At 43.2% G+C, this 63,482-nt stretch overlaps 1 protein-coding gene, 1 long non-coding RNA gene and 2 pseudogenes across 8 annotated transcripts in view; 3 read left to right on the forward strand and 1 right to left on the reverse strand.

Moving 5' to 3' along the window:
• The window catches only part of ZNF44 (zinc finger protein 44), a 53,152-nt gene extending 36,343 nt beyond the window's left edge, over positions 1-16,809 (forward strand). For 3 of the 5 annotated variants that reach the window (XM_031659860.1, XM_017952239.3, XM_017952241.3), the window contains exons 2-4: positions 13,721-13,847; positions 14,049-14,109; positions 15,157-16,809. In XM_031659860.1, coding sequence (XP_031515720.1) covers positions 13,721-13,847; positions 14,049-14,109; positions 15,157-16,558 — 1,590 coding nt within the window. In that variant the 3' untranslated portion in view covers positions 16,559-16,809. Of the gene's footprint in view, positions 1-12,765; positions 12,920-13,720; positions 13,848-14,048; positions 14,110-15,156 lie in introns of those variants that run through there. The other 2 variants (XM_017952242.3, XM_017952237.3) reach the window with 2 other exon arrangements.
• Positions 4,041-4,513, reverse strand: LOC101026780 (annotated as a pseudogene).
• A 19,367-nt stretch (positions 16,810-36,176) lies between the features above and the next one.
• On the forward strand, positions 36,177-43,818 carry LOC108583239. 2 transcript variants are annotated; one of them, XR_002518898.2, is made up of 4 exons: positions 36,177-36,265; positions 39,448-39,503; positions 40,504-40,612; positions 43,397-43,818. It is a non-coding gene; the product is annotated as an uncharacterized LOC108583239 (long non-coding RNA). The 2 variants fall into 2 exon arrangements; XR_004180370.1 differs by lacking the exon at positions 43,397-43,818 and having other exon boundaries at positions 40,504-41,645.
• Positions 43,819-53,212: 9,394 nt separating this feature from the next.
• On the forward strand, positions 53,213-53,895 carry LOC101025010 (annotated as a pseudogene). The gene has a single exon (XR_640743.2). The product of XR_640743.2 is annotated as a 60S ribosomal protein L14 pseudogene (transcript).
• Positions 53,896-63,482: the final 9,587 nt, after the last annotated feature.

Here is a 63,482-nt window from a genome sequence, read left to right on the forward strand (position 1 = left end):
CCTCTCTGTGTTGCCCAGGCTGGTCTCAAACTCCTGAGCACAAGTGATCCTCCCAAAATGTTGGGATTACAGGCGTGAGCCACTGTGCCTAGCCTAAATATTATTTTAACCCCTTTTTCTTCTAAGTTTCTGAGGCTCGTTTTTTTCTTTTGGTTGATTTCAAAAGGAATTCCAGGGCTTAGCCTTAAAATTCCTAGGTGTGTTAAAATATGATTGTTTAGAAAACCATTTCTGGCTGGGCACGGTGGCTCATGCATGTAACCCCAGCATTTTGGGAGGCTAAGGTGGGTGGATCTCCTGAGCTCAGGAGCTCCAGATCAGCCAGGGCAACATGGCAAAACCCCGTCTCTAACAAACGATACAAAAAATTAGTCAGGCATAGTGGCACGTGCCTGTGGTCCCAGCTACTTTGGAGGCTGAGGTGGGAGGATTGCTTGAGCCTGTGAGGTGGAGGTTGCAGTGAACCGAGATCATGCCACTGCACTCCAACCTGGGTGACAGAGTGAGACCCCATCTTAAAAATGTATGTATTTCTAATAATTAACTGTTTTTGTTTTTGTTTTTTTGAGACGGAGTCTCGCTCTGTCGCCCAGGCTGGAGCGCAGTGGCCGGATCTCAGCTCACTGCAAGCTCCGCCTCCCGGGTTCACGCCATTCTCCGGCCTCAGCCTCCCGAGTAGCTGGGACTACAGGCGCCCGCCACCTCTCCCGGCTAGTTTTTTTTGTATTTCTTAATAGAGACGGGGTTTCACCGTGTTAGCCAGGATGGTCTCGATCTCCTGACCTCGTGATCCGCCCGTCTCGGCCTCCCAAAGTGCTGGGATTACAGGCTTGAGCCACCGCGCCCGGCCATAATTAACTGTTGATTAAATTATTAGTTTGACTAATTAATGATTATAGTTTGTTATGATTAATGATTAATAGTTTGACTAATGATTAAATAATCATTTCTGATTAACTTCATTTTCCAAAAGGAATAGATATTTGTAGGTTTTGCTTTGAAACTAGATGTTTTACAGTTTGCTTCCGTGCTTTATACATAAATACTTGGTTTGAGTGATTTTGCTGAATTCTTGAAACACTGGGTTTCTCTCATTTAAAATATCAAAAGTGTTCTAAAGCCACATGACTGGTGAGCGGAGGCCTGAGGCAGTGACTAGAAGGTAAGGCCACCTTTGACTCTGCCAAGGGAAGTAATTAAGACCCAGGTGGTTCTTCTTAGAGCCCCTCCCCTACAGATGTCCTATGTACTTACTGTTATCAAGGAAAGCAGGTGTCCTACATACTCACACCTATCAAGGAAAGACTTCTTTGGTACTGACAGAAACTGAGCATTGGAAAACTGGGGATCCACACGTAGGTGGTGGGGAGGGGAACAGCATGATACTTTCTGGGGTTGTAATTGTAGTTTCCTTGGGCTTGCTTTTAGACAGTGGATTTGAGGGGTAGTTGTTGCTGTTGTTTTGTTTGAGACAGGTTCTTAATCTGTCACCCAGGCTGAGGTGCAGTGGCATAGTCTTGGCTCACTGCAGCCTGGACTCCTGGGCTCAAGTGATCCTCCCGCCTCAGCCTCCCAAGTAGCTAGGACTACAGGTACATGCTACCATGCTTGTTTTTTTGTTTGTTTGTTTGTTTGTTTTTTGTAGAGATAGGGTGTTGATACCTTGCCCAAGCTGGTCTCAAACTTGTGACCTCAGGGAATCCCATCTTGGCCTCCCAGGTGCTGGGATTACAGGCATGAGCCGCCACTCCTGGCCTTCAGTTTTGCATCCCCAGTGTTGCTGCATTCAGAGTGTAATATTTACGTGTTGAGAAAGTCTGTGAAGTTAGGACTTTTGTCTCCTGGATCTGAGATTGATGAATTAGAGAGTTCATTTGGGTCAGAACCTTAAACTGAATCTGGGACTGAACTACTCTAGGTGTTAGGCCTTAATGGTGAGAGTCTGACCCCCAAGCTTGTTAAGGTGTTTGACTTTCTGTGTATGGGTTTTACAGTTCTGAATTGTGGGGAAGCAGGCTGCTAAGCTGATAAGAAGAATATCTGTGTTTCTTTCCTTTGGATTCCTTTATCTGTTTATTGTGGTGCTCCAACTGTAGTTTCCCTTAGCATTTTGTAATTTTATATGTGTGAGTGTGTAGGATATTCGTTTCTTTCGTTTCTTCAGCTTTGAAAATGAAAGTTGATAAATATGATGTCAGGCAAGATAATTCTGGAACCAAACAGAATTGTGTTCCTTTTGTGCAAAAGAATCTCAAGATGCAAGATGAGTGCATTAAAGTTCTCGGGTACATTTTTCATTTTTAAGTCAGTTTTGTGTGTGCATATCCCTAGAGGATGTGACATTTAAAAGGCTCTACTCTTCCTAAGAAAAATGAATTATTTTAATTGATAAGATGAAAATTCAAGTGAGTTCCTATTTTAATGATACAAGGGAAACTACTCAAAGCTTACGTAAGCTTTGAGACTTTTTTACATTTAGAGAGTTAGGTTTCAATCTATCATGCATTAAATAGGCTACTCATTCCTGAAAGCACTGCCCTCTGGGATACAGTAGAAATACAAAACAGGATGCAATTTGTCATTTAGTTAGAGATTTTTTTCTTAGTTTACACTTTCATACCTATTATCATTTAAAAGATGAAATCTTAGAATGGTTTCCTATGTTTAAAAAAAGTTAAAATTCAATAAATTTTAGAAACAAGTTAATTAAAAATAATGGCTAATAGTAAAGTATGGTTTATATAATTTTTTCAATCATTTAAAATGCAAAGGTTTAAAAAAAATCTACAAGAAAGTGTGGGTTGAGAAAACTTACTGCCAGAATATCCTGGTTTACCCTAGTGCTCTTGCTCCAGCCACCCCCAGATAACCAGTTTTGATCATTACTTGTGCATCTGTTAGTGTTTCTTTATATAAAAACAAGCAATTGCAAATGCATATTTTTTTCTATTCACTATTGGTGAACGCATTGTCTTTTTTGTTGTTGTTGTTAGAGACAGAGGACAGGGTCTTGCTCTGTCACCCAGGCTAGAGTGCAGTAATGCAATCATAGCTCCCTGTAACCTTGAACTCCTAGGCTCAAGTGATTCTCCCATCTCAGCCTCCTGAGTAGCTACGACTACAGTCGCATACCAGCACACCCAGCTACTTTATTTTTTATATAGAGATGGGGTCTGGCTATGTTGCTCAGGCTGGTCTTGAACTCCTGGGCTCAAGCAATCCTCCACTTTGGCCTCCCAAAGCATTGGGATTCCAAGTGTGAGCCACCAGAGCCACCATGCCTGGCCCTGTTCACCATTGTTCTTGTAATTAGTGGTTGGACTCCACATTTTTAATGTTTCACAATTGACCACTTCATCCTCTTCCCTTAATGCCCCACTTCTGGACAAGCTGAGAAGGCCTGGGCATCCTTCCTGTGTCAAGGCAGGAGATTCAAACCACATAACCAGCTGCCCATGCAGAGGAACTTGTGTCCAGCCCCACTTCCAACCACAGTAAATACCTGGGCAAGTTCCCTTCCTTGCTCTTTTAAGCCATTTCCCACCTGCTTGAGAGGCCTGCCCTGTTCTCCCTGGAAACCTCAGTCATGGGAGTAATAAGCCTTTTCATACCCTCTCAGTGTATGTGAGACCCACTCTCATCAGTGCCATCATTGCAGCCTCGCCTCTCTAGGTGACTAGCAGTTGGTGCTGCGAACAAGATGTCTAGACATTGACCACCATCGTGGGTCTATCTTCTCTTGTTCTGAATTGCTAACCTGCTCTATGGCCCATCTAGAGTTTGAGCTGCTGCTTACTGGGAGCACATGCTTTGTGCTGTGCTGCTCTGTGTTTCTTCCATTGTTGAGCCCTGCCAAGTCTGGTTCTAGATTCAGCTGACCTTAGTTGACAGTTTGATAATTCCTTGGAATTTGGGAGCTGGAGTATGGGAGTAGGGCCGTCCTTAAAGTGGTCCTGGGTTTACATCCTGAGCAAGGACCTACCTGTGTGTGTGTGTTTTTTTTTTTTTTTTTTCTTTTTTGGTGGGCGTGTGGGGCTGGTGGTGAGAAAGCCAGCTGACTCTTTATTGCTTTGGGGCTAGGGGGCTCAGGAGCTCTTGGTGGGGCGGGTCCGCTTCCTCTTCGCCATCACAGGCTGCGCTGGCCCTGCGGATGGCTGCCATGCGCAGGTCGGCCATGCGCAGGTCGGGGCGGTGCTTGTTCATGCAGATCACGTGTCTGATGCTGCTGAGCGTGGCGCGAGCTTTCTTGTTGATGGTGGTCCGCACGTAGGAGGTGGCAGGCTTCGGCTGGCCGGATCTCCGTTTCTTGACCACCACCACACCTTTGCCCTCGGCTGCCGGCTCCACGCCCACAGTCTTGTGGTGAATCAGCGCGTTGTAGCGGAAGGAGTTGGGGCCTTCAAGTTACTGGGCTCGGTGCTGTAGGGCGGCTTGTTCCTCTCGATCAGGAAACTGGAGCAGTTCCGCAGGATCATCATTGCAGATGCGCGGACATGGTGGCGGCTCCTCTCGTAGTGGCGGCCTGAGACGGAAAGAGCCCTGCCTGTGTATTTATAGTGAAGTTGTGACTCATGCCTACGTTGCCCCAAATGTAAAGAGTGCGAGTGGAGGGGGGACTATATACACTGCGTCAGAGGTTGGTCATTATGTGGCTGCCCCGGAGGAGCAGTCCTTCAAAAAGAAGACAGGGAGGGAAGGTAGAGAACAGCAGCCATCAGATAATGGGCTGAGTCCACACTCTTTAACAGCAGAAGGTTCCCCAAGACCCTGAAGTGCTATTGCTGCTGCCTCATACGCCTCTACCGTGACAGAGATCTTGACCTTTCGGTTTAGTGGGGATAACACCCATGGCATAGCTGTGGCGTAGCAAAGAAGTTAGTTCAAACCTGACTTAAACCCGGGGTTCTTAAACCTTCTAGAGCAACCATTGCCGTAGGGGAGGCCCTTCACCCTGATGACACCGATGACACCCTGATGACACCGGCTCGCTGGTGGGGAAAAAAAAGTATTAGTACCAGTTTAGAGAGGACACACCCTCCCCCAAAGTATATCCGGTAACCAAAAACCAAAACAGGGAAGGGAAGGAACAAAAGGAAAAAACACTGATGAAACAGAAGTCCACAGTTTGACCCAATTGAAAATGTATTAAAGGGATTTGCATAACAAAAATCATAAAAGGGCACTCCTTGGGATTTTGTCCTCTATAATGTAGGTTCTGAATTTTAACATCTGTATGAGCTGATAAACCTTCATGGGATTAGTACTAGGGCTCATGTTATAGTTGTATCTGGGTATCCCATCAAATGTAATGAAGGTGTCCCGATACTCATAGAGGAGTTACTGAATATAAAATAAATAGAGCAGAAATCCCTGTGCCTCTCCTTAGCCATCGTAACTATTGTGTTGGCTAAATCATTCTTGGTTGTATTATAGAACAAATTGTCTTAAAATATCACATAGGGCCAGGTGCGGTGACTCACGCCCGTAATCCCAGCACTTTGGGAGGCCAAGGTGGGTGGATTGCTTGAGCCCAGGAGTTCAAGACCAGCCTGGGCAACATGGTGGAACCCTGTATTTGTAAAAATACAAAAATTAGCTGCGTGTAGTGGCGCACACCTGTAGTCCTGGCTTTGGGAGGCTGAGGTGGGAGGGTAGCTTGAGCCTGGGAGGTTGAGGCTGCAGTGAGCTGTGACTGTGCCACTGCACTCCAGCCTGGGTGACAAGGTGAGACAACAGCCCTTAAAAATCCCACAGTGACCAAGGAAGCTCTGAACCAGTGAGTGAGTTATTTATTTATTTATTTATTTATTTATTTATTTATTGAGACAGAGTGTTGCTCTGTCACCCAGGCTGGAGTGCAGTGGCGGGATCTCCACTCACTGCAACCTCCGCCTCCCAAGTTTAAGCAATTCTCCTGCCTCAGCCTCGTGAGTAGTTGGGATTACAGGCACTCTCCACCAAACCCAGCTAATTCTTGTGTTTTTTGTAGAGACGGGGTTTTGCCATGTTGGCCAGGCTGGTCTCAAACTCCTGGCCTCAAGTGATTCACCTGTCTCGGCCTCCCAGGGAGCTAGAATTACAGGAATGAGCCACTGCACCTAGCCATAAATTTAAATTAAGTCTTTGGCAGTTACAAATTAGATTGACAAAATGGGACCCCATGGAACTTACTCCCCAATTAAATTAGTTAATATGACTCAATGTAAATTGAACTGGGCCTGGAAGGATTGACAGCCATTATACAAAACCATTAATACAAAATGGTTATATGGTTGTAGTGAAGGGGCAACTATCCCCAGTGCTGCCGTTTTTTTCTTTTTTCTTTTTTTTTTTTTGACAAGATCTCACTCTGTTGCCCAGGCTGGAATCCAGTGATGCAATCACAGCTCACTGCAGCCTCCAACACCTGGACTCAAGCATCCTCCTGCATCAGCCTCCTGAGAAGCTGGGACCACAGGTGCGCCCCCATGCTCAGCTAAATTTTTTTTTTTGGAGAGATGAGATCTCACACTGTTGCCCAAGCTGTTCTTGAACTCCTGGGCTCAAGCAGTCCTCCTACCTCAGCCTCCCAAAGTGCTGGGATTATGGACATGAGCCACTGCATTTGGCTGAGTATTTCTCCAGTTAACAGCCTAATTTGGCCTGACCGGTTTTTTGTTTTTTTTTGTTTTTTTTTTGAGATAGAGTCTTGCTCTGTCGCCTAGGCTGGAGTGCAGTGGCGCAATCTTGGCTCACTGCAACCTCCACCAGCCAGGTTCAAGTGATTCTTCTGCCTTGGCCTCCCGAGTAGCTGGGATGACAGGCATGCACCACAACACCCAGCTAATTTTTTTTTTTTTTTTTTTTTGAGACAGTTTTGCTGCTGTTGCCGGGGCTGGAGTGCAGTGGCGCGATGTTGGCTCACTGCAACCTCCACCTTCCAGTTACAAATGATTCTCCTGCTTCAGCCTCCCACGTAGCTGGGATTACAGGCACCTGCCACCACGCCTGATTAAGTTTTGTATTTTTAGTAGAGTCGGAGTTTCACCATGTTGGCCAGGCTGCTCTTGACCTCCTGACCTTGTGATCCACCTGCCTTGGCCTCCCAAAGTGCTGGGATTACAGGCATGAGCCCCCATGCCCAGCCAATTTTTGTATTTTTTTAAGTAAAGACAGGGTTTCACCATGTGGGCCAGGCTGGTCTCGAACTCCTGACTCAGGTGGATCCACCCTCCTCAGCCTCCCAAAGTGTTGGGATTATAGGTGTGAGCCACCACACCCAGCCTAATTTGGCTTGTTCTTAAATCTGGGTGCCTCAAAGTGGATTACTGCAATTTACTGCTGTGATCCCAACCTATTGAGCCCCTACACCCAATATCCAACATTATGGAAATTACTGACTCCATCCAACGAACAAGTGGTAGATATTCTGGTGTCACAGATTTGTATAGGTTCTATTCAGTCTCTATTTCAAGAGACTCTTAGCTGCAGTTTACCTTCACCTTTGAAGGGATTTGGTCCACCTTTATCTGGTTTCTTTTCATGGCACCTCAGTAGCCTTGCTATTCAGTCTTTGCCAGCAAGATCTAAATTTTATGTACCTTTCTCCAGGAGCACAGGCATGGCATTACATTAAAGTCATTGCTGGCCAGGTGCAGTGGCTCATGCCTGTAATCCCACACCTGTGGGAGGCTGAGGTGGGAAGATCACTCAAGGTCAGGAATTTGAGACCAGCCTGGCCAACATGGCAAAAACCTGTCTCTACTTTAAAAAATGCAAAAATTAGCCCGGTGTGGTGGTGAGCGCCTGTAATCCCAGCTACTTGGGAGGCTGAGGCACAAGAATCACTTGAACCTGGGAGGCAGAAGTTGTAGTAAGCCAAGATTGTGCCACTGCACTCCAGCCTGGGTGACAGAGCAAGACTCCGTCTCAAGAAAAAAAAAAAAAGTGATTGGTTTCTGGGGACAGTCATTTGACATCCATTCAGGACATACAAATATTGAAAGAAAAGAGCTTACAAAAAGTGGAAGGGCCATTGCCCCATCTAGAATGTAAGACACACTGACACCTTGGCTAAATTCCAGAAAATTAAGTGGTAAGCAGAGGACTCGCATCCTCCCTGACATAGTGAAGAAATAGCGTGTTTTTTTGTTTTGTTTTGTTTTGTTTTGTTTGAGACAGGGTCTCTCTGTCACCCAGGCTGGAGTGTAGTGGTGTGATCTCGGTTCACTGCAATCTCCACCTCCCAGGCTCAAGCGATTCCCATGCCTCAGCCTCCCCAGTAGCTGGGATTACAGGCATGCACCACCACGCCTGGCTAATTTTTTTGTAGTTTTAGCAGAGGCGAGGTTTTACCATGTTGGCCAGGCTAAGAAATAGCTATTGACTTTTGCCATCACAATATCTTTTAGAGTCTTTTGTTCTTTGTTCTGGAGGCAACATAATTCTTGTGCTCAAATTTTAATTAAATCCAATTAATGCTGTGACTTGCAGGTTAGCCCACCTCGAATGGGTATTTCTACCACAGAGGCTTCTAGACTGTTCAAACTGCCGTGCAATTAATGCCCTCAGACTCCTTTACTATGAAGGCCTTTTTTTTTGAGATGGAGTTTTGCTGTTGTTGCCCATGCTGGAGTGCAATGGCACAATCTCGGCTCACTGCAGCTTCCGCCTCCCAGGTTCAAGCAATTCTCCTGCCTCAGCCTCCTGAGTAGCTGGGATTACAGGTATGCACCACCACACCTGGCTAATTTTGCATTTTTAGTAGAGAGACAGGGTTTCTCCAGGTTGAGGGCTGGTCTCGAACTCCCTGGATTCTCAGGTGATCTGCCCACCTCGGTCTCCCAAAGTGCTGGAATTACAGGCGTGAGCCACCGCGCCCCGCCAGACTATGTAGGCTTTAGCAACCCCTTCTTGTGGCCCCTGTAGGTAGCCAGATGGTCATAAGTTGTCCACAGGCTTCTGATGCAAGCCCACACTATGTGCCAGTACCATGTTGAATAGAAATGCTGCATGAGGGGACTCCCTTGCCTTGTTCTTCATCTTACTGGGAAAGCATTTTGTTTTTCACTATTAAGTATGATGTTAGCTGTAAGTTTCTTGTAGATGTTCTTTCTTAAGAAATAGTAGTTTCTCTCTATTCCTAGTTTGCTATCATACATGGAAGTCGTACTTTGCCAGATGCTTTCTGATTTTCATTATCCTCCCTTTCATTTGTGATATTAGTAATTTCTATCCTCTTTGTTTTCTTCAGTTAGCTTGACTAGATTTTTATCAATTTTATTCATCTTTTCAAAGAGCGGGCTTTGGTTTTGATTTTTTTTTTTTTTTATTTCTTGCAGTTTCACTATTTGAAAAAATGTCTTTTCTTTTGCTTACTATGGTTTTAATTTGCTTTTTCTAATTTCCTGAAGCACATGCTTAGATAATTGATTATATATTTTTCTTCCTTTCTAGCGTATCTGTTCAGTAGCATATTTGTCCTCTATGTACTCCCTTTTTTGCTGTGTCCCACAAAGGGGTGTGTGGGTGTGTGTGTGGGTGTGTGTGTGTGTTTTGAGATGGAATCTGACTCTGTCACCCAGGCTGGAGTTCCGTGGCACGATCTTGGTTCACTGCGACCTCTGCCTCCCAGGTTCAAGCAATTCTCATGCCTCAGCCTCCCAAGTAGCTGGGATTACAGGCATGCGCCACCACGCCTGGCTTATTTTTTTGTATTTTTAGTAGAGACGGAGTTTTGCCATGTTGCCCAGGCTGGTCTCGAACTCCTGACCTCAAGTGATCCACCCACCTCAGCCTCCCAAAGTGCTGGGATTATAGGCATGAGCCACCACGCCCAGCCCCTACAAAGTTTAATAGGCTGTATTTTCATTCGTTTATTTTTTATTTTTTTTTATTATTATTTTTTTTGAGATGGAGTCTCTCTCTGTCGCCCAGGCTGGAGTGCAGGCTGGAGCACAGTGGTGCGATCACGGCTCACTGTAACCTCCACTTCCTTGGTTCAAGCAATTCCTCTGCCTCAACCTCCCAACTAGCTGAGATTACAGGTGCACACCACCATTCCTGTCTGATTTTTTTGTATTTTCAGTACAGACAGGGTTTCACCATGTTGGCCAGACTGGTCTTGAACTCCGCCCACCTTGGCCTGCCAAAGTGCTGGGATTGCAGGCGTGAGCCACTGTACTCGGCCTGTCCTTCCTGTTTTTTTTTTTTTTGCCTACTGGATCTCTTAATTACTGGTAGGAGGGTGTTGAAATCTCAACCATAGTCATGGATTCATGTATTTCTCCTTGTAGTCGTATCACATTTTGCCTTGTGCATTTTGCAATTTTTTTGTTATGCACATACATGCTAAATATTACACATAGATTCTCTGTGTCCTCTTAGAGAATCAACCCCTTGGGCGGGTGCAGTGACTCACGCCTGTAATCCCAGCACTTTGGGAGGCCAAGGCGGGTGGATCACCTGAGGTCAGGAGTTTGAGACCAGCCTGGCCAACATGACAAAACCCTGTCTCTACTAAAAATACAAACATTAGCCAGGTATGGTGGTGCGTGCCTGTAATCCCAGCTACTCAGCAGGCTGAGGCAGGAGAATCACTTGAACTTGAGAGGCAGAGGTTGCAGTAAGCTGAGACCATACCTCTGCACTCCAGCCTGGTCAACAACACGACTCCGTCTTAAAAAAAAAAAAAAAAAAATGCCGAGTGCAGTAGCTTACACCTGTAATCCCAGCACTTTGGGAGGCCGAGGCGGGCACATCACCTGAGGTCAGGAGTTCGAGACCAGCTGACCATTGTAAAGTGAAACCCTGTCTCTACTAAAAAATAAAAAATTAGCTGGGTGTGGTGGCATACACCCATAGTCCCAGCTACTTGGGAAGCTGAGGCAGGAGAATCGCTTCAACCCAGGAGGCAGAGGTTGCAGTGAGCCAAGATCGTGCCACCACATTCCAGCCTGGGAGACAGAGTGAGGCTCCATCTCTAAAAAAAAAAAAAAAAAAAAAGTTTCTTGTAGACAACATATAATTAGGTAGGTAGTTTTCTTGTAAATAACATACTTTTTAATTTTCTTTGTGACTTCTGTGTTTGACTATTTATCTTACCTGATTTCATTTATTTCCCTCTCTTAACATATTGATTATGCTTTTTTTTTTTTTAAACTATTGTAATGGTTGCCCTTGAGTTTTCAGTATACAACTATCCTAAGCCCTCTTTCTGGCAATCTTAGGCCACTTCACTGGTTGCCCAAGTAACTCATAATAGAGTATTCCCAATTCTTCCCTCCCTTATAACAATGCTGTTTTACTTATCCATAAACTGTACTTACATGTTGTAGCTATTGTTACTTTGAACAACCTGTTATCTGTCACATTAATTGAGAATGAGAAAATGATTATATTTTATTCCACTTATGCCTTCTCTATTGCAGTACCTTTCTTTGTCATTTACCTTCTTTCTGGTGAATTTAACATTTCTTGCAAAGCGGGTGTACTCGTGACAGATTCCCTCAATTTTTGTCTCAGAAAGTACTATGGACTCACTTGAAGGATAATTTTGCTTGATACAGATGTTTTTCTTTCAGAACTTTAAATATTTCACTCTATTTGCTCCTTGTATGGTTTCTGAGAAGTTCAATTTAACTCTTATCCCTCTTCTCTAGAGTGACTGGGGAATCACTTCCTTCTTAAATTGGAGAAAGGGCATTTTTATGTTCTTTTGGAAGAAACCTCTGCTGAGAACATTTTATACATTTTATAATCATGCGTAAATTCATCATTTCATTGTGGACTTTAACGCACTTTATTGTAAATTGCAAGTCTTTTTTTCTTTTTCTTTTTTTTTTTTTGAGATGGAGTTTCATTCTTACTGCCCAGGCTGGAGTGCAGTGGTGCCATCTAGGCTCACTGCAACCTCTGCCTCCCGGGTTCAAGCAATTCTGCCTCAGCCTCCCAAGTAGCTGGGATTACAGGCATGTGCCACCACGCCCGGCTAATTTTGTATTATTAGTAGAGACTGGGTTTCTCCATGTTGGTCAGGGTGGTCTCGAACTCCCGACCTCAGGTGATCTGCCCACCTCGGCCGCCCAAAGTGCTTGGATTACAGGCTTGAGCCACCGTGCCCAGACTGTAAATTGCAAATCTTAACCTGTTCCTCAGGGTCAGCAAGGCCCAAGTTTAACTGTAATGGTTCTGCTGGAAAGAGCTCTTTTGGCACTTTGCCATCTCAGGATGGCATGCCTGAGCTTTAACTTCCCAGTAACTTAATAACTCCATGAAATGGGACAATAAGTCTCTGATAAATATTAACACAAGTGAAAATAAACACTTCTCTCGGGTGCAGTGAAGTGGTGTGATCTCAGCTCACTGCAACCTCTGCCTCCCAAGCTCAAGCGATTCTCATGCCTCAGCCTCCTAAGTAGCTGGGATTAGAGATGTGCACCACTACACCCAGCTAATTTTTTTTTTTTTTTTTAGACAGAGCCTCGCTCTGTCACCCAGGCTGGAGTGCAATGGCACCATGTCGGCTCACTGCACCCTCCACCTCCCAGGTTCAAGCAATTCTCCTGCCTCAGGCTCCTGAGTAGCTGGGATTATAGGCATGCACCACCACACCCAGCTAATTTTGTATTTTTAGTAGAGACGGGGTTTCACCATTTTAGCCAGGCTGGTCTTGAACTCCCAACCTCAGGTGATCCACCTGCCTCAGCCTCCCAAAGTGTTGGGATTACAGGTGTGAGCCACCGAGACGGGGTTTCACCATGTTGCCCAGGCTGGTCTCAAACTGCTGAGCTCAGTCTGCCTGCCGCGGCCTCCCAAAGTGCTAGGATTACAGGTGTGAGCCATTGTGCCCAGCCAACTTCTCCAAAAGAAATATTTTGATTGAACTGGCTGGATCTGACTACCTTGAATATCCTGGAGGACCTCAGGACAATATGGTCAGGTAAATATTGTTGCAAGTTTGATTTCCACGTGTTTCTTGTTCTCATGTTTAGTGATGGGAATAGTAGAAAAAGCTTCTAGTTCTTCAGTGTGCTTTTATTCATTCACACATTATCCAGAGTTGACCCTGTGTCTCATGGAATGTTGAGTGATGTGATGTATAAGAAGAAGATGAGGCCGGGCGCGGTGGCTCACGCCTGTAATCCCAGCACTTTGGGAGGCCGAAAGGAAGCGGATCACAAGGTCAGGAGATCGAGACCATCCCATAACACGGTGAAACCCCCGCTCTACTAAAAATACAAAAAAAATTAGCCGGGCACGATGGCGGGCGCTCAGGAAGTCCCAGCTACTCAGGAGGGGCTGAGGCAGGGAGAATGGCGGATCCCGGGAGGCGGAGCTTGCAGTGGCCGAGATCACGACAGTACCCCAGCCTGGTGATGTGGATGACTGGCCTCCCTCAAAAAAAAAAAAAAAAAAAAAGATGAGTTTTTCTCATTTTCAAAGAATCGGGAAGGAGCCCAAAATGAATTTTTTTGTACAGCAGTTCTCTCACTTCTCCAAAGTGCTCTGGATCCTGCCATTGGAAAGCAGTATGATTGTGATCACAGTGAAAGTGTAGAAATAATTTTCATGTGTTCATAAATTACTGAGGGAGTGTGGCCAAAGAGAGTTCGGACAACAAATTCATAGAATCAATCCCTGGAGATCACAGAATCATCGTGAACATCTTATGACTTGAGTACAGTTGCCCAGTGCTGTCAGTCTCACCCATTCTCCTTTACACACATTTGGAATGTTTTAGGACTCAGTGACCTTTGAAGATGTGGCTGTGAACTTCACACAGGAGGAGTGGGCTTTGCTGGATCCTTCCCAGAAGAAACTCTACAGAGATGTGATGTGGGAAACCTTCAGGAATCTGGCCTCTATAGGTAAAAAGGAAATCATTCTATCATGTTCTTGAATGAATTAGAGAATACATTTTTCTTGGATATCAATGCTATTCCAAGATGTGGAATGTGAAAGGGCAAAATTCTTTTGTAAATCAGGCATGGTCACAGATGGACCTAGAATCTAATACTTTTTCTGTAATTTCTAATAACTTATGATAATTTTCTGGGTCTACATTTCAGGAACAAAACAAAAAGAATGGAACACTGAAGAGCAGTACAAAAACCAGGGGAGAAATCTCAGGTGAGTCACACTCAGAAAAGCAAGCAGCAGTATTCGAGGAGAAAATCTTAGTATGTCATTAAATTTGATAATTAAGGAAACATAAGCCAAGCCTCAAATGTATCTGTTCTTAGAAAATATTAACCCAGCTGGCGCAGTGGCTCATGCCTGTAATCCCGGCACTTTGGGAGGCTGAGGCGGCCAGATCACCTGAGGTCAGGAGTTCAAGACCAGCCTGACCAACATGGAGAAACCCCATCTCTACTAAAAATACAAAATTAGCCGGGCATGGTGGCACATGCCTGTAATCCCAGCTACTCGGGAGGCTGAGGCAGGAGAATCACTTTAACCCGGGAGGCAGAGGCTGCTGCAGTAAGCCGAGGTCACGCCATTGCATTCCAGCTTGGGCAACAAGAGTGAAGCTTCATCTCAAAAAAAAAAAAACAAAACAAAACAAAAGAAAATATTAACCCAAAGTGCTTTCTTAAATATGACATAGATGTTCAGTGTTTGAAAAATAGTTCACTTAGAAACAGTATTAAGAAACCCATATATGGTCCGGGCGCGGTGGCTCACGCCTATAATCCCAGCACTTTGGAAGGCCGAGGTGGGTGGATCATGAGGTCAGGAGTTCAAGACCAGCCTGGGCAACATAGTAAAACTCCATCTTTACTAAAAATACAAAAAGTAGCCAGGCGCAATGGCAGGTGCCTGTAATCCCTGCTACTCAGGAGGCTGAGGCAGAAGAATCACTTGAACCCGGGTGGCAGAGGTTGCAGTGAGCCAAGATCGTACCACTGCACTCCAGCCTGGGCGACAGAGTGAGATCTGTCTCAAAAAAAAAAAAAAAAAGAAACCCATATATGAATATCACTGTTTTCATAACAGCTATGTTTGAGCTCGTTTGCAGAGTCACAGCATTCAATACATTCACCTCACAAGCAATTTAGACAAGACAAAAAAGTCTATACTTTCCCTGAAAGTGGAAAAAATAGTTATTCTAGTATCAGTTAATAAAGAGAACATCTTTAATAAATGGACTATTAATGTGCTGCTCATTTTTTACAGAAATCATATGGTAGAGAGACTCTGTGAAAGTGAAGAAGGTAGTCATGGTGAAGAAGGTTTCAGCCAGATTCCAAATCTCAGTCTGAACAAGAAAACAACTTCTGGAGGAAAGCTTTGGGAAAGCAGTGTATGTGGAAAAGTCTTGAGCCATCATTCATCCCTTAACACACACAACAGATCTTACACCAGACACAAACTGTATAAGTGTCGGGAATATGGAGAGAAGCCGTATAAATGTAAGAAATGTGGGAAACCCTTCAGTTATCTGCAGTCTTTTAAAAAGCATAAGAGAACACACAGTGCAAGGATAGTCTATACATGTAAGGCCTGTGGGAAAGCCTTCAGTTGTCAGCGTTCTTTCCAAATACATGGAAGGACTCACACTGGAGATAAACCCTATCAATGTAAAGAATGTGGAAAAGCATTCCGATATCACCAGTCCGCTCAAAGACATGAAAAGGCTCATACTGGAGAGAAACCCTACAAATGTAAGGAATGTGGGAAACCCTTCATTTACCGCCATTCTGCTCGAGCACATGAAAGGAATCACACTGTACAGAAACGCTATGAATGTAAACAATGTGGAAAAACCTACATATCTTCTGTAGGTTTTCAAGCACATGAAAGAACTCACACTGGAGAAAAACCCTATGAATGTAAAAAATGTGGAAAAGTGTTCGTGTATCACAACTCTGCTCAAAGACATGAAAAGACCCACACTGGAGAGAAACCCTACAAATGTAAGGAATGTGGGAAAGCCTTCAGTTATCACTGTACTGCTCAAAAGCATGAAAGGAATCACACTGCACAGAAACACTATGAATGTAAACTGTGTGGGAAAACTTACTTGTCTCCTTTAGGTTTTCAAGCACATGAAAGTACTCACACTGGAGATAAACCCTTTGAATGTAAAAAATGTGGAAAAACATTTAGATACTACTACTCAGCTCAGAGACATGAAAGGACTCATACTGGAGAGAAACCCTACAAATGTAGGGAATGTGGGAAAGCCTTTTATTGTTGTAGTTCTGCCCGAAGACATGAAAGGATGCACACTGCAAAGAAACAGTATGAATGTCAAAAATGTGGGAAAACATACATTACTCTTGCAGGTTTCCAGATCCATGAAAGAACCCACACCGGAGAGAAACCTTACGAATGTAAACAGTGTGGGAAAGCCTTCAGTAGTTCCAGTTATATTCATATACATGAAAGAATTCATACTGGAGAGAAACCCTATGAATGTAAAGAATGTGGAAAACCCTTCAGTTTTCTTACAGGCTTTCGAGTACACATGAGAATGCACACTGGAGAGAAACCTTATAAATGTAAGGATTGTGGCAACGCCTTCATTTGGCGTGCATCCTTACAATACCATGTGAAGAAAGTGCACACTGAATAGAAACTATAAATGTAAAATATCAAAAGTTTTGCAATTTTAACGATTTTCAAAGTTGATATGAAAGTTCATACTGGAGAGTAGTTGCATGAATGTAAGTAATACAGGAAAGCCTGATATAACTTAATTCAGCTGTAATGCTCCAGAAAATTCATGCCATGAAAAAATTTTATAAATGTATTTATCAGTGCCACGTCCCTTTTTGATTCTAGTTTTTAATACATTTTTATTTTAAAATATTTTTATATATGTGTATATATTTGTAGAGACAGGCAACATTATCTTGCCCAGGCTGATCGCCAACTCCCCTGACCTCAATAATCCTCCCACCTCAGCCCCACAAAGTGCTGGGATTATAGGCATGAGCCACCACACTGGGCCAGTTTTTTTGGTTTTTTTGTTTGTTTGTTTGTTTGTTTTTGAGATGGGTCTTGCCATGTTGCCCAGGCTGGCCTTGGACTTCTAGGCTCATGGGATCCTCCCACCTCAGCTTCCTGAGCAGCTGGGACTACAGGTGTGTGCTGCCTTGCCTGGCTTAGTGCCACATTCTTAAAGTGGATCTCTGGACTGTGGGTTCCCACTTATTTTCATAAATGAACATTGAGGTGAGATTATTCTGTAAATACTATTTAAGAAATAGTGCAGAGGTATAATTGGTAGTGTTTTTTCCTTAAGTTAGTTAATAACATTTTTTCTCTTAATAGTTCTGTAAGTAAGGAAGAGGCCATTGAAAAATGACAGTTTGGTACTGGGAGTTTCCTACTGGCATCCTATGGCAGGTACTGGCTTTCCCTTATCCATTATGTATATATTCCACCTTCCTCAGGAGAAAATCTTTCTTCTTTTTTATTAGGAGAGCCTTATTTTATTTCCCTTGCTAATGAATAGTGGGCCAAGGTTATACAATATAGTCTTATGTAAATTATTTCCACATTTTACTCTTTCTGGCCAAGATATGGATGGTAGACTTTGAATTAAGAAGTGACATCTGCGATAGGACAACACAATCTAGGTTGGACGTGTCCCTCTTAGATTGTGTTATGTCATTATGGGTAACGTGAACTAAGTTTTCTAGAATCTATTCCCTTTTGGATTTTATGTTGGAATTCAGCAGTAGTCTAACTGACATGAAAGTTGGAAGGCAGAACTGAAGAAGCCATTAGTCAGGTTTTGGACCCATCTACATGGAGACAGACAGGAAAATCCAAACTGCAAATGGATCTTTGATGTGAAGATTGTGGAGACATCTGTGGAACCCGACCCCTCTGAGAAAACAGAAGTAGACGGTGGTGTTTTAAAGAAACTCTTGATTGTCAGGACAAAGTATCAGGAAAACAGGCAGGAGGCCAGTGTCCATGCAGTCCCCTTGCAGCCTTCTTAAGTTCTGCCTCTCAGCTTTCATGTCGTTAGGCTATTGGTGAATTCTAACATGGAAACAAAAAGAGAAAAGATTCTAGAAAATTTAGTTAACATTACCCATATCAACATAATCCACCAGGCAACTAATTAAAACTGTCATGGTTGAGGGTATTTTCTGTTGTTCTGACTACCCTCATCTCTAGATTATATTCAAATAAGATCTAATTTGCATAGTAAATGCCTTATTCTGTTAATACTGGTAATAACTGTGTTCCTGGTTTCCCCGTGACAGCTACAATGATACAGTCACACAGAACAACATGGGGGCTTGTTCCTCTGTTGCATTGTGCAGTAACTGCTCTGACGCAGTCTCTGTGAGAACAAATGTCTTAGGTCAGGCAGATTGCAAGAATTTCCAATTACAGCTGAATGTGATCATGTGCACTCTCTCAGTTATGTTTGTACGTGATAAAAACAATGCATATTTATCAAACAACTTATGCAGGTATTTCTTAGAAATATTTTATTAACTCTTTTAAAACAACTTGTATACTAACAAATACTGTATTAATATTTTCCATTACCTGAGACTATATATTAAAATATCCCATTGCAATTATGCATTTTCAGGTCAACTTTGTAATTTTGTCAGGTTATTCATTATACATTCTAAATAATGAGTCAGTATTACCATTTGCATATAAGTTCAAGTACTTTTTTTCTTTAAAAAATGTAAAAGAAAATGTAAAGGAAAATTTTTTTAAATTCCTTACATGGTCACAAGTTTTCTCATGAAACTAATTTCTCATTTATAATACCACAAGAACAAAGCATGCTTTTTGTGTGTGCCATCTTGCCAAAGACCACTAGAATCACACCTGTAGTCAAAGAGTGGTGTGTAACGAGTTGTAATAAGGATGAACACAAAGCATAAATGACTGAGGGTTATCAATGAGAGGGTGCTTAAGAGGACTTCTTACAGGATTTGTGTTTCTTTTGGGTGATTTCATTGCTATTCAACAAAGTGAGGTGTTTGTATTGGATGCTGTGAGATGAACTCAATTGCGTCCTCGGAAATTCTAATAGATCTTATCTAGGAGGCAGAAAGTAATAGAGTGGTGCTAAAGCTAATTCATAAGAAGCACAGTCATATTAGAAGAGGAGATTTCTGGTCATTTTTAGGGTTTGGAGTCTGTTTTCTTTCTAACTATATCAGTGACATAGTTACAGAATTTCATGTTGATCCATTATGGTCACCTGGTAGCTTTGTCTGATGGAGGTTTGTGACAGTTTTCAACAGGGTAAGACTTCGCCTTGAGCTGAGTTGGGGAGCAGCTGTCATTGGGAACAGCTTTTGCTTTTCTCATTATCTAAACACTGAAGTATTTCCTGCGGTATAACGGACACTGTTATCTATAAAGTACCTCAGTTAAATTATTGACCAAAATTAAGTCTGTTGAGGCAGAAATAATTTGATAAAGGCTAATCAAAGCCAAATGTGAGGATCAGCCTGGGAAGACACCAACAAAGCTGGGTATGTTTCAAAGTCGTAACACTCTTGTAAGTTTAGGAGGCCAGGTGCCGTGGCTCATGCCTATAATTCCAGGTACTTGGGAGGACTGCTTGAGGCCAGGAATTTGGGACCAACCTGGGCAACATAGGGAGACTTCATGTCTAAAAACATAAAAAATCAATTATTAGCTGGGCATAGTGGTGCCCAGTTGTAGTTCCAGTACTCAGAAGTGTGAGTCAGGAAGATCAAGGAGTTCAACACCAACCTGGGCAACATAATCAGACCCCTCCCGTCTCAAAACACTAAAAAATTAAGAAAAATAGACTGGTTTCTGCAAGGGGTAAAAACAATAAGAAAAAATAAAAAACCTTGAATGGACATTTTTTCCAACGAAGACATACAAATGGTCTGAAAGCATATGAAAAGGGACTTAATATCACTAATCATTACAGAAATTCAAATCAAAACCACAATTACATGTTACCTCATACATGCAAGGATGGGTACTATCGAAAGATTAGTGTTAGGGTATAGAGAAGAAGGAAGCTTTGTGTACTGTTGGTGGAAATGTACATTTGTACAGCCATTGTGGAAAAAAATGTGGAGGTTCCTTAAAAAAAAAAAACAAACCATGTGATCCAACAGTCTTCTCACCCCTGGATATATGCATATATGCCCAAAGGCAGTGATCAGTATTTCAAAGAGATTATCTGCCACTCACATGTTCATTACAGCATTATTCACAATAGTCAAAATATGGAAACAAACTTAGCAGCCATCAATGAATGAATAAAGAAAATGTGATGTATATTTAAACAACAGAATCTTACTCAGCCATAAAAAGGAAATCCTGACATTTGTCACAACATGAATAAACGGGGTGGACACTATAAGGCAGACATAGGCAAATACTTCATGAACCCACTTAATTGTGGAATCTTAAAAACTCAGACTCAGAGGTAGAGGGAGGAACGGTGGTTACTAGAGTCCAGAAGGTAGGGAAAATGGAGAAATGTTGGTCAAAGGTTAAAAACCAAGCTGTAAGGTGAACAAGTTCTGAAGATTTAATGTACAGCATGGGTGGTCATCAATGTGTTAATCTGACTGGTAACCATTACAGAATGTATATATACATCAAAACATAACATTGTACGTCATGAACATATACAACCTTTGTGAAGTATTTTAAAATAAAAAAAGGAATGTTTACTGAATCTATGCCTGTTGGATCTTTGAATTACTGAGAAGTGTTGAAGTCTTCAGTTAATTGTGAATTTGTCTGTCTCACCTTGCAGTTGTGTGTTCTTGCATGACATATTTTGACAGTCTGTTAGGTGCATATCTTTTAAATTATGTCATTTCTATTATTGGGTCTTAATTTCTTTTCTTCCTGAAATATCTGGTTATTCAATTCAGTGTATATTTTATACCAGGCATTGTTGTTTTCCTTTCTAGTAGCTCAAATTGTGTCTTTAGTTTTTAATTTTGTTTCTTTCAGACAGGGTCTCTCCCTGTCACCCAGGCTGGAGTTCAGTGGTGTTATCTTGGGTCACTGAAACTGCTGCCTCCCAAGCAAATGATCCTCCCACCTCAGCCTCCTGAATAGCTGGGACCACAAGTGCACACTACCATGCCCAGGTAATGTTTTAAACCTTTTTTTTTTTTTTTTTTGAGAGACAAAGTCTTACTATATTGCCCAGGCGGGTTCCCTGGGCTCAAGGGATCTTTCTGCCTTGGCCTCTAAAAGTGCTGGGATTACAGGTATGAGCCACGGTGCCTGGCCAGTTTTTAATTTTTTTTAAGGTCAAATATAGTAATATAAAATTTACCATTTTAAGTATGCCATTCAGTAGCATTAAATACATTAACAGTGCTTTAGAACCATCACAGCTAGCTAGCTCCAGAATTTTTTCATTATTCCAAAAAAATTGGTACCCATTAAACAACTATTCCCCATTCCTCCCATCCCCATCCCTTGGTAATCTGTTTTCCTTTCTTGCTCTATGAATTTGCTGATTCTAGGTGCGTCATGTAAGTAGAAGCATACAGTATTTGTCGTTATGTGTATGGCTTATTTCACTTAGCATAATGTTTTCAAGGTTCATCCATATGTTAGCATGTACCAGTAATTCATTGTTTTTGTCCCTTAATATTCCCAAGTGTGGTATATTGGATACACCACACTTTATCTATCCATATGTTGAGCACTTGGGTTGTTTCTACAAAACTGTTTTGACTACTGTGAATAATACTGCTCTAAAATTGGTGTATATGTGTCTGAATCCCTGCTTTCCATGGTTGGTTGATTGATTGAAACAGTGTCTTGCTCTGTCGCCCAGGCCAGAGTGCAGTGATGTGATCTTGGCTCACTGCAACCTCCACCTCCTGGGTTCAAGCGATTCTCCTGTCTCAGCCTCCCAAGTGGCTGAGATTACAGGTGTCTGCCACCACACCCAGCTAATTTTTGTATTTTCAGTAGAGACAGGGTTTCACCTTGTTGGCCAAGCTGGTCTCAAACTCCTGACCTCAGGTGATCCACCTACCTTGGCCTCCCAGAGTACTGGGATTACAGGCATGAGCCACCATGCCTGGCCTCCATTATTTTAGATACATACCTAGGAGTGGAACTGCTGGGGCACAGGGTTTTCTATGTTCATGTATAGCCATACTGTTTTTCACAGTAGCTGTGTTTTACATTCTCCCCAGCAATACACAAGGACTGCAATTTCTCTGCATGCTCACCACCCTGGTTATATTCGACTTTCTGTTTTAAATGGCAGCCATTCCAACAGTTGTGAACTATCTCACTGGTGTTTTGATTTACATTTCCCTGATCACCAGTGATAATGAGCATTATTCCATGTGATTGTTGGCCATTTATATATCTTCTTTGTACAAATGTTTTCAAGTCCCTCACTCATTTTTGAATTGGGTCATTGGTTTGTTGAGTTGTAGGAATTCCTTATGTATTTGGGGTATTAATCTCTTCCAAGATATGTGATTTGCAAAAACGTTCTCTCATTCTGTATAGTCTTTTCATTGTCTTGAGAGTGTTCTTTGGTGCACAAGCTTTAAATTTTGATGTAGTCCAGTTTATTTTTTGTTTGCCTGTGCTTTAGATTTCATATCCAAGAAAAGATTGTTAAATCCAATGTCATGAAAATTTCCCCTATATTTTCTTCTAAGTCTTCTATGGTTTTAGCTTTTCAGTTTAGATCTTTGACTCAAAGTTAATTTTTGTATGTAAGGTAAGGGTCCAACTTTATTCTTTTGAATGTAGATACCCAGTTTTCCCAACAACATATGTTGAAAGACTGTCCTTTCTCCATTGAATGATCATGGCACTGTTGTCAAAAACTCATCTGACCACATATGCAAGCATTTTCTTTCTAGACTCTCTGTTCTGCTCCACTGGGCTGTATGTCTGTCCCTGTGCAGTACCATGTGATTTTGATTATGGTAGTTTTATAGCCAGTTTGAAATCAGAAAGTGTGAGTCTTTGAACTTTTTTCTTGAAGATTGTTTTGGTATTAGAAGATTCCAAATGAACTTTAGGGTTGATTTTTTTCTAGTTTTTTTTTTTTTTTTTTTAAGGCCGAGATGGAGTCTCACTCTGTCTCCCAGGCTGGAGTGTAGTGGCGCAATATCAGTGTGCTGCACCCTCCATCTCCTGGGTTCAAGTAATTCTCCTGCCTCAGCCTCCTGAGTAGCTGGGATTACAGGCACGAGCCACCACACCCAACTAATTTTTTGTATTTTTAGTAGAGACGGGGTTTCACCGTGTTGGCCAAGCTGGTCTTGAACTTCTGACTTCAAGTGATCTGCCTGCCTCAGCCTCCCAAAGTGCTGGGATTACAGGTGTGAGCCATGGTGCTCAGCCTAAAAAAGAAGGCCATAAGGATTTTGATAGGGGTTGCATTGTATCTGTAGATTAATTTGGGTAGTACTATCATCCTAACAATAGGAAGTCTTATAATCCATGAACATGGGATTACTTGCCATTTGTCTGTTTTTTAATTTGTTTCAGCAATCTTTTGTAGTGGTCAGTGTACAAGATACAGGCCTCTTGGCTGAATTTTTACTGTTTTCGATGCTTTTGTAAATGAAATTGTTTCATTAATTTTCTTTCAGACCGTTTGTTATTAGTATATAAAAACGCAACTTGGGGCTGGGCACGGTACCTCACGCCTGCAATCCCAGCACTTTGGGAAGCAAAGGCGGGTGGAGCACAAGGTCAGGAGTTCAAGACCAGCTTGGCCAACATAGTAAAACCCCATGTCTCCTAAAAATACAAAACTTAGCTGGGTGTGGTGGCACGCACCAGTAGTCCCAGCTGCTCGGGAGGCTGAGGCAGGAGAATCGCTTGAACAGGGAGGCGGAGGTTGCAGTGAGCAACACCACGCCATTGCACTCCAGCCTGGATGAGTTAGACTCCATCTCAAAAAAAAAAAAAAAAACAAAAATGCAACTTGAGCTGGGCTTGCTTGGTGGCTCACACCTATAAGCCCAGCATTTTGGGAGGTTGAGGCAGGAGGATCACTTGAGGCCAGGACTTTGAGACCAGCCTGGGCAACATAGTGAGACCCCATCTCGTTCAAAAAAAAAAAAAAGGCCAGGTACAGTGGCTCACACCTGTAATCCCAGCACTTTGGGAGGCCAAGGCAGGCAGATTATCTGAGGTAAGGAGTTCGAGACCAACCTGGTCAACATGGTGAATCCCCGTCTCTACTAAAAATACAAAAATTAGCTGGGCATGGTGGTGTGCACCTGTAGTCACAGCTGCTTGGGGAGGCTGAGGCAGGAGAACTGCTGGAACCTGGGAGGCAGAGGCTGCAGTGAGCCGAGATCACGCCACTGCACTCCAGCCTGGGCAATAGAGCTAGACTCCCTCAAAAAATCTGTGACGTTCAGGTTTGGAGAAAGACTTGTTTAGGTTGTCTTCTGGAGAATGGGTTTATGATTTTGACAGTTTATTTAGATCAGAACCTTAAGCTGATTTCAGGTGAGAGTTTCTTGCTGGTGAAAATTAAGGTGCTGAGGCAGGCAGCATTTCCACACTCAGGAGGGGACGGGAACTCACAGGTTGATCCCCTCTGGGGCTGCATTACAGCAGTCAGAACCTGGCTCTTAAAGTTGGGGATGTGACTTATTTTCTGAATGCGGCTTTTCCTTGTGAAGGAGGATGCTTATCTGATCTAGTTCAAATGTTTGCTGTTCTTCCCTTTTCATTGAGACGAAGTCTCTGCTGCCCAGGCTGGAGTGCAGTGGCACGATCTTGGCTCACTGAAACCCCTGCCTCCCGAGTTCAAGTGATTATCCTGCCTTGACCTCCTGAGTAGCTGGGATTACACGCATGTGCCACCATGGCCAGCTTTTTTTTTTTTTGAGATGGAGTCTCTGTCGCCAGGAGTGCAGTGGCGCGATCTCGGCTCACTGCAACCTCAGCCTCCCGGGTTCAAGCAATTCTCCTGCCTCACGCTCCTGAGTAGCCGGGACTACAGGCACGTGTCACCATGCCCAGCTAATTTTTTTTGTATTTTTAGTAGAGGTAGGGTTTCACCATGTTGGCCAGGACGGTCTCCATCTCTTGACCTTGTGATCTGCCCCCCTTGGCCTCTCAAAGTGCTGGAATTACAGCCGTGAGCTGCTGTGCCCGGCCTAGTTTTTTGTATTTTTAGTAGAGAATGGGGTTTCACCATGTTGGCCAGAATGGTCTCAAACTCCTGACCTCAGGTGATTCACCTACCTCGGCCTCCCAAAGTGCTGGGATTATAGGCGTGAGCCATCGCGCCCGGCCCCTTTTGATTTCTTTACAGAATATTGTGATAGTATAACTCTTTTCCATGCACTTAATTTTTGTTCCCTTCTTGGCCATGTTTTTCTTTTTTTCCCTGAAAATGGGTAGACTGAGATAACGTGTGAGGAAGCCTTGGCCATGCCACCAGCCGCTTTTCCCAAATTCGTGATCCCTGGAAGACATCTGGGCCCTCCCTCCTGTTCCAGCCCAGTAGCTTCCAGTAAAGGTACTGCTCCATTGGACACGGAGTATGGAATTGCCTGCTCACACTTGTCCAGGAGGAAGAAACAGAAAGGGCCCAGTGAGTACAGGAAGATGCCAGTGCCCACTGTGGAAAGCCTGGAGCAAGTTTTTCTTAAATGCAAATGTCCCCAGTATGGGGTCATGTCCAAGCTCCAGAAGGAAGCCTGGCCTCGGGGGTGGGAGGGCTACTGCTAGAACCTGTCAGTCCAGCTCCACACTTCCATGCTTTCCGTGGCTTCTCCTGAAACCCGGGCCTAGGGAGTGGGGCTTGATCCCTATCCTAGGGGTGCTGGGCGGGGTTGTGTAAATCATCCAATCAGGCGCTCTGCCAGGAGGGTGGGGCCAAGCTCCGTGAGTCTAAGAGGCTCTTGTTCCCCTAACCCACTGAAATCAGCCTTCCAGAGGCTGAGGTGGCTCCACCACAGCTTCGGTCCGGTGGTGACCAGCACTGATCCCCGGAGCCAAGGGAGGACCCGGGACACCTGGGAGCCGGGAAATGGTGAGTGTGCAAGGCTGGGTGGGAGGAGGGGCTGGTTGGGACCTGCTGTGGTGGGACCCGGGCCTCTTAGCAGTGATTCCGGGGTCTGCGGACCCGAGTCTCCCTGGCGCAGCTCGGCCCTGGGTCCCTCGGCTACCGGGTGGGGCTAGGCCAGCAGCCGGGACCCCGGGCATCCTGTCCCATCCCTGCGCGGCAACAGCAGCCCGGGTCTGGAGCCCTCTCGGCAGCACAGCGCTCGCAGTGCCCGCAGCCCCGCGTCTCCCCAGATTGTGTGGGGGCCACGGGAGGATCACGGCGAGAATCCAGACTCCTGTGTGGGGTTCTCCTGGGAGGAGCTGTGGTCTGTGGGGTTCCCAATCCCGCCTTTCACCTGTAAAAATTAAAATGCAGCACCGTTAAATATTTAATTATTTAGCCAAGGGCAGTTCATGAATAACCCAACCATGGCTTGTTCTTTGGGGTCCCGTCAGGGGGGTTTGAAGGAAAGGCTTTTCTAAGGTGTATGAGGAAGCAGACCAAATTCAATCTTTTGATTGGTTATGAGTCACCTTATTTGGTCTGTTAACCAAAGATTAAAAAAACAGCCGTTTTATTCTGAGCCACGTTTAAGGACAATAGCCTGGGAAGGCAGACCCAGCACAAACAATGTGTCCTGGAGTGGCTACGTGAAGCATTATACCTTGTGTTACATGGAAAATGGGAGAGGTGGGCAGTGACCTTATACATGAGATAAAGCAAGTATGTGGTTAAAGTATATGAAACGTTAACCAATACACAGGCATCTTAGGGTTTAGAGAGGGATGACTGAATCTGTCCTACCTTTGCTTCATCTGATAGGCAAGGTTGTAATCAGTACAGGTCAGGGAAATATTTGACTTGCAGGCTGAGAGTTCAGCTTTATTTCATGGGTCTCGTTTCTAGCACCTGTATGTCCCAACCTGCAGCCATCTTAGGCCACTTTTTAAAAACAAATTTCTTTCAGTTTTTCCTATTTCTGACAGGTCTATCCAGGTGGAAATGTTCTGGTCCTGTAGTCAGAGGTTAAATTTTCCTCTAAATTGGTAATTTACAGGCTGCATTTGTGTTCGATTTTGGTGTCCTTGGGTAGGAACTCAGGGCACTACAGCCACTCCAATCTGATTGCCTCATTTCTTTTAACACTCCCCAGGGGTACCGATTTTCCCATGTATTTGTTTGCCCTTGCATTTTCCAAATGTGTGGGACGCAGGTCTCAAATCCACAATTCTGTTTGCTGAACTTAACCCTTCTAGGGTTTGTATGAATTCCTAAATTTCCAATTCCTTCCCCACATTCCCAAGTGCCAGCTTTGCTTCATCGATTCAAAATATTACCAACTATTTGTCCTTTATTGTACATTTCAAACAGATGCAGTACTTTATCATTTTTTTCACAGAGCAATAGATGGCTCTTTTTAAAATATTTTTCTGTTTGTGAACATTTCACATGAGGAAAACAGAGTAAGTGCATGAAACTCTGCTGCAAAAAATCTTCGTGCCTCTCCTCCTTTTATCTGCCCTAGGCACAGGCACCTTGCCAGAATGTCTTTGGATTGAGGTTCACTTGTGGAAATTTTACAGGGTGATCTGTCCCTGTTCCTGAGTTTCAGACTTCCTGGGGTTGAACCAGGATGCTCACAGTCGCCAGGTGTCTTGCAGGATCTAGTGAATAGCAGCCCCTGGTTCACTCCCAGAGGACAACCTCTGCCTTCTGGGCTCAAGCAATCCTCTCAGCCTCTCAGAGTGCTGGGATTACAGGCATGAACCAAGGCACCCAGCAATTTCTGAATTTTGAATCAGCCTTGTACACCTGTAATGATTCCCACTTGACTGTGGTGTATAGTTCTTTTTCTACATTTTCAGATTCAATCTGTGAATATTTGTTGAGAACTTTTAGGATCTATGATGAGAGTTACTGGTCTATAGTTTTCTACCTTTGTAACGTATCCATCTAGTTTTGGCAGTAGGATTCTGTTGGCCTCATAGCATGTATTAGGAAGTGTTTACTCTTGTATGTTATAGAAAGATTGTAGTGAACTGGTGTCAGTTATTTAAATGTTTGGCAGAAATGACCAGTGAGATCGTCTTGGTCCTTGTCTGTCCTTTTTTGGACCGTTATTACGTTATTAGCTGATTCACTTTTTTTTTTTTTTTTTTTTTGAGAGGGAGTCTCGCTCTGTTGCCCAGGCTGGGATGCAGTGGCCGGATCTCAGCTCACTGCAAGCTCCGCCTCCCGGGTTTACGCCATTCTCCTGCCTCAGCCTCCCGAGTAGCTGGGACTACAGGCGCCCGCCACCTCGCCCGGCTAGTTATTTTTTGTATTTTTTAGTTGAGATGGGGTTTCACCTTGTTAGCCAGGATGGTCTCGATCTCCTGACCTCGTGATCCGCCCGTCTCGGCCTCCCAAAGTGCTGGGATTACAGGCTTGAGCCACCGCGCCCGGCCAAGCTGATTCACTTTCTTTTAACACATATATACCTATTCATATTGCTTATCTCTCCTTGTGTGTGTTTTGGTAGATTGTCTCTTTCAAAGGATTGGTCCATTTCATCTAAGTTATCAAACTTGTGGGCATAGAATTGTTCATAATAATCCTTTATGGTTCTTTTAATGTCCATGGAATTAATAATGATGAACCCTCTTTCATTTATGATCAGTAATTTTTTGGGTCTTCTTTTTTTCTTACCCTGGCTATAGGGTATATATATATATATAAATTTTATTGATATTTTCACAGAACCAGCTTTTGATATTGTTGATTTTCTTTTTTTTTTTTTTTTTTTTTGGATGTGTTTTTGTTCTTTGGTTTGATTTGGGTCCAGTGGCACCATCTTGGCGCACGGCAACCTCCACCTCCTGGGTTCAAGCTATTCTTGTGACTCAGCCTCCCCAGTAGCTGCAATTACAGGCACGCGCCACCACACCCAGCTACTTTTTGTATTTTTAGTAGAGATGGTGTTTCACCATCTTGGCCAGGATGGTCTCAATCTCTTGACCTCGTGATCCTCCTGCCTCGGCCTCCCAAAGTACTAGGATTACAGGCGTGAGCCACCGTGCCCAGCCTATGTTACTGATTTTCAATTTTCAATTTCATTGATGTTTTCTGTAATTGTTATTTTCCTGTGTTTGATTTAGATTTATCTTGCTCTTCTTTCTCTGGTTGCCTAAACTAGGTTAGATTGTTGATTTTAGACTTACTCTGCTTTGTTTTATTTGTTTTGTTTATTTGAGACAGGGTCTCACTCTGGCTGGCTGGCTGGACTGCAATTGCATGATCTCAGCTCACTGAAGCCTCAACCTCCTGGGCTGAAGCAATCTTCCCACTTCAGTATTTACATTTGTTAAGAGGTGTTTTATGGCTCAAAATGTGGCCTAACTTGGTGAATATTCCATGCAATCTTGGGAAGGATTTGTAGTTTGCTCTTGTTGGTTGCTGTATCTTACAAATACCTCTTAAATCCAATTGATTGATGATGCTGTTGAGTTAAAACTATACCATTAAATTATCTTTGGGGCCGGGTGCAGTGGCTCATGCCTGTAATCCCAGCACTCTGGGAGGCCGAGGCGGGTAGATCACCTGAGGTCAAGATTTTGAGACCAGCCTGGCCAATATACTGAAACCCTGTCTCTACTAAAAATACAAAAAACAAAAAAACAAAAAGCTGGGTGTGGTGATGCTCGCCTGTGATCTCAGCTACTTGGGAGGCTGAGGCAGGACAATGACTTGAACCCAGGAGGTGGAGGTTGAGGTGAGCAGAGATTGTGCCACTGCACTACAGCCTGGGTGACAGAGCAAGACTGTCTTAAGGGGAAAAAAAAATTATCTTTGGTACTGAAAAGAAAAAAACAAAAACAAAAACCTATACCATTAATGATTTTCTTCCCACTTGATTTGTCAATTACTGATAGAGGTATGTTGGTGTATCCCACTATGAAAGAGAATTTCCTTATTTTTCCTCACAGTTCTATAAGTTTTTGCCTCATGTATTTTGACACTCTGTTATAGTTGCACACCTAATAAGGATTTAAGACAATTGATTTGGCTGGGCTCGGGGGCTCACGCCTGTACACTGGGAGGCCAAGGTGGGTGGCTCACCTGAGGTCAGGAGTTTGAGACCAGCCTGACCAACATGGTGAAACCCTGTCTCTAATTAAAAATACAAAAAATTAGCTGGGTGTGTGGCAGGCACCTGCATCCCAGCCACTGGGAGCTGAGGCAGGAGAACTCCGCTGAACCCAGGAGGAGGGCTGTGAGCCACCCCACCTCCCAGCCCTCATACATGTGGGTGACTCCAGTTCCCAAAAAAAAAGCTTGATTGTAAGCTCTTTGGCCCAGTAAGTTCACTGTCTAGGGCCTTTGAAATGGCTTGGCCTGGGGCAATTTTTCCAGCTTTAATGAAGCTGTGTCTTTCTGCTCTCTTCTTTGTGGCCTCATAAATTCTCTGCTAAACAAGGACATTTCTGAATGTCAGGTGGGCTTAACTCTAGAAGTCAGTTTCTTCCCTCTTTCAGTGCTGCTGGCTTAGTTTGCTAATTTTTCCAAAGATGGGTGAGGATCGTGATGATACTTTGTTAGCATTAGCCTTTTGTAAGCCCCTGCCCTTTTAGTTTGTGTTTGTTCGTGTTTTGACAATGCATTTCCTGCAAATGCCATGAGCTAAAGAAGCAGGAAACAAACTCAGGCTGGGGCAGTAAGTGGCTCATGCCCGTAATTCCAGTAATTCTGGGAAGCCGAGGGTGGACTCCACGCAGGCCAGCTATCACACCATCCCTGGCTAACCCCGTGAAACTCGCCTCACTAAAAAAAAAAAAAATCAGCTTTAGTGGTGGTGGCACTTGAATTGAAGCTGAGGTCCGAGGAAACTCTACTTGAACTGGAGAGGGTGCAGTGATTTCTTGCACCCACACCACCCAGCCCTAGTGAGCTTGGTATCCCTAATCCCCAAAAACCACCAATCTCCAGCTGCTTCATGGATAGTTCAGGCCGTGGTATCTCAACAACAGGCATGCTTTAAAACTCTGCTTCCGCCTTCACTTTCTGCCTAACGGATCCTAGAGATTAGCCAGTGCTGAAAATGAAGGTGTTCTTAGGTCTGTGATGTTAGCTGTGGGTTTTTAATAGATGCCTTATAGCAGGTTGAGGAAGTTCCTTTCTATTCCTAGTTTACTGAGTGTTTTCATTGTGAAGATGTTGAACTTTGTCAAGTGCATTTTATTTGTATATTCTACATATTAACACCTTGGCAGTTATGTGATTTGCAAACATTTTCTGCAATTCCATGGGCTGCCTTTTCACTGTGTTCATGGTATCCTCTGAGGGACAGAAGTTTTTAACTTTGAAGTCAAACTTGTCTATTCTTCCTTTTGGTGACTGGGCGTGTGTTGTATCTAAGAAATCATTGCCAAATTCAATTTTATGAAATTCCTCCCTCCATGTATTCTTCTAAGAGTAGTTTAGTTTAAGTCCGTGACTCATTTTGATTTCATTTTTGTATATGGTGTAGAGTAAGGGTCCAGCTTCATACTTCTCCATGTCAAGATTGTTTTCCCAGCACCACTTTTTGCAATAACTTCCTTTTCCCACTGAATGAACCTGGTACCTTACTGAAAATCATTTAATCATATATGTGAGGATATCTTCTGAGTTCTCTATTCCACTGATGTATCTTCTATCCTTGTGCCAGTACTACAGTGTTTTATCTATTGTATATTTAAGTTTAAAAAAGAAGAGTGAGACTTCCAAATTTGTTCTTTTTTGTTTTTTTTGAGATGGAGTCTCGCTTTGTCACCCAGGCTGGGGTGCAGTGGTGCAATCCTGGCTCACTGCAACCCACACCTCCTGGGTTCAAGCAATTCTCCTGCCTCAGCCTCCTGAGTACCTAGGACTACAGGCATACACCACCATGCCTGGCTAATTTTTTTTAGATAGTGCCTCACTCTGTCGCCAGGCTGGAGTGCAGTGGCGCGATCTTGGCTCACTGCAACTTCCACCTCCCGGACTCAAGCGATCTCCTGCCTCAGCCTCCCAAGTACAGGCGTGTGTCACCACACCCAGCTAATTTTTGTATTTTTAATAGAGACGGGGTTTCACCATGTCGGCCAGGATAGTCTCAATCTCTTGACCTCATGATCTGCCCACCTCGGCCTCCCAAAGTGCTGGGATTACAGGCATGAGCCACCGCACCCGGCTCAGCTAATTTTTAAAAATGTTTTTAGTAGAGACAGAGTTTCACCATGTTGACCAGGCTGGTCTCAAACTCCTGACCTCAAGTGATCTGTCTGCCTTGGCCTCCCAAAGTGCTGGGATTACAGGCATGAGCCACTGCACCTGGCTTGTTCTTCTTCATCAATTGTTTTGTCTATTTGGGGTTCCTAGAGATTCCCTATGAATTTTAGGATGGGCATTTCTATTTGTTTTTTTAAAAAATTCATTGGTGCCAGGCACGGTGGCTCACACCTGTAATCCCAGCACTTTGGGAGGCCAAGGCAGGTGAATCATCTGAGGTCAGGAGTTCAAGACCAGCCTGGCCAATATGGTGAAACCTCATCTCTACTAAAATAAAAAAGCCGGGCATGGTGGCATGCACCTGTAGTCCCAGATACTTGGGAGGCTGAGACTTGAGAATTGCTTGAACCCAGGAGGTGGAAATTGCAGTGAGCTGAGATCACGCCACTGCACTCCAACCTGGGGGATAGAGTGGAGTGAGACTGTCTCTCCAAAAAAAAAAAAAAAAAAGGTCATTGGTATTTGGATAGGAATTGCATTGACTTTCTAGACTATCTTCAGTAGTATTGATATCTTAATATTAAATCTTAAAATCTATGAATGTCTTTCTATTCATTTATATCTTTAATTTCTTTCAGCAACATTTTATAGTTTTCAGTGTACAAGTCTTTTGCTGCCTTTGTTATTGTTCATGGTATTGTTTCCTAATTTCCTTCTCAGATTATATGTTGTTAGTATGTATAAATGAGAAGTATGTATAAATGATTTTTCTTTAAGGGATGGGGTCTCACTATGTTGTCCAGGCTGGAGTGCAGTGGCTATTCACAGGAGCAATTATAGTGTACTACAGCCTTGAACTCCTGGGCTCAAGCGATCCTCCTGACTTAGTCTGCAAAGCAGCTTGGACTACAGGCTCATGCCACCACACCCAGTTGAAACTGACTTTTTCATGTTGATTTGGTATCCTGCAACTTTGCGGAATTTGTTAGTTCCAACCATTTTGGGGTGTTCTATGTGTGTGTGCATATGCACAATCTTTAGGATTTTCTACCTATAAGATTTGTTTCATCTGTGGACAGAGATAATTTTATTTTTTCCTTTTCGGTTTGGATGCATTTCTTTTTCTTGCTTAATCATTCTGTGTAGGACTTCCAATAGTGCATTGAGGCAAGTGGTGAAAGCAGGTATCCTGTTTTGTTCTTGATCTTAGTGAAAAAGTTTTTTGTATTTCACCACTGACTATAATGTTTCTGTGGCTTTTTAATGTATGGCTTGTATTATATCAAGGTAGTTTCTTTCTAGCTCAAGTTCTGTGTTTTTATCATGAATGGGTTTTGTATTTTGTCAAATGCTTTTTCTACATCTACATTGAGATGGTTGTGCTGTATTACTTTTTTTTTTTTTGAGACAGAGTTTTGCTCTGTCTGGGCTGGAGTGCAGTGGCGTGATCTCAGCTCACTGCAAGCTCCACCTCCCGGGTTCATGCTATTCTCTTGCCTCATCCTCCCAAGTAGCTGGGACTACAGGTGCCCACCACCACACTCGGCTAATTTTTTGTATTTTTAGTAGAGACGGGGTTTCACTGTGTTAGCCAGGATGGTCTCAATCTCCTGACCTTGTGATCCACCGGCCTCAGCCTCCCAAAGTGCTGGGATTACAGGTGTGAGCCACCGTGCCTGGCCACTATTTTTATGTGTTGAACCATCCTTGCATTTTAGAGATAAATCTCACTTGGTCATGGTGTGTAATCTTTTAATATGCTGCTGAATATGGTTTGCTAGTATTTGAGAATTTTTGTATCATATTCACAAAGGACACTTATCTGTAGCTTTCATTCCTGTAGTGTCTTTTCTTTGGTGTTAGTGTAATTTGGGCCTCATAAAATGAGTTTGGAAGTGTTCTCTTAGTTTTTTTAAGTTTGGGGAAGATGGGTATTAATATTTTAAATGTTTGGTAGATCTTAGCAGTAAAACTCTTTGGTCTTAGGTTTTTACTGGTTTTTGTTTTGTTTTTGTTTATTACTACAACAGTCTCCTAGAACTGAAGATCTGTTCAGATTTTCTGTTTCTTCATGACAGTCTATGTACATTGTGTTTGTAGACATCTGTCCACTTCATCAGTGTTACCCAACTTATTTCTGTACCCTTAGACTTCTTTAAGTAAAAGGTCTGAGGCATAGTTTTTTCGTTGTGTTCTGCTGTTATTATGGTATATATTCTGCTGCTATGGATGTGGTGATCAGGTGTGGGACTATGGGAAGCATTTCATGGACCTATGATTTGACCTCATTTGTAGGAAGCCTGTGTCCCTGTGTTGTGACGCTTTAAAGTATTTCTCCCTCACTTCTGCTTAGTTGAGGCAAAAAAGAGGGGGATGGAATTAGGTATTTCCTTTACCCCAAGAGGTTTGCCTGTGGTAAAATCTCAATTCGGTTTTTGAGAAATAGTTTCTTTTGAAGGTAGGTCTTGTTAAGAATAGAATTCTCTGGGCATATTGCAAAATAGTGGCAGGGTGCTTCGGAAGGCAGGGGCAGGAGGATCACTTGAGGCTAGGAGTTTTAGACCAGCCTGAGAAGCACAGCCGACCTCATCTCCAAACAAATGAATAATAAATAAAAATAAATAATAAATTGATAGCTAGAGAGATTATTGCTTGATGGATGGATGGGCCTTATTTCATTAAAATGAAAAGGCTTATTGCTGTTTTCCTTGCCTCAGTACATTTCATACATGCTAGTGTTTAAGGCTGTGTGCCATCCAATTCCCTCATCCATTCCAATAGTTACGGTGCTTGAGCTTCTTCAGGGTTTTTGTTTGCTCTTGGGAAAAATATTGCTCCGATAGTCTTTAAGCACAAATGCACAATAAACTACCTAGAGAAAAATTACTGGGCTGTAGATTATGGTAAAGTTCAAATTACATGAAATAGCAATGGAATGTATCTATTGACCCCCACTCCTTCATTCATGCATACCTATTTATTTTCTATGTCATTGCCACTAGGATTCTCAAATTGACTAATTTTCATCCTTCTAATCAATGAGAAATGTCATCTAGTTGACATTTTATTTGGCTATTTCCTCATTACTGTGGAAATGGCTATTTTTTCATACATGGTCTTTCATTTTCAGATAAGTATTTTCTTTATTTTCCCATGTTTTAATCTTGTGTTTGTTTTTACTCTACAAATTAATCCTTTTATATTGCATGTACTGCAGGTATTTTTCTCCTACTTTGTTGTTAGTCTTTTACCTTCCTACTTTTAATTTATTTAAATTTATCACTCTGTTCCTTCATTGCTTACTCTTTTTTTAATTTTTATTCTTATTTTTATTTATTTATTTTTTTTGAGATGGAGTCTTGCTGTGTTGCCAGGCTGGAGTGCAGTGGCAGGATGCCGGCTCACTGCAAGCTCCACCTCCTGGGTTCACGCCATTCTCCTGCCTCAGCCTCTGGAGCAGCTGGGACTACAGGCACCTGCCACCATGCCCGGCTAATTTTTTGTAGTTTTAGTAGAGACAGGGTTTCATTGTGCTAGCCAGGATGGTCTTGATCTCCTGACTTCGTGATCCGCCTGCCTTGGCTTCCCAAAGTGCTGGGATTACAGGCATGAGCCACCACACCTGGCCCCAACCAATCTTTTGTGCCCTATGTAAATCAGACACTGCCTCCTCAAGCTCATCTATAAAACTGTCTGCATTTCACTGTGGAAGCAGTAACCCACTTCTCTGGGACCCTTCTCTCTGCAGCAGAGAGAGCTCATCTCTTTCACCTATTAAACTTCTGCTCAGAACCTCACTCTTCGTGTGGTCCATGCCCTAGTTTTCCATGGCCGTGAGACAGTGACACCGCTTCAGTGTGAACTCTCATGAACTGAGTCTAGATCCCCAGTGCTGTCCGTCTCACCTGTCCTCCTCTACACATATCTGGGATATGTCACGGCTCTTTGAAGATGTGGCTGTGAACTTCATCCAGGAGGAGTGGGCTTTGCTGGATTTTTCCATGAAGAATCTGTAGAGATGTGATGAGGGAAGCCATCAGCACCTGTCTTCTATAGGTGAGGATAATATTTTTTCCTTTAGTCAATTAGAGAACAAGTGCTTCTTGGCCATCAGTGCTATTCCAAAATTTGGAATGTGGAAAGGGGTATTTTGTTGAATTGATCAAGCATGGCTACAGTGCACAGTGAACCTACAATCCAGTAATTCTTCCATACTTTCTAAATGATAATGAGTTTTCTTGGTCTACATTTTAGGAAACAAATGGGAAAACCAGAACATTAAAGATCAACAGAAAAACTCTGGGAGAAATCTAAGGTGATTTGCACTCAAAAGAGGAAAAAAAAAGTCCCTTGAGGGGATCTTTGCATGTTACCAGTTTTTAAAACAAAATTTTCAACAAAAATATATACTTAATGTAACATAGATGTTGAAGTATTTATAAAACACTTGGAAACAGAACTAAGAAACTTCATACATGGATATTATTATTTTTATAATAGCTATGGGGGAGCCTTGTTGCAGAGTAATCAGTGCATTTACTTTCAAACAATTCATACATGGCAGAAAACCTGCACCTTCTGTGATACTGGTAGCAATGTATGTTCAAAACCTATTAATGAATATAAGTCTAATTAATGAACCACTAATAATGGGCTTGTCATTTTTTTTTTTTTTTAAGACCGAGTCTCACTCTGTCACCCAGGCTGGAGTGCAGTGGCGCCATCTCAGCTCACTGCAACCTCCGCCTCCTGGGTTCAAGCGATTCTCCTGCCTCAGCCTCCTAAGTAGCTGGGATTACAGGCATGCACCACCACGCCCGGCTAATTTTTGTATTTTTAGTAGAGACAGGGTTTTACCATGTTGGTCAGGCTGGTCTCAAACTCCTGACCTCATGATCCACCCACCTCGGCCTCCCAAAGTGCTGGGATTACAGGTGTGAGCCACTGCACCTGGCCAGGTTTGTCATTTTTTACAGAAGTCATTACATTAGAAAAATTGTGAAAGTAGGGTAGTTGTTGTGGAGAAACCTTCAGCTAGATTCCAAATCTCAATGTGTTTAAGTCATGCTCTTCTTTGGTTCTGTGACCATATTTATAATGTACACTTTGAAGTATTTTTCTATTAAATCTGCTATCTGTTCTCACAGGCAGTTTCTATTGTCAGCTTTTCTTTTCTTTCTTTTTTCCTTTTTTTTTTTTTCTGATGTATGGGCTGTACTTGTTGCAAATTGGACATTTTTGATAACATACTGAACCTTCTCAGAGTACGTTCAATTTCTCCAGGCCTTGTTATTGTTATTTGCTTTATTTTGTTTAGTGACCGACTGGACTATTTTGGTGAAGTCTATTTCTGTAATAGTTAAAGAGGAAAGAAACACAGCTTGATGGTTAAAGATAGGTTTATTTTAGAAATAACCTGAGAGGGGCTTCTGGCCAATTTTGGTCAGAAGCACTTTTTCTTACAGACTAAGAGTACATATTGGTTTTAGGGTGAGGGGGCTTATTACAAGCTTGGAATGTCTCTGGGCGGAGGGGAGGTTATTTGGGGGCAGACATCTTTCTGGCCGGAGGGGGGTTTCTCGGGGCTGGCATCTTCCCAGCCAGAGTAGGGGTTATCTTGGTGCATGTCTCTGGTCAGGGAGGAGTCTGGAATGTATTTGGTCAGAGATTTTATTTGTGGTTTATGGTCATGCTGACCTTAGCCATTAAGCTGATACCCTTTGGATTTAGGCAGCTTTCGATTAAGGTGAATTTTAAAATGAGGTGCTTGCCCACGATGGCACTGTTCCTGCTCTGTCAATTTCTTCCTCATAACTTTAAGCCTCTGATATTGCTCTTGAGGGAAGGGGAAGTGGCTCAGCTTTGTTTCTGCCTGCAGTCATCCTGGGATGACAATGGTATGGTGGGAATCTCTTCTTCTCTTGGACAGCCCTCAGATGTTAAACTGTACTAACTGCTGGTTGATGGCTCTATTGTTCTCAAAAAAGTCCAGGGACAAATTTGCCCTGTAAATCCAAGTATGTTTTCTCTCCTTTCTAAGAATACTGTCTGAGATCAGCATTTAATAGTTGTTTGTTTATATGCCTCACGGACTCCTCCCTAACAGTGTTTTTTCCTGGTTTTCTCCACAAATTAGCTGGCCTACAGTGCAGGCAGTATCTTCATTAAATCCACGAATTTCCTGTGAATTGTTTTTCACCTCCATTTCCACTGCATCAAGGATGGAGTGCCCTTTGGCTTAAGTGTCTCATGATCTGTTGCAATTGAAGTTAATTCTTAGGGAAGAGGTTAGGAGCTGTTTCATAGCTTGCTTCTCTTCTACCTCCAGGCAAAATATGACAGGGCTCTGAAGCTTGGGTAGGAACACTGGCAAGCTGCTTTCTGAATAATCCTCTCTTTTTGGGAACTGAGTGTTCAGTGGTGGGGAGGGACAGCAGCCTGATGTCCTCTTGGCCTGTGTCCTGGTATGGATCCACCACCTCTACAAGCTGAGGCAAAGTTGGTCAGTGTCCTAGCAGTCTGAGCGCACCATGCTCACAAACCATGTCCCCACTTTTCAAACATACACACACAGGATGTAATCTCAGTAATGGGTAGGTGGAGGTAAGATGAGAAAAGTTGAAGTTCTGCCCTTCCTAGAAAAAAGCTTTCTGACTAGAGGCTGGGTGACTGAGCAGAAGCATCAACATCATAGACAAGCATCTCATTTTAAAAGTCGCCTTAATCAAAAACTGCCTAAATCCAAAGGGCATCAGCCTAATGGCTATCTCCAACCAGAAACATTCCAAACTCTTCCCTGACCAGAGATATGCTAGCCCCAAGATAACCCCCCTCTGCCCAGAGACATTCCAACCCCGCCATAAATTTCTCCCCCACACAGAAACATTCCAAGCTTGTAATAAGCCCCCTCACCCTAAAACCAATATACACTCAGTCTGTAAGACAAAGCACTTCTGACAGAAATCACCCAGAAGCCCCTCAGGTTTTTTCTAAAATAAACCTGTCTTAAGACAGTCAAGCCGCATTTCGTGTTTCTTTCCTCTTACTCTTATATTTGGTGCCGAAACCCAGGATGGGTGCTGGGGACAGAGGCTCTCTTGCAATCCAGGAAGCAGTGGGCAATGGCAGCTCGTCCTGAGTTAATTCCTGGATCCTGAAGGTCTCTGGCCACCACTCCGTCTTTTCTTTGTTCGTTTTTCTCTCATCCTCCCTTTTTTCTCTCTCTCTCCCTTGTGCAGCTGCAGTCCAAGAGGCCAACTGGAACATCAACATGAGACACTAATCCAGCTGACTGGTAAGAGCTGCCCTCCCCTGGCCTTCTCACGGTACCCAGAAAAAGTCAGGTCTGCTGTCTTGGTCCTCAGAGGACCAGTGGGACTAAGCCAGAGGAAATCTTGGGGATGCCCAGTTTCTTCTCAGCTTGACCATCCTCTTTAGAAAGAGGACTCTGGGTCTCTGTCTTTTGTCTGGGGACGCCTAGAACAAAAACAGACACCCTCGGCGGCTTCTTGCCAGTCCACATGGGTGCCAAACAATCCCATGTTCCCACACCCTCTCCCCTGTGCTGTCTCCTTCCCGACCTCACCAAACTTGGCTTAGTCTTTTATGGTAACATGGCCTGGCCCCAATACACATTAGATAATGACAACTGACGACCCGAAATGGCACCTTTAACTTCCAAATTCTCAGGAACCTTAACAACTTTATAACCAGGAAGAGCAAATGGCAAGAGGTTCTCTGTATTCACACTTTCCTCTGCTTCTACCTTAAATCCTATCTCTCCCTGTGTCAAGCTTGCACCTCTCATAAAATCTTTCTTCCTGGCTGGGCACAGTGGCTCCCATCTGTAATCCCAGCACTTTGGGAGGCCGAGGTGGGCGAATCATGAGGTCAGGAGATCGAGACTATCGTGGCTAACATAGTGAAACCCTGTCTCTACTAAAAATACAAAAAATTAGCCGGGCGTGGTGGCAGGCACCTGTAGTCCCAGCTACTCGGGAGGCTGAGGCAGGAGAATGGTGTGAATCCGGGAGATAGAGTTTGCAGTGAGCAGAGATTGTGCCACTGCACTCCAGCCTGGGCACCAGAGGAAGACTCCATCTCAAACAAAGAAACAAACAAACAAATCTTTCTTCCTAATGAAAACCCTCTCTAGGTCTCTCCCTCCTCCAAGCTATGAGTACATTCAAAAGGCTTCTCTTCATAAATCTTGCTTTCCTGGAAAAGGTTTTTTCCCAGTTAACTGAATTACTTTTCTCCACTCTGTCTTGCCACCCTTGGTGCATGTATAAAAGACCCTAAAATGGCTTCTAGTGGCCTGGGACTCCTCGGGAAAACAGAAAAGGCACCACAATCCCATTTTGGGGAAAATCTGTTTTCTTTACGGAACCCCTGGAATTAAAGGTAAGTACCTCTCAAAGTCTTTGTCTTCCAGCTCTACTTGTTTATTAGGCCCTGGAAACTGTTTTCCTAGCTCTTTTCTTAAAGGACCCCACCCAAAGGCCAATAAGTCAATTGGGAAATGAGCAGAAAAAAAATCTTGTAACTATTAAATCTTCTGGTTGTCTTTGTGGCTATATGTGTGTTATGTGTGCAATGTCTATTAAAAGAATTCTAATTGGCAAAAAAATAAGTGCTTAAATATTTTTAAGGGAAAAGTAAAAGCTGTGGGATCTTTCAGTTCACGTGATTTTAATCTTTAAAACTTACTGGTACAGTAAAGTTAGAAGTGTCTTAAGAGTTGCCAGCATACATTTTCGTTTGCATTTATTAATCAAGCAATTTCATTTTTATCTCTGCCAAATACTATAAGGTATCAAAACAAAACTATGACTCAACCCAAACAAAATAATCTTTAATTTAATAAATGAAACATTAATATTTGTTTAATGAAAATAGCTACATCCTAAGATTTTCATTTAATGAAAATCCTACATCCTAAGCCGTTTAATATCCTAACTTCTACTCTTATGGCCTTAGGCAGTCTAGTCCACAGGCGTGAAGGAAGTTTGTTTTGGGAAAGGACTGTTATCTTTGATATTAAAGGAATTTATATTTTAAAATGTTATATGGTAAATTTTTGTCCAAAGTAAATTAACTGGTTGTTTATTTCCAACAAGTCAGAAAGTTGAGGCATGTCAGATTGTCTGTGAAAGGCAAGAAAAATTTTATAAATGGAATTTATGCAAGAAATATACAATTTAAAAGTGATTAGGCCTCCTGACTGCTTTATAAAATGCCCCCTATAACTCTTACCTGTACAACTTGCCTGCTTTACAGCTAGGTAAAACTTAGGACACACAGAATTAATGCTGGACTAACACAGACTTTATCTGCACTTCTGTGTAGGTCCTAGGCTCTACACCTAGTACATAATTAAAATCCCAAACTTACCAAGGTGTTCAACAAAAGTTTGCTAAAAGTTAATTATGTGGAAAGTGTGTAAGGAAAGTAAAATTACTTTTAGTAAAAAGATTATAAGAAGGCATGAGATTGTGGATTTTTATCTACATTAAAAAGTTAAAGAATTGTTTTGAAGGTTTAAGCAAGTTTTGGAAGGTTTAATTGTAAAGGAAATTCTGTGTAAACATATTGGCTAAAGTTGAAGGGGTAGCATCCAGTTTTTCTGTAAATTGAGCATTAAAATAAAAGCACAATGGGTTTATCTTAAAGCACTAACCTGCTCTTTAACAAAATATAAAGGGTTAAAAAAGGTCTATAAAAATCTTACCTTATGGTCAAACATTAAAATTGAGTAAATGCATCTACAAGGTTTTATTAAAAATGGAGTTTAATATTAATAGTGCACTAATATAAAGGTAAAATTTGGTGTATTTTGGTATAAAATCATACAGGAAGCATTGTCAAATACAAAATGGTGTTTGGCTTTCTTTGGGTTATATTTGTATAAATGTTACTGGTATGTGTTCCAAAGTTAGGGAGACTCCTACAATTCTGACATACCTTAGTGTACCTTATAAGTAATAATTCTAATTGTTATGTTAAAATTATTGTGTGCCACAGAGGTAACAGATATCCTTGTCAATTGCGTCTTTATGGCTATTCTAAAACTTTTTTTCTGAGACAGATTTTCACTCTTGTCGCCCAGGCTGGAGTGCAATGGCACGATCTTGGCTCACTGCAACCTCCGCCTCCTGGGTTCAAGTGATTCTCCTGCCTCAACCTCCAGAGTAGCTGGGATTACAGGTGCACACCACCACACCTGGCTAATTTTTGTATTTTTAGGAGACACAGAGTTTCACCATGTTGGCCAGGCTGGTCTGAAACTCTTGACCTCAGGTGATCCGCCAGCCTTGGCCTCCAAAAGTGCTGGGACTACAGGCGTGAGCCACCACGCCCAGCCTAATCCTAAAACTTTTTGTCATCCATAAACAATTGTTGTCTTGTTTTGGTCCTTTTTAAAAAGTTGGTTTTATAATCAGCTATAAAGGTCTAACAGGTGCCCTTGAATGCAGGTTTCTGATAACTTTGAAAATTGTTATATCAGACTAGAGGAAAACGTTCAGAACTCTTAAAAAACTAAAATGTTAATATCAATCAGGACAGGAATTAACTGCATGAACTAAACTGTAGGAGACTGGAGTGATTTTTTTTTTTTTTTTTTAAGACAGAGTCTTGTCCTGTAGCCCAGGCTGGAATGCAGTGGCGTGATCCCGGCTCACTGCAGCCTCCTCCTGGGTTCAAGCAATTCTCCTGTCTCAGCCTCCCAAGTAGCTGGGATTACAGGTACATGCCACCACGCCTGGCTAATTTTTGTATTTTTAGTAGAGATGGGGGTTCACCATGTTACCCAGCTGGTCTTGAACTCCTGACCTCAGGTGATCCACCCACCTCGGTCTCCCAAAGTGCTGGGAGTTTACAGGCATGAGCCTGTACAGGGATTACAGGCATGAGCCACCACACCCAGCCTGGAGTGATCTTTTTAACGTATTGCTTAAAATATTGCTAATCCTTTGTTTTGCTTTTCAAAGTCCAAGAATATTTTCTTTTGAGCTATTGACAGCTTTTAACAATTTAGTATGCTTCCATGAACAAAATTTGGAGCATACTTGTTTCTCTCTACCTGATTTTCTCCAGAATTTGGGAACTATCTGTAAGTATTCGTAAGTTATGGTAGTATAGTTATTTGCATAAGTGCAACCAAGAATCTGTTTTCTTTTGTAACAGGACACAATTGGAAAAACTGGTTATTTTACCAAGGCTTTGCCTGGAATGGTGTGCCTTCCTTCAAGCAATCAAATTTGACTTATGGAGCCAATAAAGCCCTTGGAAAGCTGGCCTCAGATTTTGTGTACACAGTCCCTGTACAGGGTTTCTGATCTGTGGTAAGTAAAGAATGTCACATTTTGACAGGCCAGGAGTCCCAAGTTATCTTGGAACCTCAAGAGGAGAGGAATTCACCCAACTCATAGGTATTCAATGGTACAAATCCATGGCTGGGCTTGCCTTTAAAAAGGTCTTATCTCAGATTCCTTCTACGAAACAAAGTTCCATCAAAGCCAATTTAAAGGGCCTATGTAACAAATAATTATTCTTGCTCCACTGTATGCAAATAACTAAGCCAAGTATAATAAAGAAACTCAGTCCTACTAGCATGATTTGTCTTTTAATGAAAATAGTAAACTTGAGAGAGAAAATTATGCTTCAAAAACGATAGCACACCTGTTGTTAAATTCTAGTGTTGCCCAATGTTTTTCAAATCTTGCTATTTTCTATTTAAATTAAATTCTAATTTTTCTGGCTACAAGTTTCCAAAATAGCTGTGCTTTCTAAAAGCCCTATAAACTGAAAACTTGATGTTTCAGCAGGCTCTGCCTCTAAGCCCCCTGACTCTCACAGGAGGAAATAAATAGGAAATCTTAAGCTAAAAATCATTAAAAAATAAGTAACCAACTGAGAATTACTCATCCTATTCAGTCTCACCCCTACCTCATCAAATACTTTTATCATTCCTACCTCTGTTTTTAAGTCAAATATTAACTTTTTAATGAAAATTATTTACTATGCCACCCTTGTGGGAATTGCTTTACTCACTCTACTATTTGCAGTAGGACTATATACTATAGCACCCTCAGGGTAAAATATCAGACATAGAATCTCAATTACTATAGCATTTTGCTTAATTATTATCCTCATAGCAGGAATAATGGTTACTAGCAGAAAATAACACATGGGCCTTTCCAAACCAGCACCTCTGCTCTCATTAGGTAAGGAATGTTGTTTCTATATCAGCCAATCGGACCTAGTAAAAAGCGCTATAAAAAAAAGTTACAGAAAAAGCTAAGGAGTACCAAAACAAGCAAATAGATTCTTATTTGTTTGGGAACAAAATCATAGCATGGGTCATCCCATTCCTGGGCCCTCTCCTAATAATATGCCTAATTATGGGACTACTGTTCTTACCCTGCCTAATTAACCTTTTTCAAAGATTTTTTAAACTGACAGGATCATGGCCATTTCACAGACAACTATCCAAAAACATCTACAGACAGCACTGCTCCTATAGTCAACCCAAAACCAGGGAATTCTCCGTCCCCTCATCAGCAGGAAGTAGCCAGAAAGAACATGCCGCCCCTCATCCTTTTTATAACTATAAGGTCTGGATTGATGGCAGGAGCATCACCATCATGGATAAGCACCTCATTTTAAAATTCACCTTAATCAAAAACTGCCTAAATCCAAAGGGCATCAGCCTAATGGCTAAGGTCAGCATGACCATAAACCACACATAACGTCTCCAACCAAAAACATTCCAGACACCTCCCACAGAGACATGCAACCTCGGGATAACCCCTGTCCTGCCAGAAAGATGTCACCCCCAAGATAACCGCCCCTCTGCCCAGAACATTCCAACCCCACCATAAACTTCTCCCTCACACAGAAACATTCTAAGCTTGTAATAAGCTCCCTCACCCTAAAACCAATATATGCTCTTAGTCTGCTAGGAAAAGTGCTCCTGACTGAAATCAGCCAGAAGCCTCTCTCAGGTCTTTTCTATAATAAACCTGTCTTTGACTATCAAGCAGTGTTTGGTGTTTCTTTCCTCCTTTTTTGTTTTTTTAAAGACAGAGTCTCACTTTGTTGCCCAAGCTGGAGTGCAGTGGTGCGATCTCAGCTCACTGCAACCTCCACCTCCCGGGTTCAAGTGATTCTCCTGTCTCAGCTTTCTGAGTAGCTGGGATTACAGGCACACACTGCCATGCCTGGCTAATTTTTTGTATTTTTGTAGAAACAGGGTATCACCGTGTTGCCCAGGCTGGTCTCAATCTCCTGAGCTCAGGCAGTCCGCCTGCCTCATCCTCCCAAAGTGCTAGGATTACAGGTGTGAGCCACCACGCCCAGCCTCTTTCCTCTTTAACTCTTACACTGGGGAAACAGAGAACCTTGTATCCTTGGCTACACAGTCTAGAATGGAGTGTTCACCTCACTGGGGTGAGGATGTGGGGTGCAGGATCAGAAAACAGTAAGGGTTTAAATACCATAGATTCATATTTCTCAAAGAATTTTCATAGATTCTCTTGAATAGTTTTCCTCACTGGCTGTCTGCCTTTAGAATGACTTCCAGGGGCTTTAAATGGTTGTTTTAAAGTAACTGTCACAAGTTTCTCTGGGGAGTGGGTTAGTGAAGCTCCTCATACTGTTACGCCATCCTAATGCCTTAAGATTCTGTCCATATCAAAAAATGCCCTGCAGTTTGATGTGATGGCAGTACAGCCTGTAATATCACTTACAATTTTATTTAAGAACCACATGTTTAAAATTAATTTTTTCTTTTTTTTTTTTTTTTTTTTTTTTTGAGACATGTCTCACTCTGTTGCCCAAGCTGGAGTGCAGTAGCATGATCTCAGCTCACTGCAACCTCTGCCTCACAGGCTCTAAGCCGTCTACCCACCTCAGCCTCCCAAGTAGCTGGGACTACAGGCACATGCCACCACGCCTGGCTAATTTTTAAAATTTTTGTAGAGATGGGGTTTTGCTATGTTGCCCTGGCTGGTCTCAAACTACTGAGCTCAAGTGATAAAAAAAAGTTTTGTTAACGTTTATTTTTTAAAGATTCCTAGGATAGAATACACAAACCCACATCTCACGAACATCAGGAATCATATCACAAAAAATATACATTTCTATTTATTTACCTTCTTAATAATTTCAACTTTTATTTTAGATTCAGTGGGTACATGTGCAGGTCTGTCACATGGGAACACTGTGACACTGAGGTTTGGGCTATGGATGAGCCTGTCATCCTGGCAGTGAGCACAGCACCCAACAGGCAGTCCCTCAGCCCTCACTCTCCACCATCCCTCCCCCTTCCAGCAGTCCCCAGTGTCCATTGCTCCCATCTTTATGTGCCTAACGATTTCTTATGGTTTGCAAAAACATACTGCTCATTTCATAAAACTTCTTTAGAGGACTATAACACAGAGAACTGGTTTCCTGTTAAAAATTAGTCATCTGATTTATGAACTATTAAAATATAGTTAATGCAAATTTTCTTAATCATTGTTTATAGTCAATGTTAAGATTCAAAAATTCAGCCTGAGGCTGGGCACAGTGACTCATATCTATTTGGGAGGCTCAGGCCAAAGGATCACTTGAGGCCAGTTCAAGACCAACCTGGGAAACATGGCAAGACCTTGTCTCTACAGAAAAACAAAAACAAAACAAAAAACCCTGTGTGTAAACACACACACACCCACCCACCCAAAACCCAGCCTGAGATTTAGTCTACCTGAAGGCTCACTCTTAGCATGTCCTCTAGCATTCCTGCCTAGTGGCCTCAGGTTCCCAAAGGTAACAATTTTATTACTTTGTTCAGCATTTACATAAAAAGTAATTTAAACTACATATTTTTCTTTCCTCACTGTAAAAGGCAACATGGTTTACACACTTTGCTTTTTTGTTCATTTGAAAATAAATCCTGCAGCTTTTTTCATATCCACTGGTGCCTTCCCTAATTTTTATAAAGGTTCACAAGATGATAGAAGTTGAGCCAGTTGTGGTGGCTCACATGCCTGCAGTCCCAGCGACCTGGGAGGCTGAGGTGGAAAGATCACTTGAACCCAGGATTTCAAGGCTGCAGTGAACTGTGTGCCACTATACTTCCAGCGTGGGCAACAGAGTGAGACCCTGTCTCCCCACAAAAATTTTTTAAATAAATACATTTTTTTAAAAGATGGAGGTTTATGTAGCCAGTTCTCTATTAAACATGAGTATGTTCTCACTCTTTTACTAGTCATTTCTTGCTGAAATCAAGGTGAATAGCAATTGGTACAGTCTAAAAGACTTATAAATGTGTCCTGAACTAAGGCAGTGAACAATGAGAACTGGGAAGGTAGTTAGAAAACATAGCAAAATAAATATTTGAAAGTTGTTTTTCATGCTTAAAGAATTACTTTATTTTTTTTGGTAGAGATGGGGGTCTCACTATGTTGCCCAGACTGGTCTTGAACTCCTGGCCTCAAATGATCCTCCTGCTTTGGCCTCCCAAAGTACTGGGATTACAGGTGTGAGCCACCACACCCAGCTGAATTATATTTTCGTAGTGAAATACAGCATACTTATTACAGAATGCATAGGATGTTTTATGTTTAATCATAACTGTAAAATTCTATATACTGGGCACTCAGAATGAACAGACCCTGGGCATGTCATATCTCCCAGTGCTGCTTCACTTTGACTTTGTTTCCCTCTTGTCCCCAGAGGTGACCACTGCCCGTAATTTTGTGGATATTCTTTATGGCTATACCATTATTTTTTATCACCAAGCAGTGTTTTGCTTAAGTTTGCCTCTTTTGCACTTTCTATGGAAGGAAATAATGGGTAGGTGTCTCCTTAGTTTTTGCCCCAGTTGTTTCACACATGCTGGTGTCTGAGGCTTGGGCTACCCAATTTGCTCATCCATTCCAGTATCTATAGGACTCATGATGCTTCAATTCTGTGTTTTGTTCTTATGGAAAATGCTGCTCTAATCATATTTTAAGTCCCCATGTGCCTGTGCACAGTAAATTCTCTATACATTAAAAAAAACGTGCTGGGTTGTAGATTCTGAGCAACTTTAAGACTGCCACCAAGTCCCAATGCAGTATATGAATTGACCCTCCCACCATTCTTGCATGTGTATTTAGAGAATTCCAGTGCTGCCAGTCACATGGAATGATGTATTTCTACCTATCTAGTTTGTGTCAAATGAGATCACTTTGTGATTTTTTTTTTTTTTTTTTTTTTTGAGACAGCGTCTTGCTCTGTCACCTAGGCTGGAGTGCAGTGACGTGATCTCGGCTCACTGCAACCTCTGCCATTTGAATTACCACAGAAATGAATGTTCCTTTGTTTGTATCTTTGGAAGCATTTGGTGCTATATTTTGGAGTTTAGCCATTCTGAGGTGCGTAAATGTTATAGGAATAATGAACAAAAACAGTTTCGCTTTCTGAAAAACAAGATAAGACCTTCCCTAACATACCTCAAATATTTTAAACTATAGAGAGGGAGCAGAGCTAGATGGTGGAATAGAAAGCTCCCCTGATCATCCCCCTGCAAGGACACCAAATTAACAACTATCACACAGAAAAAAACGCCTTCATAAGAACCACAAATCAGGTAAGCACTTACAGTACCTGGTTTTAACTTCATATCGCTGAAAGAGGCACTGAAGCGGTTTAAAAACAGTCCTGAATCGCCAACAGACCCCTCTCCCACCCCAGCAGCAGCGGCATCATGCACATAGCATCTCTAGGTGCTGTGGGAGGGAGATACAGCAATTGTGAGGCACTGAACTCAGTGCTGTCCTGTTACAGCAGAAAGGAAAACCAGACCCAATTCCGCTGATACCTGCCCATGGAGGGGACATTTCAACCAGCCTTAGCCAGGGAGGAATTGCTGATCCCAGTGGTCTGAACTTAAGTGCCCGCAAACCTCATCACTGAGGGCTGCAGCACTCTCTCTCTCCAAGTCAAGTTGAAAGGCAGTCTAGCCCATAAGGACTGCAACTCTTAGGTGAGTCCTAGTGCTGAATTAGGCCCAGAGACAGTGAACTGACAGGGGGCAGGGAGGGGTGGTGACATATGGCATCATCCCTCCCTTAACCCCAGGCTGCACAGCTCTCAGCTCCCAAAGAGACCCCTTCCACTTGAGGGAGGAGACAGTATCGGGGGGACTGTGTCTTACATCTCAGACACCAGTCCAGCCACAGTGGGACAGGGCACTGGTCAGAATCAGGAGGCCCCTGTTCCAGGGCCTAGCTCCCAGACATTTCTAGACACACCTTGGGCCAGAAGGGAACCTGCTGCCTTGAAGGGAAGGGCCCAGTCCTGCCAGCATTCATCGCCTGTTAATCGAAGAGCCCTTGGACCCTGAATAACCTGCAGTGATATCCAGGTACTACATCAAGGGCCTTTGGTGAGCCTGACACTTGCTGGCTTCAGGTGAGACTCAGCACATAACCAGTTGTGGTGGCTACAGAGGAAAACTCCTTCCGCTTGAAAAAAGCAGAGGGAAAAGTAAGGGGACCTTGTCTTGCACCTTAGGCACCAGCATGGCCACAGAGGGACACAGCACCAAGCAGGCTCTTGGGGCCCCTGATTCTAGAACTTGACTCTTCGATAGCATTTCTGGACCTGTCCTGGGCTAGAGGGGAGCCCACTGCCCTGAAGAGGCAGCATTCATGACAAGCTAACTTCAGAGACCTTTGGCCCTCCAGGAACATCAGCAGTAGCAGTACTCTGACAGAACTCCTTGTGGCTTGGGGCGGTGGCTATGGGGTGAGGCTCCTCTGCCTTTCCAGGGAAGAACTTGTATAGTTTGAGTGCCGGCTCAGCCAAGCTGCAACACAACAGGACACAAGGTAGACTTCTAAGGTGTTTTTACTCTAATCCCTGACTACTGGACAGCACTTCTGAACTCACCTGGGCCTTGGGGGACCTCGTCACCCTGAAAGGAAGGACACAGGCCTGGCTGGTTTTGCCATCTGCTGATTGTAGACCCCAGGGGCCTTGAGTGAACACAGGCAGTAGCCAGGGAGTGGTTACAGCAGGCCTTGGGCGAGACACAGCACTGGCTTCAGGTCTGACCCAGTGTAGTCACAGTGGTGGTGGCCACAGGGATGCTAGTGTCATTCCACCCTCAACCTTGGGTGGCTCAGAACAGAGAGACAGAGAGAAACTATGTTTGGGAGAACATAAGGAAAGAGAACAAGAGTCTGCCTGGTAATCCAGAGAATTCTCCCAGATTTTGTCTAAGATCATCAAGGCAGCACCTCTATGAGTCTGCAAGAACCACAGCATACTGGGTTTGGGGTGCCCCCTAAAGCAGATATAACTTAGATATCTGGAAAGTCTTCCCTAAGAAGGACAGCTACAAATAAGCCCAGACAGTGAAGACTACAATAAATACCTAACCCTTCTGGCCGGGCGCGGTGGCTCAAGCCTGTAATCCCAGCACTTTGGGAGGCCGAGACGGGTGGATCACGAGGTCAGGAGATCGAGACCATCCTGGCTAACACGGTGAAACCCCGTCTCTACTAAAAAATACAAAAAAAAAACTAGCCGGGCGAAGTGGCGGGCGCCTGTGGTCCCAGCTACTCGGGAGGCTGAGGCAGGAGAATGGCGTGAACCCGGGAGGCGGAGCTTGCAGTGAGCTGAGATCCGGCCATCGCACTCCAGCCTGGGCGATAGAGCCAGACTCAGTCTCAAAAAAAAAAAAAAAAAAAAAAAAAACCTAACCCTTCAATGCCCAGACACCAAAGAACATCTCCTAACATTAACACCATCCAGGAAAACATAACCTCACCAAATGAACTAAATGAGGCACCACGGACCAATCCTGGAGAAACAGATATGTGACTTTTCAGACAGAATTCAAAATAGCTGTGCTGAAGAAACTTAAAGAAATTCAAGGCCGGGCACGGTGGCTCAAGCCTGTAATCCCAGCACTTTGGGAGGCCGAGGCGGGCGGATCACGAGGTCAGGAGATCGAGACCATCCTGGTTAACACGGTGAAACCCCGTCTCTACTAAAAGAAATACAAAAAACTAGCCGGGCGAGGTGGCGGGCGCCTGTAGTCCCAGCTACTCGGGAGGCTGAGGCAGGAAAATGGCGGGAACCCGGGAGGCGGAGCTTGCAGTGAGCTGAGATCCAGCCACTGCACTCCAGCCTGGGCGACAGAGCGAGACTCCGTCTCAAAAAAAAAAAAAAGAAATTCAAGATAGCACAGAAAAGGAATTCAGAATTCTATCAGATAAATTTAACATAGAGATTGAAATAATTAAAAATTGAGCAGAAATTCTGGAGCTGAAAAATGCAACTGGCTTACTAAAGATTATATCAGACTCCTTTAATAGTAGAATTGATCAAACAAGAAAGAATTAGCTTGAAGACAGGTTATTTGGAAATATACAGTCCGGAGACAAAAGAAAAAAGAGTAAGAAACAAGCACACCTACAGGATCTAGAAGATAACCTCAAAAGGACAAATCTAAGAGTTAATTGAAGAAGAAGTAGAAAAAAGGTTGTAGAAAGTTTATTCCAAGTGATAACAGAGAACTTCCCAAACTAGAGATATATATTAGTATCCAAGTACAAGAAGGTTATAGACCATCAAGCAGATTTAACCCAAAGAAGACTACCTCAAGGCATTTCATAATCAAACTCCCACAGTTCAAGGATAAAGAAAGGATCCTAAAAAGCAGAAAGAGAAAAGAAATAACACACAATGGAGCTCCAATACATCTGGCAGCAGACTTTTCAGTGGAAACTTTACAGGCCAGGAGAGAGTGGCAATACATATTTAAAGTGCTGAAGGAAGTAACTTTTACCCTAGAATAGTATATCTGGTGAAAATATCCTTCAAGCCTGAAGGAGAAATAAAGACTTTCCCAGATAAACAAAAGCTGAGGAATTTCATCAATACCAGACCAGTCCTACAAGAAATGCTAAAGGGAGCACTTCAATCAGAAAGAAAAGGACATAAATGAGCAATAAATAATCACCTGAAGATTCAAAACTCACTAGTAATAGTAAACAGGAAAATACAGAATATTGTAACACTGTAACTGTGCTATGTAAACTACCCCCCTTTTTTTTTTTTTTTTTTTTTAGATGGAGTCTCGCTCTGTTGAAAGGATGGAGTGCAGTGGCGCGATCTTGGCTCACTGCAAACTCCAACTCCCTGGTTTAAATGATTCTCCTGCCTCAGCCTCCCAAGTAGCTGGGATTACAGGCACGCACCACCATGCCCAGAAAATTTTTGTATAGTTAGTAGAAATGGGGTTTCACCATGTTGGCCAGGATAGTATCGATCTCCTGATCTCGTGATCCACCCACCTCGGCCTCCCAAAGTGCCGGGATTACAGGCATGAGCCACTGCGTCCGGCCTGTAAACTACTCCTATCCTAAGTAGAAAGACTTAAACAGTGAACCACTCAAAAATAATAAACATAATTTTTCAAGGCATAGTACAATAAGATATAAATAGAAACAACTAAAAGTTAAAAAGGGGGTGAACAGACCAGGTGTGGTGGCTCACGCCTGTAATCCCAGCACCTTTGGGAGGCTGGGGTAGGCGAATCACCTGAGGTTGAGTTCAAGACCAGCCTAGCCAACATGGTGAAACCCCGTCTCTACTTAAAAATACAAAAAACTTAGCTGGTCAGGCACAGTGGCTCATGCCTGTAATCCCAGGACTTTGGGAGGCCGAGGTGGGCAGATCATGAGGTCAGGAAATCGAGACCACCCTGGCCAAGATGGCGAAACCCCATCTCTACTAAAAATACAAAAAATTAGCTGGGCATGGTGGTGGGTGCCTGTAGTCCCAGCTACTTGGGAGGCTGAGGCAGGAGAACTACTTGAACCTGGGAGGCAGAGGTTGCAGTGAGCTGAGATCACACCACCGCACTCCAGCCTGAGTGACAGAGCGAGACTCGGCCTCAAAAAATAATAATAAAAATAAAGAGATGGCTTCTACACATGCACACGGTTGGGCGGGCCTCCTTCCTTCTCGCTTAACCCCGCCAACATGGTGTTCAGGCGCTTTGTGGAGGTTGGCCGGGTGGCCTACGTCTCCTTTAGACCTCATGCAGGAAAATTGGTCGTGACTGTAGATGTTACTGATCAGAACAGGGCTTTGGTCGATGGACCTTGCACTCAAGTGAGGAGACAGGCCATGCCTTTCAAGTGCATGCAGCTCACTGATTTCATCCTCAAGTTTCCACACAGTGCCCGGCAGAAGTATGTCCGACAAGCCTGGCAGAAGGCAGACATCAATACAAAATGGGCAGCCACACGATGGGCCAAGCAGATTGAAGCCAGAGAAAGGAAAGCCAAGATGACAGATTTTGATTGTTTTAAAGTTATGAAGGCAAAGAAAATGAGGAACACAATAATCAAGAATGAAGTTAAGAAGCTTCAAAAGGCAGCTCTCCTGAAAGCTTCCCCCAAAAAAGCACCTGGTACTAAGGGTACTGCTGCTGCTGCTGCTGCTGCTACAGTTCCAGCAAAAAAGACGACCACGCGAGTAAGAAGGTTCCTGCCCAGAAAGCCACAGGCCAGAAGGCTGCGCCTGCTCCAAAAGCTCAGAAGGGTCAAAAAGCTCAGAAACACCTGCTCCAAAGGCATCTGGCAAGAAAGCATAAGTGGCAATCAAAAAAAGTAATAAAGATTCTTTTTGACATGTTGGCAAATGTATTTAAGCCTTTGGATTTAAAGCCTGTTGAGGCTAGAGTTAGGAGGCAGATTAATAGTAGGATTATAATAAATATTAATCAGTTCCTTAAAAAAAATAAATATATAAATAAAGAGATGAAGGACCAACAAGTGGCGATCAGTGTCTGGACAACATGCTCACGGCACCAATCCTTGTGGTCACCTTCAGAGACGTAGTTCTGACGAAACTGATGATGGTCTGGCACTCACAAAGGGGTATTAAAAGGCTTATTGCTCACATTGTTGAGATCTGGGGGAGAGCAGGGCAGACCCATCAAGCATAACTGAAATGGCCTCAGAGAGCAAAGAAAGGAGCCTGGCCTGGTTGTTTACCGTGGTTGGGGTAGAGTTGGGCACTATAAGGGCAAGTGGTTGCGTGGTTTAAATCTGTTGCCTATGACAGAGAAGGCAGCCCTTAGACTCATCAGCTTGTCCAGGTGTGGGTCACAAGAAAAAAAGGGAAGGGTGAGTCCTATGTTGTTAGCAAACATTAAATAGGGATTCCAGGCCAGGTGTGGTGGCTCACGTCTATAATCCCAGCACTTGGGGAGGCCAAGGTGGGAAGATCATTTGAGGTTAGGAGTTTGAGACCAGCCTGGCCAACATGGTGAAACCCTGTCTTTACTAAAGATACAAAAATTTGCTGGGTGTGGTGGCGCACGGCTGTAATCCCAGCTACTGAGGGGAGGCTGAGGCAGGAGAGTCACTTGAACCTGGGAGGTTGCAGTGAACCAAGATTGTGCCACTGCACTCCAGCCTGGGTGACAGAGGGAGACTCTATCTCAATAAATAAATGCATTATGGATTTGGGCCTAATCCCTTAAATATAGCAGGAGTTTCAAAGATTATATAAACTTTAGTAGTTTTCCTCACATCAATTAAAACAGGAATTCAATTGTGTTTTCCTCTTACCAATGGAATCAGGAATTCATTTGTCTTAGCAACTGTATACCCTTTCAAATTTCAAAGTTCTCTATGGACATTCACATATAAAAACTGATCTAAAAATGAAAAAAGTACCTGAGAACTTAAATATACCCATCTCGTATCTTGATGTTCTCTGGCCTCAAGAAACATTTTTAGTTCCAGAATGTTCTTGCCTTACTCCCACCATATCTAACAACCTTCATTTTCTTTTTTTTTTTTTTTTTGAGACGGAGTCTCGCTCTGTCGCCCAGGCTGGAGTGCAGTGGCGCGATCTCCGCTCACTGCAAGCTCCGCCTCCCGGGTTCACGCCATTCTCCTGCCTCAGCCTCCCGAGTAGCTGGGACTACAGGCGCCCGCCACCTCGCCCGGCTAGTTTTTTTGTATTTTTGTAGTAGAGACGGGGTTTCACCGTGTTAACCAGGATGGTCTCGATCTCCTGACCTCGTGATCCGCCCGTCTCGGCCTCCCAAAGTGCTGGGATTACAGGCTTGAGCCACCGCGCCCGGCCACAACCTTCATTTTCAAAGTGAAAGAAACTAAAATCTTACACACTGACACTGGCAATAAAATTATAAAATGATAAAGGAAACCAGAGTTGAAGGGCCATAATATTCAACAGATAAAATAATCCAAAGGAAACATAAATATTCTAATTAGCTCAGATAAGCAGGCTGCTTCCCCACAATTCACAAGGAAAACCCATATTCGAGAGGTTAAACACCTTAACATGCTTGAGGTCCAGGCTTTCCCTTTGACATGTAACTTCTAGAGCGGAACGTCCCTGGTGATGAAGGGAAGAGACACTTGGGTAGCGACAGGAATGAACTCCGGGAGCTCCGCACACCCTAACTGGCCCCTGGAGTGTGAAAACACTTCCTCTCCCAGGCTTCAGTTCTCGGGCAGAAGAAACCCTCAGCTGGATTTACTTTAAGGTTCTGACCCCAAAATAACCTCCGAAATCCATTAGCCCTGTGTCCTGGAGACAGCACTCCTGAACTTCACACACTTTCTCAATATGTAAGAATTATACTCTGAATGCGTCAACATTGTGAATGCAAAACAAACCTCATGTCTAAAAAACACGCCCAAGAAAACTGCAGTTACAACCTCAGAAAGCAAACCCTCCACCCAAAACATGTGCATATGGATCCCCAGCTTTCCAGTGCTCTGTAGCTTCTCTTGGTATAAAGAGTTTAGTGGTATGAACAGGGATGCTCCCCAAGAAGAACCAACAGGGCCTTTAATTACTGCTCTTGGCAGGCTCAAGGATAGCCTTAGCTTGGGCAGTAATGTTACTTTGGACCACCACTGATATTTTATTTTTATTTTGTTGTAAAGACAGGATTTTGCCATGTTGCCCAAGCTGATTTTGAACTCTTGGACTCAAGCAATCCTCCCGCCTCATGAGCCACTTAAAATTCTGGGATTAGACATCAGCCACCACAGCCAGCCTAAACAGATACTTTAAATGAGACAAACCCAATGTTTGAAGAATTCTGCAAAATCTCTCAAATCAAGTATTTATGTGTAAAGTGTTAAGAAAATTGTAAGGCACCTTAGCAAACCAGCCCTAGTCCCCGAAATCCACAAGTGTCTATTGTTTTCAGAAAATGAAATGTCAGTTATTGGGCTGGGCGCGGTGGCTCATGCCTGTAATCCCAGCACTTTGGGAGGCCGAGGCAGGCGGATCACAAGGTCAAGAGATCGAGACCATCCTGGCCAACATGGTGAAACCCCATCTCTACTAAAAATACAAAAATTAGCAGGGCATGGTGGTGGCACCTGTAGTCCCAGCTACTAGGGAGGCTGAGGCAGGAGAATCACTTGAACCCGGGAGGCAGGGGTTGTAGTGAGCAGAGATTGCGCCACTGCACTCCAGCCTGACAGAGCAAGACTCCGTCTCAAAAAAAAAAAAAAAAAAAAAAGAAATGTCAGTTATTATTTCTATAGCAATAAATGTTCTCATAATCATATTTGGATACTTCTAGGTGTCATATGGCTATGCTCTGAAATTCCATTTGAAATCATCAGAAAAAAAAGAACAGACCTCAGAAACTTACTACGCAACCTAAGGGGAATTAAAAAAGAAAAAAGTGTTCTCCGATTTCAATGTAATACTGAAGTGTTTTATTTTTTATGAAATTCACCTCTTTCTTGCCTCTTAACAATTTTTTTTCTTTTGATGACATGATCTCATATTTGGAAAAATCTAAAAACTCTACAGGAAAACTGTAAGAATAAACGAGTTCAGTGAAGTTGCAGGATACAAAATCAACATACAAAAATCAGTAGCATTTCTATATGCCAACAGTGAACAATGCGAAAAATACATTTAAAAAGTAATCCCATTTATAATAGCCACACATAAAATTAAATTCCTAGGAATTAACCAAAGAAGTGAGAGATCTTTATAATGAAAACTAAAAAACACTGATGAAAGATACTGCAGAGGACACCAAAAAAATGGAAAAACATTCCATGTTTATGGATTGCAAGAATCAATATTGTTAAAATGTCCATTTACCCAAAGCAATCTAGAGATTCAATGCAATCCCTACCAAAATACCAAGGATATTCTTCACAGAAATAGAAAAAAAAAAATCCTAAAATTGATACAGAACCCCAAAAGACACAGAATAGCCAAAGCTGTCCTAAGCAAAAAGATCAAAACTGGAAGAATCACATTACCTGACTTCAAATTATACTACAGAGCTATAGTAACCAAAACAGCATGGACTGGCATAAAGACATACACATAGAGCAATGGAACAGAATGGAGAACCCAGAAACAAATCCACACACCTAGAGTGAACTCATTTTCGACAAAGGTGCAAAGAATACACACTGGGGAAAAGACAGTTTCTTCAATACATGGTACTGGGAACTGGATATCCATACGCAAAACAATGAAAATAGATCTTTATCTCTTGCCAAATACAAAAACCAAATCAAAATGGATTAAAGACTTAAATCGAAGACCTCAAACCAGGAAACTACCACAAGAAAATACTGTGGAAAATCTCCAGGACACTGGTCCGGGCAAAAATTTCTTGAGCAATACACGACAAGCACAGGCAAGCAAAGCAAAAATGGTAAATGGGATCACATCAAGTTAAAAAGCTTCCACACAGCAAAGGATAACAATCAACAAAGTGGACACAACCCACAGAAGGGGAGAAAATATTTGCAAACTACCCATCTGTCAAGGGATTAAACCAAATATATAAGAAGCTTAAACTCTACAGGAAAAAAATCTAATAATCCAATCAAAAAATGCACACAAGAGGGAGGCCGAGACGGGCGGATCATGAGGTCAGGAGATCGAGACCATCCTGGTTAATATGGTGAAACCCCGTCTCTACTAAAAAGTACAAAAAAAAAAAAAAAAAAGGCCGGGAAAGGGGGGGGCCGCCGTTAGTCCCAGCTACTTGGGAGGCTGAGGCAGGAGGATGGCGTGAACCCGGGGGGCGGAGAACGGAGCAACCCCCCCCACCCCGGGGAAAAAAGGGAAACCCCGCCAAAAAAAAAAAAAAAAAAAAAAAAAAATGCACACAAGATTTAATAGACAGTTCTCAAAACAAGACATACGAATGGTGAACAGGCATATGAAAAGGTGCTCATATGAAAAAGTGATCATCAGAGAAATGCAAATTAAAACTACAATGAGATATAATCTCACCCCAGTTAAAACGGCTTATGTCAAAAAGGCAGGCAATAACAAAAGCTGGAGAGGACATGGAGAAAACGGAACCTTTGTATCCTGTTGATGGGAACGTAAATTAGTACAACCACTATGGAGAATGGTTTGGAAGTTCCTCAAAAAACTAAAAATTGAGCTACCATATGCCATGCAGCAATCCCACTGCTGGGAATATACCCAAAAGAAAGGAAATCAGTGTAGCCAAGGGATAGCTGCACTCCAATATCTGTAGTAGCACTGTTTCAATAGCTAAGATTTGGAAGCAATGGAAGTGTCCCTCAACAGATAAATGGATTTTTAAAATGTGGTACAACTTTGGGAGGCCGAGGCATGTGATCACCTGAGAGATCAAGGGTTCGAGACCAGCCTGGCCAATATGACACAACCCCGTCTCTACTAAAAATACAAAAATTAGTCCCGTGTGGAGGCACATGCCTGTAATCCCAGTGACTCGGGAGGCTGAGGCACAAGAATCGCCTGAACCCTGTAGGCGGAGGTTGCAGTGAGCCGAGATCACACCAGTGCACTCCAGTCTGGGCAACAGAGTGAGACTCTGCCAAAAAAAAAAAAAAAAAAAAAAGTGGTACATATACACAATGGAGTACTATTCAGCCATAAAAAAGAATGAAATCCAGTCATTTGCAACATGGATGGAATTGGAGATCATTATGTTACGTGAAATCAGCCACGCACAGAAAGATAAACACCACATCTTCTCACTTATGTGTGGAATCTATTATAAAAATCAAACAATTGAACTCATGGACTTAGAGAGTAGGGTGGTTATTAGAAGCTGGGAAAGGTAGTGGGAGCCTGAGAGAAAGGAGAGGATAGTTAATGGGTGGGAAAAAAAAAAAAAAAAGAACTCTACATTTTAAAATAACTTATAGAGTGTAACTGGATTGTTTGCAACTCAGATGCTTGAGGGGATATCCCTTTCTTCAAGATGTGCTTATTTCACGTTGCATACCTGCATCAAAACGTCTCATGTACTCCATAAATATATACACCTACTATGTACCCACAAAAATGAGAAATAAAAAATTATAATACTTTTAATAGCTGTTGATTATATACATTTCAGATACATGAAGAAAATGACACCCAAATAAGTGGTCAAATCTTTTCAAGAATACAAAGGCAAGGACGGGCAGTGCCGACCTGAAACTGCTAAAAAGACATATCACCCAGGGAAGTTTCCAAAGAGGAGCCTCAACCCAAGAGCTCCTGTAGGGTGTCTGTGCTCAGGAGAGATACTGGAAAGAGAGTCATAAGGATTTATACAACAAGGTATTCTTTGCCTTCCTCGCATGTAAAATATCTGCAAACAAAAAATAAATCTTTTAAAACGAGTCATCCCTGGTTCTCTGGAAAAATGAGAAACACGGCGTCCATGTGAAATGCACCAGAGGCCAAATAATTGATAACGACGCTGTGAATTGGAGAGGGGACGTCAGACTTTGGGAATGCGGGAAGGGATCCGCAAACTTAGGAATTTAATGCCAGCCCCAGAAAGAGGTAGTCTGGAACTAGGATTATGAATTTGACATGGTGCTTTCCGTACATTGGAAACCTCAGGGGAAGATGGGTGAGCTTTACGGAGAAAGGAGGGACTGAGGACCACCCGGACCACTGCTCGTCCCACGCACGAACGCCACACACTAGTCGGAAACCTCCCCATGACCCTTCCAGAGCTCACGCGCAATCTGGGGAGACACGGGGCCGCGGGGGTGGAGCTGCCCAGAGAGGGCGCCGGGGCCGCAGGCGTAGCGCAGGAACGGGACGGACACCAGGGGTCCCGGATGCCGGCCCAGCCCCACTCTGCGGCCGAGGGCACCGAGGGCCCAGCTGCGCCAGAGGGACCCGGGTCCCAGACCCTAAAGTCGCCGAGGGGAGCCTCGGGTGCCGCCACAGCTGGTTCCGGCCGGTTCCAACCTGTCCCTCCTCAGGTCTCGGGACACCGGTCCCGCACACTCACCATTTTCCGGCTTCCAGGTGTCCGGCCGTCCTCCCTCATCCTATCCAGCGTTGGCCACGGCCCTAGTAGCAGGAGCTATCACGGACAGGTGATGGTCCAGCCGCCCAGCAACCTCGCTGCGTAACGGCGTACGACGTTCACCTGTTTTGTGACGCGTTGCCCCACCCACCTTCCACGTGGCGCTTCTGATTGGGCAGTTCACGAAGCCCCGCCCTCTTCACCTGGGACAGAGCTGCGAAAGGTCATGTCGCTGGGGAAACCCTGCTTCAGTCCGGGAGGAAACCAGTCCCAAGCAGGGGCAGTCGCGTAGAAGCCGAACTTGTTCCCAGCCTCTCGATGGACTCTGGCATCCTGTCGCAGCTGTTTCTGAACGCGGGGACACAAGTTTGAGCAGCGAATTCTAGCCTCAGTTGCCAGATGTACTGACCCTTTAAGGAACAAGTCCACAGCAAGAGGGTCACCCAGGCAAGTCCAGATTGGAACAAGAGGGTCTGACTCCTCCAGGGGCCAGGGACTTGGCCTGAGTCTAGAGGGCACTCGTGGAACTGTGAGCCCCGTTCACAAACACAGACACTTAAAAATGACCTCACCGTGTGTAATAAGAGTCTAGCTCCATTCTGATATTGACGGCTAACGGCATTGAGACCTCCACCCATCTCTTCCCCAATCCCCACACATTTACAATCTCTTTGAACCCCACATCCCTAGCATGGATGCAAGGACGCGTATCAGACTAACCACAGCTGTGAGGTATTTCAATTAAACTCTGAAGTGTACATTTCACACTAAAGGAAAAATTATTTTAGATAGGTTACAGATTGTGTTCCCAGAGAACTTTGAAATGTAAACAACTATGATATACCTAAGGTAATTGAATTCCTATTTTCACTGATACAAAAATGAACAATAAAAAGTGATGTAAATTAGGGTATATCTGGAAACTCTTATGTTTAACAGATTAGATCAAAAATCTGAAGTCATATTTATTTGAAAAGCTATATAAAAATAAAACACGACACAATGCACCCCTTTTAAGCGTACAATTCAGTAAAGTATATTCAAAGACGCAAACAGATAGTCATCACCACAGCCAATTATAGAAGATTTTTTTCTTTTTTTTTTTTGAGATGGAGTCTACTCTGTCCCCCAGGCTGGAGTGCAGAATGCAATGGTGCGATCTCGGGTCACTACAACCTCCGCTTCTCAGGTTCAAGCGATTCTCCTGCCTCAGCCTCCAGAGTAGCTGGGATTACAGGTGCACACCACCATGCCCGGTTGATTTTTCTATTTTTAGTGGAGAGGGGGTTTCACCATGTTGACTAGGCTGGTCTTGAACTCCTGACCTCAAGTGAGTTGCCTGCCTCAGTCTCCCAAAGTGCTGGGATTACAGGCATGAGCCACCGTACCTGGCCTAGAACATTTTCATTACCTCAAAAAAGAAACTCCTGGCAGGGCACGGTGGCTCATGCCTATAATCCCAGCATTTTGGGAGGCCAAGGCAGGAGGATAGCTTGAGCCCAGAAGTTCATGACCAGCCCTGACAAAAGAGCAAAACCCCATCTCTGGAAAAAAAAAAATTAATTGGGCATGGTGGTACACACCTGTGTTCTCAGCTACTTGGGTGGCTGAGATGGGAGGACTGCTTGAATCCAGAAGTTTGAGAGTGCAGTGAGCCATGACAGCCTGGGCTACAGAGCAAAACCCCATCTCTTAAAAAAGAAAACATTAAAAACCACAAACAAAAAAACAAAGTGGCTGCTCTATTTTCCATTCTCACCAGCAGTGTACAAGGGTTCCAAATTCTCCATATCCTTGACATGTGTTATCTCTTTTTCATTCTACCCATCCTAGTGGGTTTGAAGTGGCATTTCATTGCCTTTTTGTTTAGCATTTACTTAATGATGTCCAGCATCTTTTCAGGTCCCCTTGCTCAGTTGTTTATCTTCCTTAGAAAAATGTATATTCAGCTGGGTGCTGTGGCTCACTCCTGTAATCCCAGCACTTTGGAAGGCCGAGGTGGGCCGATCACTTCACCCTAGGAGTTTGAGACCAGCCTGGCCAACATGGCAAAACCCATCTTGACCCAAAATACAAAAATTAGCCAGGTGTGGTGGCACATACCTGTAATCCAAGCTACTCCAGAGCAAGACCACGTCCCCTCCACCTCCAGAAAAAGAGTTAGCTGTAAAACAGGCTCTGGCAAATCCTTCAGGAAGTATTCTGAAAGGTTTTTTTGTTGCAGTTTTTTGGGGTTTTTTTGAGACAAAGTCTTGTCCTGTCACTGGAGGCTGCGGCAGGAGAATCACTTGAACTGGGGAAGTGGAGGTTGCAGTGAGCCGAGATCGCGCCACTGCACTCCAGCCTGGGTGACAGAGTGAGACTCTGTCTCAAAAAAAAAAAATTACCCAGGGTAGAATTAAGTTCACCTCTTCACTCCATCAGAGAAATTTTTTGCTTCCTTAAGTAGGAGTCAAACAACCTAAAAGCAGCATAAATCCTGCAATAAATTCTTTTAACTACCCTCTTATTGATACACCTCACAGTCATTACTGTTTTGTGGTGGTATTTTTTTTTTTTTTTTTTTTTGAGACAGTCTCACTCTGTTGCCCAGGCTGGAGTACAGTGGTGCGCTGGGCTCACTGCAACCTCCACTCCCAAGTAGCTGGGATTACAGATGTGCGCCACCACACCAGGCTAATTTTTGTATTTTTAGTAGAGACAGGTTGTTGCTATGTTGTCCAGGCTGGTCTCCAATTCCTGGTCTCAAGTGATCTGCCTGCATCGGCCGCCCAAAATGCTGGTATTACAGGTGTGAGCCACCGTGCCCGGCCTGTGGTAGTATTACCACAATTTATTACATCCTGTTTGACAACAGGTACGTTCCTGATAGTCGTTGGAAAGAAATCACTCACAACATGATTTGACTTTTGGTATTATGCATATGAAAAACTACTA

The sequence above is a fragment of the Papio anubis genome, chromosome 20 (genome assembly GCF_008728515.1).
Source record: "Papio anubis isolate 15944 chromosome 20, Panubis1.0, whole genome shotgun sequence".
Classification (NCBI taxonomy): Eukaryota; Metazoa; Chordata; class Mammalia; order Primates; family Cercopithecidae; genus Papio; species Papio anubis.